The following is a 72089-nucleotide window of genomic DNA, read 5'->3' on the forward strand; positions in this document are numbered from 1 at the left end:
CAGCGTGTGCCATATTTCAGTAAAATATGGAGAATATTCTCAGAGGGTTGCCACAGGCAACGGTTTACCTGGATGATGTGTTAATCACGGTTCGTCCAACCAGGAATACATGAAGAACGTAGGGAACGTTCTACGTCGTTTCAAGGCAGTCGGGGTTCGCCTATGGTGTGAGAAGTGTGTATTCCACATGAAAGAGGTGGTATATTTAGGTTACAGGGTGGACAGGAATGGCTTGCACCCAGTGGATGACAAACAAAGAACAATATAGCACAAGAACTGGTGCTTCAGCCCTTCAAGCCTGTACCGGTCATGATACCAACGTTTGCCAAAACCCTCAGTACTTCCTTGTGCCGTATCCCTCTATACCCATGTGTTGTCAAGATGCCTTTTGAACGCCGTCTATCAGGTCACCTCTAAACCTCCATCTTTCTAATGAAAAGTCCGAGTCTATTCAGCCTTCCCACATAGCTAACACTCTCCAGACCAGGCAACATCCTGGTAAACCTCCTCTGCACCCTCTCCAAAGCCTCTACATCCTTCTGGTAGTGTGGCGACCAGAATTGTGCGTAATATTCCAAGTGCAGCCTTACCAAGGTTCCATACAACTGTTGCATGACTTGCCAGTTTTTATATTCGATGTCTGTCCAATGAAGGCAAGCATTCCATTCGCTTTCTTGACTACTTGTGTTGCCACCTTCAAAGATCTGTGGACCTGCACGCCCAGATCTCTGACTTTCTATATTCCTAAGAGTTTTACCATTTACGGTATATTTCCACTCTATGTTAGGTCTACGTTAGACCTACAAAATGCATTACAATGTATGAGCGATCTGACAGACCCGAATGCCCAAGGATCCTACGGAACTCTGTTCTTTCTTAGGCCTCGTAAACTATTATGAAAAATTCATCCCAAATTTGGCGACAGTGTTGGCTCCAGTGCATCAGTTGCCAAAGAAGAGCCAACAATGGTTTTGGGAGTCGCCGCAACAGATGGCTTTCGATGAAGTGAAACAGTGGCTATCATCTTCGCATCTGATGACTCATTTTGACCTGTCCAAGCTTTTACTATTAACCTGTGATGCCTCACCCTCTGGTATTGGGCTGTTCTGCAGCACAGAATGGATGACAATACAGAACGGCCTATTGAGTTTGTTTCATGCACCCTGGCAGCAGCAGAGCGGAACTATGCACAGATCGATAAAAAAGGTTTGCCGTTGGTCTTCAGGGTGAAACAATTCCACCAGAATGTCTATGGACATACATCCACGGCTTATATGGACCATATGCTTATCGGAAATTCAAACTTCCCAAGCAATTCACATGGTAGTCTGTGTGTCACGGCTTCTACAGGATCCCATTGTGAATCTTGGATCATACTTGGTGGCTGACGGGGCAACACGGTGGCACAGTGGGTTAGCCCTGCTAACTCATGGCGCCAAGGTCCCAGGTTCGATCCTGGCTCTGGGTCACTGTCCGTGTGGAGCTAACTCATTTTCCCCATGTTTGCATGTGTTTCGCCCCCACAACCCAAAAGATGTGCAGGGAGGTGGATTGGCCATGCTAAATTGCCCCTTAATTGGGGGAAAAAAAATACTTGGTGGCTGACGATCCCGAGACTGATGATTGTCCCACAGTGTTTCAGTTATTACGGTCATCAGTAATGCAAATCTGCATATTACCAGTATTAGAACATAGAAAAGTACAGCACAGAACAGGCCCTTCGGCCATCGATGTTGTGCCGAACTTTGTCCGAAACCAAGATCAAGCTATCTCACTCCCTGCCATTCTGGTGTGCTCCATGTGTCTATCCAATAATCGCTTGAAAGTTCCTAAAGTGTCCGACTCCACTGTCACAGCAGGTAGTCCATTCCACACCATAACGACTCTCTGAATAAAGAACCTACCTCGGATATCCCTCCTATATCTCCCACCCCGAACCTTATGCCCCCTTGTAACAGCTACATCCACCTGAGGAAATAGTCTCTGAACATCCACTCTTTCTATCCCCCTCATCATCTTATAAACCTCTATTAAGTCGCCTCTCATCCTCCTCCGCTCCAAAGAGAAAAGCCCAAGCTTCTTCAACCTTTCCTCATAAGACCATTCAAACCAGTTAGCATCCTGGTAAATCTCCTTTGCACATTTTCCAATGCTTCCCCATCCCTCCAATAGTGAGGTGACCAGAACTGCACACAATAATCACCAGGGTCCTGTACAGTTGCAGCATAACCCCACGGCTCTTAAACTCAATAAACACGAACACACTATAGGCCTTCTTCACGGCTCTATCTACTTGAGTGGCAACCTTCAGAGATTTGTGGACATGAACCCTAAGATCTCTCTGTTCCTCCACATTCCTCAGAACCCTGCCATTGACCCTGTAATCTGCATTCAAATTTGTCCTACCAAAATGAATCACCTCGCACTTATCAGGGTTAAACTCCATCTGCCATTTTTCGGCCCAGCTCTGCATCCTGTCAATGTCTCTTTGCAACCTACAACAGGCCTCCACCTCATCCACTACTCCACCAATCTTGGTGTCATCTGCAAATTTACTGACCCACCCTTCAGCCCCCTCCTCCAAGTGATTTATAAATATTACAAATAGCAGAGGACCCAGCACTGATCCCTGCGGAAAATTTTCCATCCACCACCATTATTTCAATCTGTGCAATTTCAGTAAATTAGCGATCATTACTGACAGAATCAAAGTTGTTTCCACTCTTAGACCCATCAGCAAAGATAATGAACTGCATGTACCCATATTTGGTCAGTATAACATCTGTCGAAGGTGGTGAACACAGTGGAAACCTCCAGTAGCCCCTCAAACCTCAACTCCACATCCACAATCCATCAAATATTCATGAAAACAACCTTTAACTACACCATGTGACAGGCGGGCCAAAGGTCAATATTCCATACCCGGATGAGGCTGTGACCTGACCACTGGTTTCTCCTTGTGCGCGCGACCTCATTAATATTCAAAGAGCCCCGCCCCTTGTTCATTAATATTCAGACAGGCTTCTCTTTTTTTTGGTTATTAACATTCGGCCCAGATCCCGCCCAGCCTTATTAATATTCAGCCCAGGCCCCGCCCAGCTGTATTAATATTCAGCCCAGCCCCCGCCCATGCTCATTAATATTCAGTGTTTTGCTCTTGCTCACCTCCCTCTGCTGTCATGGCGGCCGCTGCGCTGAGTCGGTTGCCGGGCCTGCTCGGTGAGGGAAGCGCCGCCGTGTGGCGGCAGGCACTCAGCTCTCCTCATTCTGTGGGTGAGTTGGTGACGGTTCCTGGGCTATTCGGCTGTGTGAGGCAGTGGAACTGAGGCGAGTTGGTGCTGGGGTTGGTCTCCGCGCAGTGAGCGTTGGTTCGGGAGGAAACCCTTCAGTTTGTATTGGAAATCCAAGTGGGCATTAGATAATTATCTGAACAACCATGTGCGGGGGAGAAGGCAGGGGAATGGCACCAGGTCCTGTTGCTCTTTGGAGAACCGGTGCAGAGACGATGGGCCGAATGGCCCCCTGCAGTTCTGTGATCCTAGGGGGGGATTTGGTGTCCAAATCCAAATAGAGCATCACCTGGGAAGACAACTTTGTTAATAGAGAAAATAAACAGTGTCTGGTTAAACCTCAATTCCTCGGCAGAGAAAGATCCTGTAGATTGTGAAGAGTGAATTGCTGTGCTGGAAGAGCCTGACCTGACACCTGTTTTTAATGGATAACAGTTTTGTTTCAGTCTCACTATAGTTTTGGAGCAAGTCATCTCATCGGATGGATCGAGGTGCGTTGACTTTTTCTGGCAGCAGATACTTTAGTCCAGTTGTGGGTATCTCTTTGATGTACCATCAATTCACGATGTGAGCGAGTGAACATAGGCTTCATTATCCAAGAACTTGTCTGCCTGTGACTGTTGTAACAACTGAGTACCGGTCCTCCAGGCGGCCGGTCTATATACAGTAGTCCCCCTTTATAACGTGGGTGTTGGGGTCCAAGACAGCCACCCGCGTTGCATCCGAGCCGCGGATATCCACGATGGGGGTTTTAAATTTATTTTAAAATCTATGCATGCGCTTCCCATTGTGAGTCTACGGGGGGCGGGGGAGAGGTCAGACCCCCGTAGACTCACAATGGGAAGCGCATGCATAGATTTTTAAATAAATTTAAAACCCCCATCGTGGAACTAATTAAAACAAGCACTGCTGCATTTTTAACAACTTAAAAGTTGGATTGGAGGGAGAGAGCAGCCGGCAGTGTCAATTTCAGCGGCCGGCTCACTTTGATCCGGAGAGGGAAGCTGCTCTCTCACTGAAACAATCAGCCGGCCGCTGAAGTTGACACTGCCGGCTGCTCTCTCCCTCCAATCAGCCGGCAGTGTCAATTTCAGCGGCCGGCTGCTCTCTCCCTCCAATCAGCCGGCAGTGTCAATTTCAGCGGCCGGCTGATTGTTTCAGTGAGAGAGCAGCTTCCCTCTCCGGATCAATGTGAGCCGGCAGCTGAAATTGACACTGCCGGCTGATTGGAGGGAGAGAGCAGCCGGCAGTGTCAATTTCAGCGGCCGGCACACTTTGATCCGGAGAGGGAAGCTGACAGTTGGGGTCCATAAGCCCCCCCGCCGTATATCGCGAACCGCGGTATTGCGGAGCGCGGTATAACGGGGGATTACTGTACTGTCTGGGGAGGCGGAGCCCACCAGCGTTCCAGTACAATACATGGAAGGAGATCATATTACCATTCCCTGGCCATAGGCCACAGTACTATACAGCCAACTTATATTATGGTGAATACATTCACCACACTCTTTTTAGAACTTCTCTGTGTCAGGTCATCGTAGTTGGTAATTGCGTGGCCGGACATTTCTATATAAAACGCTGCAGAACTTAGTAACATTTGCTTATTTGGTCAGGACAGCCACACACATTTCCTTACATCTTTAATCTTACTATTCATTGGGAGCAGGTGAAATTGTTTGGATTGATATTTGCATTGGTGAAGGCAGCTTTGGTCTGTATCTCCTCAATCTGGTGAGATAATAATTTTTGCCTTTATAGAATTGTCCTGAAATAAAAGGTTTAGAATGGTACATTATAATTCTTGATATACTACAGTAAACTATATTTGGTGACAATTTTTCTGTGTTGAAAAATGTTGAGAGTGATGGTTCCTCAGAGCCAACTTCACAGCGCAAGGGGTGAGGAGAAAGAGTGTCACTCCAGGATAGTGTGGTGCCTCCCTGGTGCCAGGGTCAGGGATGTCACTGGACGGCTGTGGGGAGGTGGGGAATCCAATTACATCGCTGAGAGTAAAATGTCGGCCCTCAAACAGTCAGGGAGAGATAGAAGGGCAGTGATGGAGGATACCTGCTCCCGGTGAATGTCATGGTCATCGCAGCCCTGAACCTCTACACCTCGGGACTATCCCAGGGCTCGAGCATGGCCTTGTGTGACACCTAACAAGCTACAGCCCACAAGTGTATCCGTGAAGTCACAATTGCCCTGTTTGCCCAAGCAGCGGACTATATAATCTTGGATCAAGCCCAAGAAGATGCATGGGCAGCAGGGTTCTCCACCATCAACGGATGGCCCAGATCCAGGGGCCAATAGATTGCATGCATGTTGCCTTGCCCTCACCGGCCCTTCTTGGAGTGCCCTACTTCGAACAGGAAGGGGCTCCACTTTCTGAACTTCCAGCTTGCGTGTGACCATCACATGAAGATAATGCATGTGTGTGCACCCATCCCAGGGACTGTTAAGGGCAGCTGCATCCTGGGACAGTCAGACATCCCCGGCCTCTTTGAAGACATCCCAGGATGGCCGGTTGGCTCTTGTGGGCTAAGGGGTACCAGCTTAGGGCCTGGCTAATGACGCCAGTATAGAAGCCAATGATTGAAACGGCAACCCGATGTGTGGCACCCGGGCTGTCATTGAGCAGTGCATCGGACTCCTTGGTTCTGATGCCTCAACTGCTGTGGTGTGGCACCCACTTTGTGGTTGTCTGCTATGTCCTCCACAACCTGGCACAGCAGTGGGACGATGTGGTGGAGAGGGAGGAACATCGGCTACCACTGAGGAGGAGGACGAGGGACCGCCAGACTAGGAGGGGCTTGAGGACAAGCCCGAGGAGGATCTGCAGGTCCAGCTGGAGGATGGAGGACAGTTGGCAGAGACTAGGGTCTGGCAAGCCCAGAGGGAGACTCTCATCCTTGCCTGCTTCACATACGATATGGCCGTTTCCATCACTTTTCCCCACCACCCATTCACCGTCCCAGGGTCTATATAACATTATTCCAGGGTGATGGGATTGTATCAGCACTGTCAGCAGGTCAGTGTTGAGGGCAGGGGGGTGATGATAACCCACTGAGAGCTGAGCGCCATGTTCCTCATTCAATGCAATAGCCTGGCCCAGCCTATCTGCTGAATGCTCGCTCACACCCATCACCTGCACTGGGTGGGTGGGGGGGGGGGGGGGGGGAAGAGAGGCTCCAGGACCTCCATGTCTGGGGAGATGGGGCATGTGATTGGTGCTCAGCCAGCATTGTGGAAGAAAGTGCCAGAGGCATCATATTGGTCAAGGTCAACAATTTTAAATAATTTACACATGTTCTCAACTGCTCTACTCCCCGATCATGCCGCGCTACTCTGCCCACCCCTCCCAGACCCTCTTTTCTTTTTTTTTTCCTCTCCCTGCCCTCTCAGTGAACCTCAACCTGCTTAGCCTTCTGTGCTCTACCATTGTGTATAGGTATGTCTCCAGGATGCACACCAGGGATGGAGACAGCCTGCTGCCTACCACATCCCATGGCCTTTGATGCCCCTGTTTTCCAATGGGGTCTCCGGGGCCGGAAGGCCCTGGCATATTTGCCGGTGGCACATGTCCTGCTGTGCCTTGTTCTGGATGCTGACTTGTCAGTGAGGAGGTGAGTCATGGTAGGAGCGGATGGCCGCCATCACCACTCCGTAGGTTGGCTACATGTTTGCACCCAGCACCCCCTCCCTCCAGTCCGTGCCCAAAGGGCCCTGGGGTTCACCTTCGGACAGAGGAGCAGACAGCCCCTCTGTCATCTGGCTCTGCAAGCCCTGGTGGCTCCCAATGTCTCCAGCATGGTGTTGATGCCCTCGGCAATGCTCCTCAGTGACTGGGACATGCTCTGGAGCACCCTGGCAATGCCAATCTGCGACTGGGACAAGCTCTCAGTGCCCCAGTTCTGGAGGGCCTTGACAATACCCACCTGAGACTGTGACATGCCCTGAAATGCCTCATCGGGGCATGTCCCCCAGCGACTGGGACATGCTTTGAGGCACTCGGCCATGGCCGTCACCAACTGAGCCACGCCTTGGGCGCATCCACTCATGCTGCTGACGTCATGCACCAGGCTCTCCACTATGGCCACCACCCTAGCCAGCAGCATGTCCTCGCCATAGCCTCTGGGACACTCCAATCGGCTATGGACCTGCTGAAGGGTCACTGATATCCCCCTCTGAATCTCACAGCCGCACCCTAGCGTCTACAAGAGCTCTGGGTAAACCTGGTCCAGAGGCTTAGCATCTGACTGGGACCCAGCCGTGTCCTGAGATCCAGCAGATCTCCGATTGCTGTCTCGCATGGGTGTTCTTGCCTCCACCTGATGTGCATCAACGACTGTGGTGCTCACCAGAATGTGCCCCAGAAGCCTGTCCACTACCTATCTTTGAAAGTGGCAACACAAGTAGACAAGGTAGTCAATAAAGCGTATGAAATGCTTGCCTTCATTGGACGGGGCATTGAGTTTAAAAACTGGCAAGTCATGCTGCAGTTGTATAGAACCTTGGTAAGGCCGCATTTGGAATATTCCGCACAATTCTGGTCGCCACACTACCAGAAGAATGTGGAGGCTTTGGAGAGGGTGCAGAGGAGGTTTGCCAGGATGTTGCCTGGTCTGGAGAGTGTTAGCTATGTGGGAAGGCTGAATAGACTTGGCCTGTTTTCATTGGAACGGCGGAGGTTGAGGGGTGACCTGATAGAGGGCTACAGGATTATGAGGGGCATGGATAGAGTGGATAGGCAGGCAATCTTTCCCAGGATGGAGGAGTCTATCACCAGGGGGCATAGGTTTATGGTCCCTGGGGCAAAGTTTAGAGATGTGCGAGGCAGGTTTTTTTACACAGGGTGGTGAATGCGTTGCCAAGTGAGGTTGATGAAGCAGATACATTAATGGCGTTCAAAAGGCAGCTTGACAAATACATGGATAGGATGGGTTTAGAGGGATACAGCACAAGGAAGAGCTGAGGGTTTTGGCCAAAGTTGATATGACCGGTACAAGCTTGGAGGGCCGAAGGGCCTGATTCTGTGCTGAATTGTTCTTTGTACTCTTGCTCACCGATATGTGGGTCTCTGCACTGGTGAAGGGTGAGGATGACAGCCGTGAAACATCTACGGTGGCATCCTCGGAGCTCTCCTTCGAGGTGTTCTCATGAGAGGCAAGGGGTGATGTTGGGGAGATGGGCAATAGGGTGGGGGAATGCGGAGTATGGAGGGGCGGCTTGGACTTCTGGACATAGGTAGGCCAGGGAACGGAACAGTGCTGGGCGGGGATGGTGGCAGACGCATTCACGTGGGTTAGTTGGTAGGGGTTGCCACCACACCTGTGCACAGGTGGAGGTCGTCGATTATTTTTTTACGGCACTGGGTGCCGGTTCCCTGGTCACGCTCCCTGCGTTGGCAGCCGCTGCCACTTCCCAGGCAGCACTGGCTGTTCTGCGGCTGACCCTCGGCGGGGGGGGGGGGGGGGGGGGGGGGGGGGGGGTAGGGGGGGCGGAACAGGGCATCCTGTCTGACCTTGACTGCGTCAATCTGTCCAGAACGGCATGCGCAAATCATTGTGCTGGCCTTCTCTGAGGCATGGCTGTGAACTGTGTGAGGTTGGCTGTACAGAAGTTGTATCACTGCTGGCGGGGGCTGGCGAGTGTGGTCCTGGCGGCGGGACCATCATTGACGGCATGAAGCCTGTGGGACCTTCTTTCCCTTCTTTCTCCCTGTCTATTTTCTCTTTCCCTGTGAGAATTCTTCAATCTAATTGGCTCAGCATCCTGCCTGCTGTTTGCACTGTTGCTAGATAGCATTGGTAATTTTAATTTCAAAGTTGCATTTCGAGCTCCGACATGGTGGGGGCTTTTCATGTTGCGCCATGCCCCTTGGCCACTGACTGCAAAATCGAGGCCTTTTGTGTTCAGTACAATTAAAAAAAGAAAGAGATGCAGACCCTTGTATTAAGAGAGGAAGTGGGTATTAGGAGTTGGAGAGAACAATGAGAGAAAATAGCTGAAAGAAAAAAGACTTGGAGTGCAAGTAAACTCCATGCAAGAAGAAAAAGATTTACTCAGATGCTACCGGGACTTGATGGTTTAAGCACAGTAAGAACTCTTGGGGGCAGCAGGGTAGCATGGTGGTTAGCATAAATGCTTCACAGCTCCAGGGTCCCAGGTTCGATTCCCGGCTGGGTCACTGTCTGTGGAGTCTGCACGTCCTCCCCCTGTGTGCGTGGGTTTCCTCCGGGTGCTCCGGTTTCCTCCTACAGTCCAAAGATGTGCGGGTTAGGTGGATTTGCCATGCTAAATTGCCCGTAGTGTCCTAATAAAAGTAAGGTTAAGGGGGGGGGGTTGTTGGGTTATGGGTATAGGGTGGATACGTGGGTTTGAGTAGGGTGATCATGGCTCGGCACAACATTGAGGGCCGAAGGGCCTGTTCTGTGCTGTACTGTTCTATAGAACATAGAACAGTACAGCACAGAACAGGCCCTTCGGCCCTCGATGTTGTGCCGAGCAATGATCACCCCAATTAAACCCACGTAACCCGTATACCCGTAACCCAACAATCCCCCCATTAACCTTACACTACGGGCAATTTATCATGGCCAATCCACCTAACCCGCACATCTTTGGACTGTGGGAGGAAACCGGAGCACCCGGGGGAAACCCACGCACACACGGGGAGGACGTGCAGACTCCACACAGACAGTGACCCAGCCGGGAATCGAACCTGGGACCCTGGAGCTGTGAAGCATTGATGCTAACCACCATGCTACCGTGAGGCCCCATGTTCTATAACACCAGGTTAGAGTCCAACAGGTTTGTTTCAAACACTAGCTTTTGGAGCACTGCTCCTTCCTCAGGGGATTGATGATTTAAGTTATAAGGAGAGGCGAGATAGACTGGGACTTTTTCCCCTGGAGCATAGGAGGCTTATGGGTGAACTTACAGAGGTCTATAAAAGACTGAGGGGCATAGATGAAGTGGATAGTAAACATCTTCTCCCAAAGGTAGGGGAGAATAAAGTTAGAGGGCATAGGTTTAAGATGAGGGGGAAGAGATACAAAAGGGTCCAGAGGGGCAATTTATTCACACAGAAGGTGGTGAGTGCCTGGAACAAGCTGCCAGCAGCAATAGTAGAGCGGGTATAATTTTGTCTTTTAAAAAGCATTTAGGCAGTTATATGAGAAAGATGGTTATAGAGGGTTATGGGCCAATGCGGGCAATTGAGACTAGCTTAGTGGTTAAAAACTGGGTGGCATGGACAAGTTGGGGCGTAGGGCCTTTTTTCATGCTGTAAATCTCTGTGACTCTTAAGAAGGAAACTTTATGGGAAAATATGACATTTTTCCTTCTATTTTGTGTGTGATGGACTATCAAGTAAGAATAAATATGGAATATTCTCCAGTGGTCTGGGAGGTTTCAGGGAGGTCCAGTCACTCGTGGGCCAATTCAGGACCATACCTGGTCAATTAAGTGGCTACTTAATGTCCTCATCCCCTGCTGCTGTGTTTAAACCCTTGGGATGGGGGGGGGGGGGGGGGGGGGGGGGAGACGCTAACACCAAGCGTATAGCCTAGCAGCTTTTACTGCACAGGCTGCTGGTGGGCAAGGGATGGAGGGGAAACCTCCTTAAATGGGTCCTGAGAGGCGCATTGCAGCCTCACCAATCCCTGTCACCTCATCCCTAGTTCCTCTGTCTAGTTCAGCAAAATATCTGTGGGGTGACTGGCTGGGTTCTGCTCATCCTTATCTTCTTCACCAGGAAGAGTGACCCTGGTGTCCAGTTAAATGGTATTTATCAATGTATTTGAGTTCATTTGTGTCTGACCAGTGTTGTATATTGATCCATGTTTTGCTGTTCTAGGATGCCGCAGGAAATCAACCAAATACCTAGTGCGTCCAGGTCAACCTAAATTAGCATACAATAAAACGAAAGGCAGAAGCCCAGGAGTAATTTTCCTGCCTGGTTTTGCCTCAACTATGAAGGCACATAAAGCAGTGGCAATTGAGAATTACTGCAAATCACTTGGGCATTCATTTATAAGGTACTTTATAGAATAATTACAATCGAAACTCTGACTGAGGTTTTAATGTTTAATTGCATTGAATGCACATTACTCTGAAATGGATGCACAGCTATTTTCAATTTACTGTTCAGGTAGACTGGGCGGAATTCTCTATTGGCTGAAATTGGGAAATGGGATTAGGCGGAGAATAGGTTCTGACAGCAAATTCACGGCGGGTGCCGATTTGGCGCCAAATCTCAATTCTCCGTCACCTTGACAGCCCGTCCTAGTGGCCCGGATCGCATTTGCAGTAAACACCGTCTGCATGTCATTAGCGGGTCTGACCTGGTATTTTACAGAGCCTCTACGATTCTCAGCCTCCGATGAACTGAGTTCCTGATGGTGCAGTTCTCTTGTGCTTTTAAAAACCGGCTTTGTGGCTGCTGAGGGAGAGAGAGGAGGTAGGACACAGAAGAGCGATCGTGGGCTGCCGGGCTGGTCACTGGCTGGGGTGGGGACCCTGCCAGGGCTGGGGGACCCTGCCAGGTCTGGGGGACCCTGCCAGGGCTGGGGGAGCGGGTGACGGGGGAACAGGCCTTGTGGCTGGGATGATCCCCCTCGGGACTTGTGCAGTGTCCAACCATGTTCTTCAGGACTGCGTTACCCCAGTCTGCAAGGCAGCCATGTTGATGCGCACCCCACTGACCAGACATCTTGGCCCCTGCACTGGCCTTATGGATACCTCCAACCTGGCTGCCACCCGCCGGTGGGGCATCGGGTGGCCCAACTAAGGGCAATGCTCACTGTAGCCCTTGTGGTCCCTTGCTGGCAAGCAGGGACAGGCACCAGGGCTGGACGGCCTCACGCTGCCGGGCACAGATGGGGCCAGCGGTGCGGGTATGTATGGGGGGGGGGGGTGACATGCAGGGCAGAGTCTGCAGTGCTAACCGGGGGCACCGTGTAACCTGTTGGACCTGATTGGGCACAGGGTCCGCATCATGCTAACATGTCAGCTTCTCACCCCCTGCAAATGATGGATATTGGAATTCAACCCTGGGGGATGCACTGCAGCTGTATGAGCTGGCACTATTCGAGGAGGAGGAAGCTGGAGCGGGTCCCAGAGGAAAAGGAGGCAGCCGCCCAGGATGGAGAACCGGCCGCTCAACTGGAGGAAGAGGTGCCAAGGAGGCGGCGCTTGAGGCCTCGTGTGTACCGCAGCACCTGTCACTCGAGAACCTGCCGGACCAGGCATGTCGTCAAAGACTCCGGCTGAGCAGGGAGACAGTATGTCATATCTGCCAGATGATGGTGCAACTGGTACCACTGGGTATGGGGGAGGACACCTACTCCCAGTGGTCGTCAAGGTGACGGTCACCCTGAACGTCTGTGCAACCGCCGACTGGGTACCTGTCCGGGATCTAGCAGATCTCGATGCACGGGTGCATTTGTGCCATCACGTAGGCCCTATATGCCCAGGCAGTCAATACATTAATTTCAATGTGGACCAAGCCCACCAGGATGCCCAGGCAACGGGATTTGCAGCCATCGATGGGTGACCGATGGGATGCATGTCCCCCTAAGAGCATCTGCAGATGACAGGCTGCTCTACATAAACCGAAAGGGGTTCCACGCGAACATGCAGCTGGTATGTGACCATCAGCTGTGCATCAGACATGTCTGCGCCCAATACCTGGGGGGGGGGGGGGGGGGGGGGGGGGGGGGGGGGGGTGTGTGCGTGCGTGCGTGCGTGTTCTCCACAACTCATGTCTGAACAATTCCACCTTTTGCTCTTTATTCAATCCCAATCCAACGCCTAACAATATAAATATTACGTGTCATATTCAACTTGAATACGTGCAAGCCAACTTCTTGTATATCTCTGAAACACAATTGCACATTTCTCCTGCTTTAAGATTGTAATTCCATTTACAAAACATTGACAGTGCAGTTATTTTTAATATGTGCAACGTTGAAATAACATGAATTTCTAAGTCTATTGCACAAACATTTATCCGACCAATTTGCTAAGCCAATAGAATCTGTTGCCAGTAATGGAAGTTGCATATGTATGTACTATTTTATCCCAAGCACACTCACTTTCCTTACCAACAATTTTTATGATCTGAGTTTTGATTCTATCCCATGCTTGACATTGCTCATCCAAAATTCTAGTTGCTGATCCTTTCTCCTCTTCCCCCAAGTTATTGGTACTTGGGATTGCGATGTTGTGGCCATTACAGCGACATGGTTCGAACAGGGACAGGAATGGTTGTTGGAAATTCCGGAGTATAGATGTTTCAGTAAGAGTAGGGAAGGTGGTAAAAGAGGTGAAGGAGTAGCATTGTTAATCAAGGATAGTTTAACAGCTGCAGAAAGGCAGTTCGAAGGGGATCTGCCTACTGAGATAATATTAACCAAAGTTAGAAATAGGAAAGGAGTGGTCACGTTGTTAGGAGTTTTCTATCGGCCCCCAAATAGTAATAGAGATGTGGAGGAAGAAATTGCAAAACAGATTATGGATAGGTGTGGAGGTCTCAGGGCAGTTGTAATGGGTGACTTTAACTTTCCAAATATTGATTGCAACCTCTATACGTCGAACAGTTCGGATGGGGCAGATTTTGTACAGTGTGTGCAGGAGGGTTTCCTGACACAATATGTGGATAGGCCGACAAGAGGGGGGGCCACATTGGATTTGGTACTGGGTAATCAACCGGACCAAGGGTTAGATTTGTTTATGGGGGAGCACTTTGGAGATAGTGACCACAATTCTGTGTCTTTCACTATTGCAATGGAGAGGGATAGCGCCATACGGCAGGGCAATTGGGGGAGGGGTAATTATGATGCGATTAGGCAAAAATTAGGGAGCATAAGATGGGAACAGAAACTGTCAGGGAAAGGCACAAATGAAAAGTGGAGCTTGTTCAAGGAACAAATACTGCGTGTCCTTGATAGGCAGGGAGGAAATGGCCGTGTGAGGGAACCATGGTTCACAAAAGAGGTTGAATGTCTTGTCAAGAGGAAAAAGGAAGCGTATGTAAGGATGAGAAAACAAGGTTCAGTTGGGTCGCTTCAGGGTTACAAGATAGCAAGGAATGAGTGGAAAAAAGGGCTTAGGAAAGCTAGGAGGGGGCATGAGAAGTCCTTCGCGGGTCGGATCAAGGAAAACCCCAAGGCTTTTTACTCTGATGTGAGAAATAAAAGAATGACCAGGGTGAGGTTAGGGCCAGTCAAGGACAGTAGTGGGAACTTGCGCATGGAGTCAGAAGAAATAGGAGAGGCGTTGAATGAATCTTTTTCTTCAGTGTTCACCAAGGAGAGGGGCCATGTTTTTGAGGATGAGAGCGTGATACAGGCGGGTAGGCTGGAGAGGGTAGATGTTCTGACGAAGGATGTATTAGCAATTTTGAAAAACCTGAGGGTTGACAGGTCCCCTGGGCCAGATGGGATATATCCAAGGATTCTTTGGGAGGCAAGGGATGAAATTACAGAGACTTTGGCTTTGATCTTTGAGTCCTCACTGTCCATGGGGATAGTGCCAGAGGACTGGAGAGTGGCGAATGTTGTTTCTCTGTTCAAGAAAGGGAATAGGAGTGACCCTGGTAACTATTGGCCGGTTAGTCTTACTTTGGTAGTCGGTAAGTTAATGGAAAGGTCCTGAAGGATAGGATTTATGACCATGTGGAAAGATGCAGCTTAATCCGGGATGATCAACACGGATTTGTGAAGGGCAAGTCTTGCCTGTCAAATTTGATTGAATTCTTTGAGGAGGTAACTAAGTGTGCAGATGAAGGTAGAGCAGTTGATGTTGTATACATGGATTTTAGTAAGGTGTTTGATAAGGTTCCCCATGGTCGGCCTATGAAGAAAGTAAGGAGGTGTGGGATAGAGGGAAATTTGGCCAATTGGATAAGTAACTGGCTATCACATAGAAGACAGAGGGTGGTGGTGGATGGAAAATTTTCAGACTGGAGACCAGTTACCAGCAGTGTACCACTGGGATCGGTGCTGGGTCCTCTGCTATTTGTGATTTTTATCAATGACTTGAAGGAGGGGACTGAAGGGTGGGTCAGTAAATTTGCTGATGACACCAAGATTGGTGGAGTAGTGGATGATGTGGAGGGCTGTTGTAGGTTGCAAAGAGACATTGATAGGATGCAGAGCTGGGCCGAAAAATGGCAGATGGAGTTTAACCCTGATAAATGCGAGGTGACTCATTTTGGTAGAAAAAATTTGAATGCGGATTACAAGGTCAACGGCAGGGTTCTGAGGAATGTGGATGAACAGAGAGATCTTGGGGTTCATGTCCACAGATCTCTGAAGGTTTCCACTCAAGTGGATAGAGCCGTGAAGAAGGCCTATAGTGTGTTCGCGTTTATTAATAGGGGGCTTGAGTTTAAGAGCGTGGGGTTATGTTGCAACAGTACATGACCCTGGTGAGACCACATTTGGAATATTGTGTGCAGTTCTGGTCACCTCACTATTGGAAGGATGTGGAAGCATTGGAAAGGATGCAAAGGAGATTTACTAGGATGCTGCCTGGTTTGCAGGATAGGTCTTATGAGGAAAGGTTGAGGGAGCTCGGGCTTTTCTCTTTGGAGCGGAGGTGGTTGAGAGGCGGCTTAGTAGAGGTTTATAAGATGATGAGGGGGATAGATAGAGTGGACATTCAGAGACTATTTCTTCAGATGGATGTAGCTGTTACAAGGGGGCATAACTATAAGTTTCAGGGTGGGAGATATAGAGGGATGTCTGAGGTAGGTTCTTTACTCCGAGTGGTTAGGGTGTGGATTGGACTGCCTGCTATGATAGTAGATTCGGACACTTTAGGAACTTTTAAGTGGTTATTGGGTAGGCACATGGAGCACAGCAGAATGACAGGGAGTGGTATAGCTTAATCTTGGTTTCGGACAATGCTCGGCACAGCATCGAGGGCCGAAGGGCCTGTTCTGTGCTGTACTGTTCTATTCTTGAGCGCACCTATGGTCAAATTCATCATACATGACAGCCTTAATTTTTCTTTGGTATCTCCATTTTTGATTTTTCTTGTAACAGTTCCTTGATGGCAGCAATGTGTCATAAAATTTGAAACCATGACAGATAGACATCAAATGACCGAGAGTGGCCAAAGTAGTAGGTTTTGGGAAGCAAAGGAGAAACGCTGGGTAGGAAGGCAGAAGCATTTAGGAAGGTAATTCCAGAACTTGGAGCTGAGGCTGCTGTAATTGTGGGCACCAGTGGTGGAGTGATTAAAATCGGGGATGTTCAGGAGGCCAGAATTAGCAGAGCGCAGGTATCTCTGAAGGTTGCGGGGTTGGAGGAGATGGCGAGGTGTGAGGTCACGTGGGAATTTGAAAACAAGGTGAGAATTTTTAAATCGAGGTATTGTTTAACCGTACCAGCCTCCCCGGACAAGCGCCGGAATGTGGCGACTAGGGGCTTTTCACAGTAACTTCGTTGAAGCCTACTCGTGACAATAAGCAATTTTCATTTTTCATTTCATAACAGTGTCCCTTTGTAGCACTGGAGTTACGGGTGAGCGGGGCTTCATGAGTGAGATCACAGGTGATAGGATTTTACATGACTTCAAGTATGTAGCACATCCAAGGCTGGCAAGGATTGCATTAAAATAGCCAAATCTGGTGGTACCTAAGGTATGAGTAAGGGTTTCTGCAGCAGATGAACCGAGGCGGAGGTAGAGTTGGGCGATGTTACTGAGATGGAAATCCATGGTCATAGTGATGGCATGGATAGTGATGGCATGGAAATGTGACCAACGGCATATATATGGGACAGGTTGCGAACAGTCTGGTTCGTCCTCAGACAGTTGCTAGGGAATGGGGTTTGTGGAGGGGGAAGCAAAGGCAATGGATATTTAGCTGAAGGCCATTACTGCTCTCCTTGTACTGGATGTTGGAGAAGAAGTCTGACAGTTTGGATACCAGGGAGGGGTTGAGAGATGGTGGTGAGCTGGAGCTGATTGTCTTTAGCATACATGTGAAAATGTTTGCTGTATTTTCAGAAGGTTTCAGACCGTAGGTTGATGAGGAATAGAAGGGATCCATGGAACACCCCTTCAGGGGAAAAAAAAGCCATTGCAGACAATTTTCTGACTGTGTTAGAAAGATACAATTGGAGCCTGGTGAGTGCAACCTTTCCCAACTACACCACAGTGAAGAGACTTCAGAGGAGGACAGCATGGTCAGCCATGTTAAAACCTTATAACAAGTTGTGAATGATGAGAGATGGTTTACTTTGTCATAATCACACATCATTTGTGACTTTGATAAGAACCATTTCAGTTCTGTGTCAAGGACAGAAGCCTAATTGGAGGGATTTGAACTTAGAGTTCTGGGAAAGATGGACGTGGATTTTGGAAGTGACAACACATTTAGGGACCTTTGGGAGGAAGAGTAGTTGGACATTGGCTTTGGCTGGCAAGAATGGAGAAGACAAGACTGATTTTTTTGAGGCGAAGAATGATAATGGCTAATTTGTAGGTCTGACAGACTGTACCTGAGTAGAGAGAGAGTTATTAACCCTAACAACTAACAGCGAGGGAAGTGAAGTGATCCTCCGTTGAATGAGAATTTTGTTGAGGGGCATCAGGTAGGTTTCTCGGATGCTATGAGGTCCGAGGGGACCAAGAGGGGACATAGGCGGAAAGTGAGGAAAGGTGCAAGTTCTGAGCTAGGCCAGAGAATCTTGAAGGAAGTTTGGTGCAGTGGACAGGGAATAGAGCAAGGTGGCTGAGGTAACTGATAGCATCGTCTCAATCTTTGTGGTAAAGAACAAAGAAAAAATACAGCACAGGAGGCCATGTCACAGCCTTTCAGCCCTCCAAGCCTGCGCCGATCGAGATCCTCTATCTAAAACTGTTGCCTATTTTCTAAGGATCTGTATCCCTCTGCTCCCTGCGCATTCATGTATCTGTCTAGATACATCTTAAATGACGCTATCGTGCCCTCCTCTACCACCTCCGCCGGCGATGCGTCCAGGCACCAACACCCTCTGCGTAAAGAACTTTCCATGCATATCTCCCTTAAACTTTTCCCCTCTCACCCTGAACTCGTGACCCCTAGTAATTGAGTCCTCCACTCTGGGTAAAAGTTTCTTGCTGTCCATCCTGTCTATGCCTCTCATGATTTTGTAGACCTCAATGAGGTCCCCCCCCTTAACCTCCGTCTTTCTAATGAAAATAATCCGAATCTACTCAACCTCTCTTCATAGAGAGCCCTCTATACTAGGCAACATCCTGGTGAACCTCCTGCACTGTCTCCAAAGCATCCACATCCTTTTGGTAATGTGGCGACCAGAACTTAACGCAGCATTTCAAATGTGGCCGAACCAAAGTCTTATACAACTGGAACATGACCTGCCAACACTTGTACTCAATACTCCTTCCGATGAAGGAAAGAATGCCGTATGCCTTCTTGACCACTCTATCGACCTTCAGGGTACAGTGGACCTGAACATCCAGATCTCTCTGTCCATCAATTTTCCCCAGGGCTTTTTCATTTACTGTATAGTTAGCTCTTGAATTGGATCTTCCAAAATGCATCACCTCGCATTTGCCCGGATTGAACTCCATCTGCCATTTCTCCGCCCAACTCTCCAATCTATCTATATTCTGCTGTATTCTCTGGCAGTCTCCTTCACTATCTGCTACTCCACCAATCTTTGTGTCACCTGCAATCTTGCTAATCAGACCACCTATACCTTCCTCCAGATCATTTATATATATCACAAACAATAGTGGTCCCAGCACGGATCCCTGTGGAACACCACTGGTCACAGTTCTCCATTTTGAGAAACTCCCTTCCACTACTCCTCTCTGTCTCCTGTTGCCCAGCCAGTTCTTTATCCATCTAGCTAGTACACCCTGGACCCCATGAGACTTCACTTTCTCCATGAACCTACCATGGGGAACCTTATCAAATGCCTTACTGAAGTCCATGTATATGACATCTACAGCCCTTCCCTCATCAATCAACGTGGCAGTTCCTCAAATAATTCCATTAAGTTGGTAAGACATGAACTTCCCTGCACAAAACCATGTTGCCTATCACTGATAAGCCCATTTTCTTCCAAATGGGAATAGATCCTATCCCTCAGTATCTTCTCCAGCAGCTTCCCTACCACTGACGTCAGGTTCACCGGTCTATAATTACCTGGATTATCTTCTTAAACAAGGGGACAACATTAGCAATTCTCCAGTCCTCCGGTACCTCACCCGTGTTCAAGGATGCTGCAAAGACATCTGTTTTGGAGAAATAGCTCCAGCTATTTCCTCTCTCACTTCCCTCAGCAACCTGGGATAGATCCCATCCGGACCTGGGACTTGTCCACCTTAATGCCTTTGAAATACTCAACACATCCTCCCTCCTTATGCTGACTTGACCTAGAGTAATCAAACATCTATCCCTAACCTCAACATCCGTCATGTCCCTCTCCTCGGTGAATACCGATGCAAAGTACTCGTTAAGAATCTCACCCATTTTCTCTGACTCCACGCATAACTTTCCTCCTTTGTCCTTGAGTGGTCCAACCCTTTCTCTAGTTACCCTCTTGCTCCTTATATATGAATAAGAGGCTTTGGGATTTTCCTTTACCCTGTTTGCTAAAGATATTTCATGACCCCTTTTAGCCCTCTTGATTCCTCGTTTCAGATTGGTCCTACATTCTCGATATTACATAAGAACATAAGAACTAGGAGCAGGAGTAGGCCATCTGGCCCCTCGAGCCTGCTCCGCCATTCAATTAGATCATGGCTGATCTTTTGTGGACTCAGCTCCACTTTCTGGCCCGAACACCATAACCCTTAATCCCTTTATTCTTCAAAAAACTATCTATCTTTACCTTAAGAACATGTAATGAAGGAGCCTCAACTGCTTCACTGGGCAAGGAATTCCATAGATTCACAACCCTTTGGGTGAAGAAGTTCCTCCTAAACTCAGTCCTAAATCTACTTCCCCTTATTTTGAGGCTATGCCCCCTAGTTCTGCTGTCACCCGCCAGTGGAAACAACCTGCCCGCATCTATCCTATCTATTCCCTTCATAATTTTAAATGTTTCTATAAGATCCCCCCTCATCCTTCTAAATTCCAACGAGTACAGTCCCAGTCTACTCAACCTCTCCTCATAATCCAACCCCTTCAGCTCTGGGATTAACCTAGTGAATCTCCTCTGCACACCCTCCAGCGCCAGTACGTCCTTTCTCAAGTAAGGAGACCAAAACTGAACACAATACTCCAGGTGTGGCCGCACTAACACCTTATACAATTGCCACATAACCTCCCTAGTCTTAAACTCCATCCCTCTAGCAATGAAGGACAAAATTCCATTTGCCTTCTTAATCACCTGTTGCACTTGTAAACCAACCTTCTGTGACTCATGCACTAGCACACCCAAGTCTCTCTGAACAGCGGCATGCTTTAATATTTTATCGTTTAAATAATAATCCCGTTTGCTGTTATTCCTACCAAAATGGATAACCTCACATTTGTCAACATTGTATTCCATCTGCCAGACCCGAGCCCATTCACTTAACCTATCCAAATCCCTCTGCAGACTTCCAGTATCCTCTGCACTTTTCGCTTTACCACTCATCTTAGTGTCATCTGCAAACTTGGACACATTGCCCTTGGTCCCCCAACTCCAAATCATCAATGTAAATTGTGAACAATTGTGGGCCCAACACGGATCCCTGAGGGACACCACTAGCTACTGATTGCCAACCAGAGAAACACCCATTTATCCCAACTCTTTGCTTTCTATTAATTAACCAATCCTCTATCCATGCTACAATTTTTTCCCTTAATGCCATGCATCTTTATCTTATGCAGCAACCTTTTGTGTGGCACCTTGTCAAAGGTTTTCTGGAAATCCAGATATACCACATCCATCGGCTCCCCGTTATCTACTGCACTGGTAATGTCCTCAAAAAATTCCACTAAATTAGTTAGGCATGACCTGCCTTTTACGAACCCATGCTGCGTCTGCCCAATGGGACAATTTCTATCCAGATGCCTCGCAATTTCTTCCTTGATGATAGATTCCAGCATCTTCCCTATTACCGAAGTTAAACTCACTGGCCTATAATTTCCTGCTTTCTGCCTACCTCCTTTTTTAAACAGTGGCGTCACGTTTGCTAATTTCCAATCCACCGGGACCACCCCAGAGTCTAGTGAATTTCGGTAAATTATCACTAGTGCATCTGCAATTTCCCTAGCCATCTCTTTTAGCACTCTGGGATGCATTCCATCAGGGCCAGGAGACTTGTCTACCTTTAGCCCCATTAGCTTGCCCATCACTCCCTCCTTAGTGATAACAATCCTCTCAAGGTCCTCACCTGTCATAGCCTCATTTCTATCAGTCGCTGGCATGTTATTTGTGTCTTCCACTGTGAAGACCGACCCAAAAAACCTGTTCAGTTCCTCAGCCATTTCCTCATTTCCCATTATTAAAACTTCCTTCTCATCCTCTAAAGGACCAATATTTACCTTAGCCACTCTTTTTTGTCTTATATATTTGTAAAAACTTTTACAGTCTGTTTTTATATTCTGAGCAAGTTTACTCTCATACTCTATCTTACTCTTCTTTATAGCTTTTTTAGTAGCTTTCTGTTGCCCCCTAAAGATTTCCCAGTCCTCTAATCTCCCAGCAATCTTTGCCACTTTATATGCTTTTTCCTTCAATTTGACACTCTCCCTTATTTCCTTAGATATCCACGGTCGATTTTCCCTCTTTCTTCTGTCCTTCCTTTTTGTTGGTATAAACCTTTGCTGAGCATAGAACATAGAACAGTACAGCACAGAACAGGCCCTTCGGCCCTCAATGTTGTGCCGAGCCATGATCACCCTACTCAAACCCACGTATCCACCCTATACCCATAACCCAACAAACCCCCCCCCCTTAACCTTACATTTATTAGGCCACTACGGGCAATTTAGCATGGCCAATCCACCTAACCCGCACATCTTTGGACTGTGGGAGGAAACCGGAGCACCCGGAGGAAACCCACGCACACAGGGGGAGGACGTGCAGACTCCACACAGACAGTGACCCAGCCGGGAATCGAACCTGGGACCCTGGAGCAGTGAAGCATTTATGCTAACCACCATGCTACCCTGCTGCCCTTTTGGATATTCTTCCAAAGCTTCATCTGTCTTCAGTCGCCTAGACCTTTTTCCTGTTAGCTAGCCGCACAATTTCACCTGTCATCCATGATTATCTAATCTTGCCATTTCTATCCCTCATTTTCACAGGGACATGTCTGTCCTGCACTCTAATAAACCTCTCTTTTAAAAGCCTCCCAAAGCTGTGCAGGTTAGGTGGATTGGCCATGACAAATTGTCCTTAGTGTCCAAAATTGCCCTTAGTGTTGGGTGGGGTTACTGGGTTATGGGGATAGGGTGGAGGTGTTGACCTTGGGTAGGGTGCTCTTTCCAGGAACCGGCGTAGACTCGATGGGCCGAATGGCCTCCTTCTGCACTGTAAATTCTATGTAAATATCAAATGTGGATTTACCTTCAAACAGCAGCTCCCAATCCACATTCCCCAGCTCCTGCCGAATTTTGGTTTAGTTGGCCTTCCCCCAATTTAGCACTCTTCCTTTAGGACCACTCTCGTCTTTGTCCATGAGTATTCTAAAACTTACGGAATTGTGATCACTATTCCCAAAGTAATCCCCGACTGAAACTTCAACCACCTGGCCTGGCTCATTTCCCAACACCAGGTCCAGTATGGCCCCTTCCCGAGTTGGACTATTTACATGCTGCTCTAGAAAACCCTCCTGGATCCTCCTTACAAATTCTGCTCCATCTGGACCTCTGACGCTCTGACTAGGAAACACTTGTCAATGTTACCACCATCACCCTGGTGCTCCTACATCTTTCCATAATCTGTTTACATATTTGTACCTCTATCTCACGCTCGCTGTTGGGAGGTCTGTAGTACACCCCCAACATTGTTACCGCACCCTTCCTATTTCTGAGCTCTGCCCATATCACCTCACTGCTCGAGTCCTCCATAGTGCCCTCCTTCAGCACAGCTGGGATATCCTCTCTGACCAGTAATGTAACTCCTCCATCCCTTTCACTTCCTTCTCTATTCCGTCTGAAGCATTGACAACTGGCTGTTTACCCTTCCCCTTCAGAATGTTCTGCAGCCGATCTGAGACACCCCTGACCCGTGCACCTGGGAGACAACATATCATTCGGGAGTCTAGTTTTCGACCACAGAACCGCCTATCTACTCCCCTTACAATTGATTCCCCTATGACTATAGCCCTTCCACTCTTTTTCCCGCCCTTCTGTATAGTAGATCCAGCCACGGCGGCATGAACCTGGTTACTGCTACCTTCCCCGGTGAGCCATCTCCCCCAACAGTATCCAAAACGGTATACCTGTTCTGGAGGGAGATGACCGCAGGGGACACCTGCACTGCCTTCCTGCTTTTTCTCTGCCTTTTGGTCACCCATTCCCTTTCTCCCTAAGCAATCCTAATCTGTGGTGTGACCAATTCGCTAAACGTGCTATCCACGACCTCAGCATCGCGGATGCTCCAAAGCGAGTCAATCCACAGATCCAGAGCCAGTCCAACAAGAGCTCCAGCTGGACACACTTCCCGCATGTGAAGGAGTCAGGGACATCAGCCACGTCCCTGAGCTCCCACATTGAGCAAGAGGAGCATAACACGGGTAAAGTCAAGAGTTCCTCACATTTGTTGTTAATGTATAAATAGAGAAAATGCTGGAAATATTTAACAGGATTGGCAGCACCTGCGAAGAGAAATAGTAAATGCTTCAGGTCTGTGATTTTCGCCACAGCTTCTGATCAATGGTCACTGATCTGAAATGTTAACTGTTTCTATGTCCACAGATGCTGCCTGGCATGCTGAATACTTCCAGCATTTTCTATTTTACTCTTTTCCTGATCCTGGCTGGCATCCAGCAACTGAGGTTGAGTTATGCATCTAGTACCTTTTGCTTTCGCTCACTGGCCTCTTAACAAGAAAATGTGATGGTGAACCCCTCCTCTGGTGGGGTTGTAGAGGGATAACAGGTAGGATTTTGTCATTTTGTAAAATGTTTTCAGATGCATTAATAACGTTTTGTAAAATGCTCCGGCTTGGTAAAGATTTAAATCTGCCACTTTGAGGTCTGTAAGTTAACTGTCCGTTTATATTTATGTTTGGGAGGGAAAAATAGCAATTCATGGGGCGGGATTCTCCGTTGCGCCGGTAGAGCACCCACGCCCAGGGATTTCCCAATGGCATGGGGCTGGCTGCCCACAATGGGAAACTGCATTGGCTGGCTGGTGGGACGGAGATTCCCGCTGCCGGTGGGGGCGTGCCGCACCAGAAAACTGGTGGATTGGGTGGGAGAATCCCACCCATGGTCTTCATACAGATATTTTGATTATTTTGATTTTTAAGAGTTTATCTTATGACTGGTGAGCTGGGTTAGGTTGACATCTCTGTGGATATAACTTGCCCTAATTTTGTTTCTTAAAGTGATTCATAAGCTGGCAGTTTGAAACCTTACAGCAGTTGTTTTTGTCTCTTTAAGGTTTGATTATACAGGATGTGGTGCTTCTGAAGGAAAGTTCCGTAAGAGTACAATAGGACAATGGAAGAAGGATGTTTTCGCTGTGCTTGATGAGCTCACAGAAGGACCACAAGTAAGATTTTATGACCAAAATAAATTAATAGAAACAGACTTTCTTTCCAGAGACCTATAGGGAGAACTACCATTGGCTTTGACTGTTAAAGGTAAACGCTCATATTGCCAATCAAATACAGTCAAATTGGGGATACAAGAAAAATAATGGCTACCTTCATTTGTACCTTTGGGATGGGAACTAGAAAAATTGTAAAAACATTAATTGATTGGCTCATACCATCTGCTGTTGAAACACTCATCCGCACCTTCGACATCTCTGTACTCAACTGTTCTAATGCCGTTGTGGCTTGCCTCCCCTCCTGTCAGCTCATCCAATACTCTACTCCATGTACAAAAAGAAAGACTTGCATTGGCAACATCGAGGGCCGAAGGGCCTGTTCTGTGCTGTACTGTTCTATGTTCTATGGTATAGTGCTGCTCATAACCACCGGATGCTCCAAAGTGCTTTACAGCTAATAAAGTACCTTTGAACTGTAGTCACTGTTGTAATGTAGGAAACATGGCAGCTATTTTGTGCACAGAAACACGATTATCTGTATTTATGATGTTGCTTAAGGAATAAATATAGGCCAGGACACCAGGGATAACTCGGGATAAGGAATTTTGATGAATACTTTCAGACCTGAAATGTTAATTGTTTATATTCTCCACAAATGCTGCCAGACCTGCTGAGTATTTCCAGCATTTTCAGTTTTTATACCAGCAATAACTTCCCTGCAATTCTTTGAAATAATGTCTTGGTTCATTTATGTCTACCTGAAATAATAGACAGTTTAACTTATCATCCAAATGGCAGCACCTCTGACAATGCAGCACTCAATCCTGCACTGGGGTACCAATCTAGATCGTTTTGCCCAAGTCTTGGAGTGGTACTTGAACACACAACCCTTTGACTGAGGTGAGAGTGCTACAAACTGTGCCACGGTAGCATGGTGGTTAGCATAAATACTTCACAGCTCCAGGGTCCCAGGTTCGATTCCCGGCTGGGTCACTGTCTGTGCGGAGTCTGCACGTCCTCCCCGTGTGTGCGTGGGTTTCCTCCGGGTGCTCCGGTTTCCTCCCACAGTCCAAAGATGCGCGGGTTAGGTGGATTGGCCATGCTAAATTGCCCGTAGTGTCCTAAAAAGTAAGGTTAAGGGGGGTTGTTGGGTTACGGGTATAGGGTGGATACGTGGATTTGGGTAGGGTGATCATTGCTCGGCACAACATCGAGGGCCGAAGGGCCTGTTCTGTGCTGAACTGTTCTATGTTCTATGGCTCAATTTCATCCTATTAAAATTCCCGCTCAGTCTTCCTTTCTGCCTTCGAATCATACAAAGTTTATTGCAAAGGAAGAAGCTACTTGGCTCATTGAATCGTTTTCTGACCGGCACAGGCACAATGAACTTAAACTTTGTTCCGTAGCCCTGCAGATTACGGCCCTTCAGGTGCCTCTCCAGACACCTTTTCAATTCAGGGTTTCTGCTTCTATCACCCTTTCAGGTGATGAGTTCCAGACTCCCACAATCCTTTGGATGAAAACATTTTCCTCATCTTCCCAACCATCTTCAGTTTAATCAGTGACATGGGGAGAGAATGTTACTAAAGCAGCTGAAGATTGTTGGGCCTCCCAACAAGCATAATCATTTCCCTTTGTGTCAAGTATGATTCCAGCCAGTGAGGATTTAACAAAAGCAAAATACTGGTGGGTGTTGGAAATTTGAAGTCATCAAAAAGGTTGGGATAACTCAGCAGTCAGGGTAATATCTGTGGAGAAACACAGTTTCTGGATTTTCACTTGAGTCGGATTGACATGGGAGCCCCTTTCAAGATAATGGGTAGGTCTCGATTCTGGGATATCCCATCCCATTTCCGGGTTGTGCGACATTTGGAATTGCCTTAAAAAGATGCAGGCATCTTCCTCTCAGAAGCCTGCAAGTGACCCTCCATACTTGACCAGCTGAATTGCCTCATAAAAGTCTAGCCATTTATTAGAAAACCAGAACTCCTGTTCACCAAATAAAACATTGTTTCATTGTTAACCCAGGCTCTCTGATCTCTGCAGTCAATTCCACAATGTGTGTTGGCATAATGCAAGTTGTTTTAAGTATTTGTGGTTTTTGAAACTTTTAGATCAGTGTTCTTCAAACTTTTTTTCTGGAGACCCATTTTTACCAACCAGCCAACCTTCGGGACCCAACCCAGCCGACTTCGCGACCCACATCGGGCGACCTTCGCGACGCATGCCGGCCGACCTGCGTGACCCACCATTTTCTCTTACCTTGTTTGCTGCTGCCAAAAATGGAGGAAATGGTTTTGGATCCCTTTGGCCCTTGTGCACGCTCCTCCAATGGAACCTGTTGGATGAAGGTGAAGCCTTCCTGTGTCGGAAAGTATGGAGTCTCCATCTGTCCAAAGTTCTGAATTTTTTTCCTGTAACGTTTTTCCAAATAAAACCCCGTCCCAAACTTCTTTAAAAAAAAAATGAATAAAATAAATGAAAAAAATGAATAAACCCCCCCCCGAACTTCTTAAAAAAAAATGAATAAAATTAATGAAAAAAAATGAATAATAGCCCCCCCCCCCCCCCCCCCCCCAACAAACTTGTAAAACAAATAAAATAAATGAAAAAAAAGTCAAATTAATAAAATAAATGAATAAAAACCACTACAGAACTTGTGAAACAAAAAGCTGCAACCGTTTAAAAAAAAATAGCGGCCGCACTGCGCATGTGTGCCCGATTATCGACGCGCATGCACAATGCGACCAAATTTTTTTTCACGTGGTCAAAACATTTTAAACACCAAAACATTTTAAATTGGCGAATTGTGCAAAACTCACCAAAGCAACTTTTCTTCTTTATATATTATTCAAACATGCGGCCACTTGCAGCAGGCGTTATGAAAAGCCGGCTGCTGCGCGGGGATTTGCGCAATCGGGAGCGCCGCGGACAATGGCTCCACGACCCTCCCGACACCCGCCCGCGACCCACCTGTGGGTCGCGCCCCCAACTTTGAAGAACACTGTTTTAGATGATACTTTTAGTAGCCTATCCAGACCCTTTTCTTTCTGAGGAGAAAATTAATCATAGAATCTCTACAGTGCCATTTGGCCCATCGAGTCTGCACTAACCCTCCAAAAGAGTCCCCGACCTCGACCCATACCCGCGCCCTATCTTCGTAAACCCACATAACCTTGGCACACCATTTAGCGGGGTCAATCCACCGAACCTGCATATCTTTGGACTGAAAGGATTACATTTTTTCAAGAGTTTTAGAAAGTTTTAGAAGGTGACCTGCAGATCAGTGGGCATGGAAATTCCTGAACTTTGAAAGCATGAAGAGACTTAGTGGTTGGATGCAAGGGCAGTGCCTGACGTTGGTGGACAGTCTTTCGCCATTTTTAGAAAATAAACATTCTGATAAATCAGAAAAGATGTCTGTTGCCAGTCACATGACCACGGCATTGCCCTTTGCTCTGGAAACTGCTGGCAGGCGTTACAAGACCAAAATAATTCCTCACTCAGCCTTTGGAATCTTGCACCTCATTGTACAGACTCTTTGTAATCAACAAAAGTAGAGGGAGTATGAGAAAGATGAGACTGACTAGAGCGAGGGTAGATCCGATCAAGGACAGTAACGGGAGATTGTGTATTGAGTCTGAAGAGGTAGGAGAGGTCTTGAACGAGTACTTTTCTTCAGTATTTACGAATGAGAGGGGCCATATTGTTGGAGAGGACAGTGTGAAACAGTCTGGTCAGCTCGGAGATACTTGTTAGGAAGGAAGATGTGTTGGGCATTTTGAAAAATTTGAGGATAGACAAGTCCCCCGGGCCTGATGGGATAGAACATAGAACATTACAGCACAGTACAGGCCTTCGGTCCTCGATGTTGCGCCGACCTGTGAAGCCACTCTAAAGCCCATCTACACTATTCCCTTATCATCCATATGTTTATCCAATGACCATTTAAATGCCCTTAATGTTGGCGAGTCCACTACTGTTGCAGGCAGGGCATTCCATGTCCTTACTACTCTCTGAGTAAAGAACCTACCTCTGACACCTGTCCTATATCTATCTCCCCTCAATTTAAAGCTATGTCCCATCGTGCTAGCCACCACCATCCGAGGAAAATGGCTCTCACTGTCCACCATATCTAATCCTCTGATCATCTTATATGCCTCAATTAAGTCACCTCTTAACCTTCTTCTCTCTAGCGAAAACAGCCTCAAGTCCCTCAGCCTTTCCTCATAAGATCTTCCCTCCATACTGTGCAACATCCTGTAAAATCTCCTCTGCACCCTTTCCAATGCTTCCAATGTCTCGGATCGTGTTTTCCGGGTCCTTAAGAGGGAGGGGGAGCAGCCCCAAGTCGTAGTCCACGTTGGCACTAACGACATAGGTAGGAAAGGGGACAAGGATGTCAGGCAGGCCTTTAGGGAGCTAGGATGGAAGCTCAGAGCGAGAACAAACAGAGTTGTTATCTCTGGGTTGTTGCCCGTGCCACGTGATAGTGAGACGAGGAATAGGGAGAGAGAGCAATTAAACACGTGGCTACAGGGATAGTGCAGGCGGGAGGGATTCAGATTTCTGGATAACCGGGGCTCTTTCTGGGGAAGGTGGGACAGGATGGTCTACATCTGAACCTGAGGGGCACCAATATCCTGGGGGGAGATTTGTTAGTGCTCTTTGGGGGGGGTTTAAACTAATTCACCAGGGGCAAGGGAACCTGGATTGTAGTTTTGGGGTACGGGAGATTGAGAGTATAGAGGTCAGGAGCACAGATTTGACTTCGCAGGAGGGTGCCAGTGTTCAGGTAGGTGGTTTGAAGTGTGTCTACTTCAATGCCAGGAGTACACGAAATAAGGTAGGGGAACTGGCAGCATGGGTTGGTACCTGGGACTTCGATGTTGTGGCCATTTCAGAGACATGGATAGAGCAGGGACAGGAATGGTTGTTGCAGATTCCGGGGTTTAGGTGTTTTAGTAAGCTCAGAGAAGGGGGCAAAAGAGGGGGAGGTGTGGCGCTGCTAGTCAAGGACGGTATTACGGTGGCGGAAAGGATGCTAGATGGGGACTCTTCTTCCGAGGTAGTATGGGCTGAGATTAGAAACAGGAAAGGAGAGGTCACCCTGTTGGGAGTTTTCTATAGGCCACCTAATAGTTCTAGGGATGTAGAGGAAAGGATGGCGAAGATGATTCTGGAAAAGAGCAAAAGTAACAGGGTAGTTGTTATGGGAGACTTTAACTTTTCAAATATTGACTGGAAAAGATATAGTTCGAGTACATTAGATGGGTCGTTCTTTGTACAATGTGTGCAGGAGGGTTTCCTGACACAATATGTTGACAGGCCAACAAGAGGCGAGGCCACATTGGATTTGGTTTTGGGTAATGAACCAGGCCAGGTGTTAGATCTGGAGGTAGGTGAGCACTTTGGAGACAGTGACCACAATTCGGTGACCTTTACATTAGTGATGGAAAGGGATAAGTATACCCCGCAGAGCAAGAGTTATAGCTGGGGGAAGGGCAATTATGATGCCATTAGACATGACTTAGGATGTGTAGGTTGGAGAAGTAGGCTGCAAGGGTTGGGCACACTGGATATGTGGAGCTTGTTCAAGGAACAGCTATTGTACGTACCAGTCAGGCAGAGAGGAAGGGGTTGAGCGAGGGAACCGTGGTTTACCAAAGAAGTGGAATCTCTTGTTAAGAGGAAGAAGGAGGCCTATGTGAAGATGAGGCGTGAAGTTTCAGTTGGGGCGCTTGATAGTTACAAGGAAGCGAGGAAGGATCTAAAGAGAGAGCTAAGACGAGCAAGGAGGGGACATGAGAAGTCTTTGGCAGGTAGGATCAAGGAAAACCCAAAAGCTTTCTATAGGTATGTCAGGAATAAAAGAATGAGTAGGGCCAGTCAAGGACAGTGGTGGGAAGTTGTGTGTGGAGGCTGAGGAGATAAGCGAGATACTAAATGAATACTTTTCGTCAGTATTCACTCAGGAAAAAGATAATGTTGTGGAGGAGAATGCTGAGACCCAGGCTATTAGAATAGATGGCATTGAGGTGCGTAGGGAAGAAGTGTTGACAATTCTGGACAAGGTGAAAATAGATAAGTCCCCAGGGTCTGATGGGATTTATCCTAGGATTCTCTGGGAAGCCAGGGAAGAGATTGCTGAGCCTTTGGCTTTGATTTTTATGTCATCATTGGCTACAGGAATAGTGCCAGAGGACTGGAGGATAGCAAATGTGGTCCCTTTGTTCAAGAAGGGGAGTAGAGATAACCCCGGTAACTATAGGCCGGTGAGCCTCACGTCTGTTGTGGGTAAAGTCTTGGAGAGGATTATAAGAGATACGATTTATAATCATCTAGATAGGAATAATATGATTAGGGATAGTCAACATGGTTTTGTGAAGGGTAGGTCATGCCTCACAAACCTTATCGAGTTCTTTGAGAAGGTGACTGAACAGGTAGACTAGGGTAGAGCAGTTGATGTGGTGTATATGGATTTCAGTAAAGGGAATCGAACCTGGGACCCTGGAGCTGTGAAGCATTTATGCTAACCACCATGCTACCCTGCTACCCATTTGATAAGGTTCCCCACAGTCGGCTATTGCAGAAAATACGGAGGCTGGGGATTGAGGGTGATTTAGAGATGTGGATCAGAAATTGGCTAGTTGAAAGAAGACAGAGGGTGGTGGTTGATGGCAAATGTTCAGAATGGAGTTCAGTTACGAGTGGCATACCACAAGGATCTGTTCTGGGGCCGTTGCTGTTTGTCATTTTTATAAATGACCTAGAGGAGGGCACAGAAGGTTGGGTGAGTAAATTTGCAGACGACACTAAAGTCGGTTCGTTGTAGACAGTGTGGAAGGATGCTGCAGGTTACAGAGGGATATAGATAAGCTGCAGAGCTGGGCTGAGAGGTGGCAAATGGAGGTTAATGTAGAGAAGTGTGAGGTGATTCACTTTGGAAAGAATAACAGGAATGCGGACTATTCGGCTAATGGTAAAATTCTTGGTAGTGTGGATGAGCAGAGGGATCTCGGTGTCCATGTACATAGATCCCTGAAAGTTGCCACCCAGGTTGATAGGGTTGTGAAGAAGGCCTATGGTGTGTTGGCCTTTATTGGTAGAGGGATTGAGTTCCGGAGCCATGAGGTCATGTTGCAGCTGTACAAAATTCTGGTATGGCCGCATTTGGAGTATTGCGTACAGTTTTGGTCGCCTCATTATAGGAAGGACGTGGAAGCTTTGGAACGGGTGCAGAGGAGATTTACCAGGATGTTGCCTGGTATGGAGGGAAAATCTTATGAGGAAAGGCTGATGGACTTGAGGTTGTTTTCGTTGGAGAGAAGAAGGTTAAGAGGTGACTTAATCGAGGCATACAAAATTATCAGAGGGTTAGATAGGGTGGACAGTGAGAGCCTTCTCCCGCGGGTGGAGGTGGCTAACACGAGGGGACATAGACTTAAATTGAGGGGTAATAGATATAGGACTGAGTTAGGTTTTTTACGCAAAGAGTGGTGAGGCCGTGGAATGCCCTACCTGCAACAGTAGTGCACTCGCCAACATTGAGGGCATTTAAAAGTTTATTGGATAAGCATATGGATGATAATGGCATAGTGTAGGTTAGATGGCCTTTAGTTTTTGACTGCCCATGTCGGTGCAACATCGTGGGCCGAAGGGCCTGTACTGCGCTGTATCGTTCTATGTTCTATATCCTTCCTAATAATGCGGCGACCAGAACTGCACGCAATACTCCAAATGCGGCTGCACCAGAGTTTTGTACAGCTGCAACATGACCTCATGGCTCTGAAACTCAATCCCTCTACCAATAAAAGCTAACACACCGTACGCCTTCTTAACAACCCTATCAACCTGGGTAGCAACTTTCAGGGATCTATGTACGTGGACACTGAGATCTCTCTGCTCATCCACACTACCAAGAATCTTACCATTAGCCCAGTACTCTGTATTCCTGTTTCTCCTTCCAAAATAAATCACCTCACTTTTCTGCATTAAACTCCATTTTCAGCCTCTTCGTCCAGCTCTGCAGCTTATCTATGTCCCTCTGTAACCTGCAACATCCTTCCGCACTGTCCACAACTCCACCGACTTCAGTGTCATCAGCAAATTTACTCACCCATCCTTATACGCCCTCCAGGTCATTTATAGAAATGACAAACAAAAAAATGACAAATGGCAGTGGCCCCAAAACATAAGAACATAAGAACTAGGAGCAGGAGTAGGCCATCTGGCCCCTCGAGCCTGATCCGCCATTCAATTAGATCATGGCTGATCTTTTGTGGACTCAGCTCCACTTTCCGGCCCGAACACCATAACCCTTAATCCCTTTATTCTTCAAAAAACTATCTATCTTTACCTTAAAAACATGTAATGAAGGAGCCTCAACTGCTTCACTGGGCAAGGAATTCCATAGATTCACAACCCTTTGGGTGAAGAAGTTCCTCCTAAACTCAGTTCTAAATCTACTTCCCCTTATTTTGAGGCTATGCCCCCTAGTTCTGCTGTCACCCGCCAGTGGAAACAACCTGCCCGCATCTATCCTATCTATTCCCTTCATAATTTTAAATGTTTCTATAAGATCCCCCCTCATCCTTCTAAATTCCAACGAGTACAGTCCCAGTCTACTCAACCTCTCCTCATAATCCAACCCCTTCAGCTCTGGGATTAACCTAGTGAATCTCCTCTGCACACCCTCCAGCGCCAGTACGTCCTTTCTCAAGTAAGGAGACCAAAACTGAACACAATACTCCAGGTGTGGCCGCACTAACACCTTATACAATTGCAACATAACCTCCCTAGTCTTAAACTCCATCCCTCTAGCAATGAAGGACAAAATTCCATTTGCCTTCTTAATCACCTGTTGCACTTGTAAACCAACCTTCTGTGACTCATGCACTAGCACACCCAAGTCTCTCTGAACAGCGGCATGCTTTAATATTTTATCGTTTAAATAATAATCCCGTTTGCTGTTATTCCTACCAAAATGGATAACCTCACATTTGTCAACATTGTATTCCATCTGCCAGACCCGAGCCCATTCACTTAACCTATCCAAATCCCTCTGCAGACTTCCAGTATCCTCTGCACTTTTTGCTTTACCACTCATCTTAGTGTCATCTGCAAACTTGGACACATTGCCCTTGGTCCCCAACTCCAAATCATCAATGTAAATTGTGAACAATTGTGGGCCCAACACGGATCCCTGAGGGACACCACTAGCTACTGATTGCCAACCAGAGAAACACCCATTTATCCCAACTCTTTGCTTTCTATTAATTAACCAATCCTCTATCCATGCTACTACTTTACCCTTAATGCCATGCATCTTTATCTTATGCAGCAACCTTTTGTGTGGCACCTTGTCAAAGGCTTTCTGGAAATCCAGATATACCACATCCATCGGCTCCCCGTTATCTACTGCACTGGTAATGTCCTCAAAAAATTCCACTAAATTAGTTAGGCCTGCCTTTTACGAACCCATGCTGCGTCTGCCCAATGGGACAATTTCTATCCAGATGCCTCGCAATTTCTTCCTTGATGATAGATTCCAGCATCTTCCCTATTACCGAAGTTAAACTCACTGGCCTATAATTTCCTGCTTTCTGCCTACCTCCTTTTTTAAACAGTGGCGTCACGTTTGCTAATTTCCAATCCACCGGGACCACCCCAGAGTCTAGTGAATTTCGGTAAATTATCACTAGTGCATCTGCAATTTCCCTAGCCATCTCTTTTAGCACTCTGGGATGCATCCACTTGTCTACCTTTAGCCCCATTAGCTTGCCCATCACTCCCTCCTTAGTGATAACAATCCTCTCAAGGTCCTCACCTGTCATAGCCTCATTTCTATCAGTCGCTGGCATGTTATTTGTGTCTTCCACTGTGAAGACCGACCCAAAAAACCTGTTCAGTTCCTCAGCCATTTCCTCATTTCCCATTATTAAAACTCCCTTCTCATCCTCTAAAGGACCAATATTTACCTTAGCCACTCTTTTTTGTCTTATATATTTGTAAAAACTTTTACTGTCTGTTTTTATATTCTGAGCAAGTTTACTCTCGTTCTCTATCTTACTCTTTATAGCTTTTTTAGTAGCTTTCTGTTGCCCCCTAAAGATTTCCCAGTCCTCTAATCTCCCAGCAATCTTTGCCACTTTATATGCTTTTTCCTTCAATTTGATACTCTCCCTTATTTCCTTAGATATCCACGGTCGATTTTCCCTCTTTCTTCCGTCCTTCCTTTTTGTTGGTATAAACCTTTGCTGAGCACTGTGAAAAATCGCTTGGAAGGTTCTCCACTGTTCCTCAACTGTTCCACCATAAAGTCTTAGCTCCCAGTCTACCTTAGCTAGTTCTTCTCTCATCCCCTTGTAATCTCCTTTGTTTAAACACAAAACACTAGTATTTGATTTTACTTTCTCACCCTCCATCTGTATTTTAAATTCCACCATATTGTGATCGCTCCTTCCGAGAGGATCCCTAACTATGAGATCATGAATCAATCCTGTCTCATTACACAGGACAAGATCTAGGACCGCTTGTTCCCTCGTAGGTTCCATTACATACTGTTCTAGGAAACTATCGCGGATACATTCTATAAACTCCTCCTCACGGTTGCCTTGACCGACCTGGTTAAACCAATCGACATGTAGATTAAAATCCCCCATGATAACTGCTGTACCATTTCTACATGCATCAGTTATTTCTTTGTTTATTGCCTGCCCCACCATCTCGTTACTATTTGGTGGCCGATAGACTACTCCTATCAGTGACTTTTTTGCCTTACTATTCCTGATTTCCACCCAAATGGATTCAACCTTATCCTCCATAGCACCGATGTCATCCCTTACTATTGCCCGGATGTCATCCTTAAATAACAGAGCAACACCACCTCCCTTACCATCTACTCTGTCCCTCCGAATAGTTTGATACCCTCGGATATTTAACTCCCAGTCGTGACCATCCTTTAACCATGTTTCAGTAATGGCCACTAAATCATAGTCATTTACGATGATTTGTGCCACCAACTCATTTACTTTATTCCGAATACTACGAGCATTCAGGTAAAGTACACTTTAAGGTAAAGAAAACACCCCCCCCTAGGACATCGGTTCCAGTCCTGCCCAAGTGCAGACCGTCCGGTTTGTACTGGTCCCACCTCCCCCAGAAATTTCCAATGCCCCAGGAATTTGAATCCCTCCCTCTTGCACCATCTCTCGAGCCACGCATTCATCCTATCTATCCTGACATTCCTACTCTGACTAGCTCGTGGCACTGGTCGCAATCCTGAGATTACTACCTTTGAGGTCCTACTTTTTAGTTTAACTCCTAACTCCCTGAATTCCGCTTGTAGGACCTCATCCCGTTTTTTACCTATATCGTTGGTGCCTATGTGCACCACGACAGCTGGCTGTTCACCCTCCCCCCCCCCCCCCCCCCCCCCCCTTCCCCCCCCAGAATGTCCTGCAGCCGCTCCGAGACATCCTTGACCCTTGCACCAGGGAGGCAACATACCATCCTGGAGTCTCGATTGCGTCCACAGAACCGCCTGTCTATTCCCCTTACGATCGAGTCCCCTATCACTATAGCCCTGCCATTTTTCTTCCTGCCCTGCTGTGCAGCAGAGCCAGCCACGGTGCCATGAACCTGGCTGCTGCTGCCTTCCCCTGGTGAGCCATCTCCCTCAACATTATCCAAAGCGGTATATCTGTTTTGCAGGGAGATGACCGCAGGGACACCTGCACTGCCTTCCTACTCTTGCTCTTTCTTTTGGTCACCCATTTTCTATCTCCCTCAGTAACCTTCACCTGCGGTGTGACCAACTCGCTAAACGTGCTATCCACGACCTCCTGAGCATCGCGGATGCTCCAAAGTTAGTCCATCCGCAGCTCCAGAGCCGTCAAGCGGTCTAACAAGAGCTGCAACTGAACACACTTCTTGCACGTGAAGGAGCCAGGGACAGTGGACGTGTCCCTGAGCTCCCACATCGCACACGAGGAGCATGACACGGGTCTGGGATCTCCTGCCATGTCTTAAACCCTTGGTAAACTTAAACAACTAGAATTTCAAAATAAAAATAAATAAATTAAACAATGAAAAGAAAAAGAGAGACTACTTACCAGTCACTTACCAGGGTTAAAAAGCACCTCCTCACACTCTGCACCGAATTACCTCACTGCACCAAATTACCAAGTTTAAATCTCCCACTCTGTACGAGTCTCACTCCGGATGTGTCTCCTGGAAAAGTGCTCGCATACATCTGACATACATTGGGAATAGTATGTTATTGTTCACCTTGGCAAGCTGGCAGCTGTAGTGTCCCTTCCACCTAGAGTGGTTGTTGGTGCCCAATGCATCTCACTGTGAGGATTTCTATTCTAGTCTTATGTCCTAGCATGGTGCTGGTCTTTCAGATGTTCCCTGTGACAGTGGTGACGATTGACACAGTATCTTCTAACTTGCTCTCCTCATATTCCTCCTGGAGGGGTGAACTGCTCTTCCTCCTCTGGGGAGGTGGGGGCATCACGGTGGATACTGCTCCTCAGAGCTTCCAATGATAAATGTAAAAGGGTTGGGTGTGGGCACTGTATGTTAAGTAATGGGTTAAGAGACATTCCAATTAGTTGTCTCATTTATGTTAAGTATTCAATAATTGACACTGATCTGTAAAGGGGCTTCAGGTGGCCTTTATGTCAGGTGTTGTGATGTGATAGTTTTGTGCAGAGTCTGTTGAAGTAAATTAAAGGTGTTTGTAATAAGGAGCAGTACCTTTGACTCTTTATACAACAGCAGCTAAACGTCTTAACACTCCACCCCCTCCGAAGTGGAGTACTCTAGGCCGTATCGACAGCCTCCGCTAACTTACCTGAGGCCCCCACCCCCACCGATGCTCTGCACCTGACTGGCTGAGTCCCGACAGCATGATCTCTCAGGCTATTTTGTGTGAGGAGTTTGTGTTTGTAATAAGGAGCAGTACCTTTGACTCTATACAACAGCAGCTAAACGTCTAACAAATGGGAGCAGATGATGGTTGCTGTGAAAATGTGAAGGGTTGAAAGATACAACTTTTCCAGACCAAACCAAGGAGTGAGTGAGCAGATAAAAAAAGAAGATCTATGGCTGAACCTAGGATAAAGAGGGCCGGATATAACTACCCCCCCCCTTGTTTTGTGAAAGGGGATCGTACGACCAATGGAGAAGAGCAGTAGTTATGTGGACTAAGGTAACTGCCTTGGGAAAGAGAAAACAAGGTATGGCTTTGGCTCTTTCTCTACCTTATGACAGTAAAGTCCAAAGCAAAGTGTTTTCTGAGCTGGAATTGGAAGAGTTCGACTCAGAAGAAAGGCTGGAAACTTTTAAGTTATATGGATAAGATTTATAAAAAGGATGACTTGTTAAGTGCATATGAAACATGGTCGGATTTCGATAGGTTCTGGAAAATAGAGGATTTCCCCATGGAAGACTATAAAATGGAATTTGGCAGACTATGTAAAAGGCTGCAGAAACACAACCTGGAATTTCCACCGTCTGTGTTGGCCTTTAAATTACTTAAATTACTTGACTGTGCTAGAGTGAGCAACATGGATAGGTTCCTGGTTTTGACCGGAGTTCAGTTTGCGGATAAGGATACCTTAATCGATCAGATGACGGAAGCTTTAAAAAACGTTTCTGGGGAAACATTCGCTTCCGATGGCTCTGATGACCCAAATAGGTCAGTCTGCAATAAAGCAGAATATGGAAGATACACTACTAACAGGATGGCGAAAATGTACGGCTACAAACAGTTTCCAAGACTATAGAAGGAGATCGGGATCTGGAAATTATGAAGACAGAAACCCAGTTAGAACCTACAATAGGAAGGTGAACCCCAGAAATTCCCTTTAATAAATGTTTCAGCCTCCGAGGAGACAGATGCGCAAATTGCCTATGCAGTTTTAATACAACAAGCTTTTTATCAGCTAAAGTCCCATTTTCAACTGCCATTTAAAAAAAAAAAAAATTTTGTGTACCCAATCATTTTTCCAATTAAGGGGCAATTTAGAGTGGCCAATCCACCTAGCTTGCACATTTTGGGGTTGTGGGGGCGAAACCCACGCAAACACTGGGAGAATGTGCAAACTCCACACGGACAGTGACCCAGAGCCGGGATCGAACCTGGGATCTCAGCGCCATGAGGCCCCAGTGCTAACCCACTGCGCCACCATGCTGCCTTCAACTGCCATTTTAACACATCCTTAACAACTGTACTTGAAATATTATTTGTCAGTAATGGAATACAATAGTGTCCTGACTATGTAAATTGTAAGTCCACTGTTTCTCCAAAAACTGTTGCCTTATCCTGTTCCATATCCAGTTTCATGTGTGCTTTCTTCATTGACGGTCTGCTCAGAAGCAAATGTATCTCACTTGATACAACATTCGTGCTAATGAAATGATTCACTCGGCAATATTGCAAGGGATCACCATTCTTTTCAGCGACTTCAGAGTATTATCATCCCCAGACCTGAAACTTGTGGAACTTTCAAATTCCTTAACCTTGTTACAATTTTCAGCATTCAAGGAGTCCAGGTAACATTTTAACCAGTCAATTCCACACACAGTAGATGTGCAGCCACTGTCCAATACAGCACAATTGAAGGATTCTGCAACCAACACCCTCATTAAACACCAGCAGCTCAGTAAAGCTGCTTGTTAATAGGACAATGCCTTCTTTCTAGTCACTATCCTTTTCCTCTTCTGACTCTTCCGTGTCGTGTATCGCTTCAAATACTCTATTATAACATGTTGGACAGTTGAAAGCATAATGGTATTGAGAGTCGCATCGAAAACATCAATATATCATACCCCAGGGTTCTGGGGTTCACCTTCCTATTGTAGGTTCTAACTGGGTTTCTGTCTTCATAATTTCCAGATCCCGATCTCCTTCTTTTGTCTTGGAAACTGTTTGTAGCCATACATTTTCGCCATCCTGTTAGTAGTGTATCTTCCATATTCTGCTTTATTGCTTTATTGTTAAAGTTAGGCTGTTGCCAGTTGAAAGCAGAGCTGGCAATGTTTTACTGGCACTATAAAGGAAATTTTTCTGGCATCTTTATGATGCATGTCGATGATTTTTTTTGTTGGGTGGGACTAGTTATTTCGATGCTATTGTAATAAACAAAGAAAATTACAGCACAGGAACAGGCCCTTCGGCCCTCCCAGCCTGCGCCGATCCAGATCCTTTATCGAAACATGTTGCCTATTTTCCAAGGTCTACTTCTCTCTGTTCCCCACCCGTTCATATATCTGTCCAGATGCATCTTAAATGATGCTATCGTACCCGCCTCTACCTGGCAAAGCATTCCAGGCACCCACCACCCTCTGCGTAAAAACCTTTCCACGCACATCTCCCTTAAACTTTCCCCCTCTCACCTTGCAATCGTGACCCCTTGTAATTGACACCCCCACTCTTGGAAAAAGCTTGTTGCTATCCACCCTGTCCACACCTCTCATAATTTTGTAGACCTCAATCAGGTCTCCCCTCAACCTCCGTCTTTCCAATGAAAACAATCTCTGGTTTGAGGAAAGAATTCAGGGTTGGAAGTCAGGCTTCCGGTGCATTTAAATATATTGGACTGGAAATCGGACAGACTAAGTTAGGGGCAATTTTACGTCAGCAATCTTATTTGGAAAGCATCAGCCCAATAGAAATTAGTCGTGGCCGGGTTTCACAAAAAGACGCAATGGTTTCAAAGATGGAAAAAGAGCAACTGTGAAGTTGAATTGGGCAACTGAATTGGTAGACCGGAGGTAGTTTTGATGTCTTAGAGTTGAGTACAGAAATGAATGATTCCAAAGTGGAAGACGTAATAAGAGCAAATAAAGCGTTGACCAAACTAAAAATGCAGGAGTGTGTTTTGAGGTTCCCGGTTTTAGTTAAACACATAGTTTATGTGCACTTGAAACACATAGTTTATAGTGATGCGTCCCATGCAAATTTATGTGATGGGGTTTCAAGCGCAGGAGGTTTTATAATTTTCCTTTTGGGAAACAATAGTAAATGTTGCCCTCTTGTGTGGGAAACGAAGAAAATAAGGAGAGTGATCAAAAGCACTTTGGCTGCTGAGACTTTAAGTCTTGTAGAGACGGTGGATATGGCCTTTTATAAATCTCCAGATATTGACAGAAATTTGGGGATTTGGTAATATACCTATTGAATGTCACATTAACAGTAAATCTCTGTGGGAAAATGTGCACTCTACAAAAAGTGTCAGTGAAAAAAGGTTAAGCATAGACATCGCAAGTTTGAAGCAGATGTTGGACAGAGGGGAAGTAGCAAAAGTTAAATGGGTTGACAGTAGCTATCAATTGTCAGACTGTTTTAATAAAAGAGGGGCTAGCTCACAGAAACTTTTGGATATTGTTAAAGAAGGATGTCAAATTGCATATGTGTTTTTGAGTTTCTTGTAATTTTGTTTTCACCTAATAATTTTTTCTTCTCCGAGGAAGGGGAGACCATTAAGTAATCGGTTAAGAAACATTCCAATTAGTTGTCTCATTTATGTTATATACCCAATAATGAACACTGATATGTAAAGGGGCTTCAGGTGGCCTTTGTGTCAGGTGATGTGATGTTAGACTTTTCTAAGTCTGACGCTGTAGAAGGATATCTATAATGAGGTCATATGGAGCTTGTGAGTGAGGATAGATCTGCGATTTAGGAATCAGGAAAGGTTGTGAGGAAGTGTGAGTGGCCACATGCCTTTAAGTAAGATGCCTGTGGCCATTCTCCTTGGGTCAGGACCTGCTGCTGCCTGTAATGAACTATCATATCCTGGAAGAGGGAGAGTGTTGATTGTTAACAGGTATTGGCAGGTATGTGCATTGTCTGTGATATCTTGCATCGTTGAAGAGCCTTGAGATGCATCTGAAATATGAGTAAAACCCGAGAAAGAACATAGAACATAGAACAGTACAGCACAGAACAGGCCCTTCGGCCCTCGATGTTGTGCCGAGCAATGATCACCCTACTTAAACCCACGTAACCCGTATACCCGTAACCCAACAATCCCCCCATTAACCTTACACTACGGGCAATTTAGCATGGCCAATCCACCTAACCCGCACATCTTTGGACTGTGGGAGGAAACCGGAGCACCCGGAGGAAACCCACGCACACACGGGGAGGACGTGCAGACTCCACACAGACAGTGACCCAGCCGGGAATCGAACCTGGGACCCTGGAGCTGTGATGCATTGATGCTAACCACCATGCTACCGTGAGGCCCCTGAGATGGAATAAATTTGAATGTGTGAATGTTGCTGTGTACTTAAGTTGTAGAAGAAGTATGTTAAGATTGCAATGCTGTTGCTGATACATTTATTGAGAAGTTAGTTTGAGATGGGATTCCCCCTGAACCATTTGTGACAAATATTCAAATTTTCTGCAACACAGCAGCACGCAGCCTACGGTGCTGAGGACCTGGGCTCGAATCCCGGCCCTGGGTCACTGTCCGTGTGGAGTTTGCACATTCTCCCTGTGTCTGCGTGGGTTTCACCCCCACAACCCAAAGATGTGCAAGGTAGGTGGATTACCCACGCTAAATTGCCCCTTAATTGGAAAAAATTAATAATTGGGTACTCTAATTTATAACAAAAAAAAATTCTCCAACATTGGAACGGAACCAGGGGATAGGGCTCCCACTGTCATCTCTTAATGATCTCCTCCCACTTCTGCCACATTATTTGACTTTGTGGCCTCCTGGCTTGTGGTAACAGGACGTTACCACCTCCTCTCCACCGCGACTTCCAGTGCTACATTCCAGAACCTCTTGAATCTCTCACTCGTTCTTGGAATCATCCTGAAACATGTCATTGCCCCTCAGCTAGCACACTTCACACCTTCAGTGGAATTCTGCAATACAACTTCATGAAAATTGTTCCTCGTCAGCAATTGACCGTCCTATTGGAACCTAAAACCAGACTTCTAAATAGACATGTTTTATTATTATTGCATCCCCTTAAGCGGCTCTTTTCATTCTTTCCCAAAATGCTGTCTTTTAATTGGATAGTAGGGAGGAGAGTGTCAATATATCCCATTCATTCTGAATAGTAAATGTATTTTTCTTTCTTTGTAAGGTTATCGTGGGTTCCAGCATGGGTGGGTGGCTGATGCTCCTAGCTGCAGTAGCACGCCCAGATCGGATAGCTGCGGTTGTTGGCATATCTACAGGGGCTGATTATTTGGTAAATGCTTTCAAACAGCTTCCTTTGGAGGTAAGTGCACTGCATTCTCATCCCATTTGTGAAATCTGCAAACTAAAATGCTTTAAGCTTAAAGATTTATCTTTGCCCTTTCTCTTCTTTCCACACCACCCCACTTTATCCAACTGAACTGTTGGTTTTTCAAAATGATTAAGCCTAAATAACCCATAACCTACTGTATCTATACAATTATTCATTCAAAATATGAACTGCTGCTCGGGCTAACTGCTAATGTAATCCTACTGGCGAGACATCCGTTACAATTTGCAAGCATCTAATTCCATTTTCTATGTTTTCTCATTTTCAAGAAACAAATGATTTAATCTTCAGAATTGATTCACCATCTTTACACTTTTTTTCAAAGAAAGAAGTCTTTCTTTTTTAAGGAAGTGTGTAATGTTTATAATGCCTAAAACTGGCACCCTCCTTCAACTGGTAGTGTGTCTGCGACACATCAGCCTGTTTAATATGCGCTCTTTTAGATAGAGCCACAACATAATGTTCAATTGAAGTAAACAGATCAAAAATGCTAAAGATATCATTGGAGTGAATTTCAAATTCCTTTCCACTGGGCAGTTCAAGAATTTCTCCCAGAACGTCATGAGTTATTGTTGGCACTCACTGTTAAGAAATATTGGATTTTTTTGAAAAATCAAATGAAAGACCGAAATGAATGTTCATTAATTAAACTTTATACTTTAAAAACTCTATTGTATATTCACAAAGATCATGAGACCATTTAGATATATAGTTATGCAGTGCATCCTAAAGCAGTGAAACACAACATATAATTGCACTAAAAGCAGAAAGAGGATTAATATCTGAACTAGAAACAGAAGGTGCTGGAAATACTCGGGTCAGGCAGCATCTGTGGAGAGAGGAAGAGATGTTAATGTTTCAGGTCAGTGACCTTTCATCACTTCAGATGAGCGTCAGTGTACAGAAGGGAATGTAAACTCTGAAAAGATGTGCTTAAAATTAACCCATTAGATAATAATCTTTATTAGTGTCGCAGGTATGATTACATGAAGTTACAATGGAGTTACTGTGAAAATCCCCGAGTCGCCACAACCTGGCGCCTGTTTAGGTATACTGCGGGAGAATTCAGAATGTCCAATTTACCTAACAAGCACGTCTTTTGAGACTTGTGGGAGGAAATGGAGCACCCGGAGGAAACCCACACAGACACTGGGAGAACGTGCAGACTCCACACACAGTGACTCAAGCGGGAATCAAACCCGGGTCCCTGGTGCTGTGCAGCAACAGTGTAAACCACTTTGCTGGAGCAACCTTGGGTATTATTGAGAAAAAATTGCAAAGGATTGGTATCTCCTGTTTAAATAAATTGCCCACGTGAAATGACTACCAAAAACCTTGTGTCTCTTCAGTCAGTTCCAATCAAACTAGAAGATGATGAATGACAATTTCTCATGCTGTCTTAGACTGAGCCAGAGGAGGTACCAGGAGGGAGAAGGCTAATGTAAGACAATAAGACATAGGAGCAGAATTAGGCCACTTGGCCCCTAAAGTCTGCTCTGCCATTCAATCATGGCTGATTATTTTCTCAACCCCATTCTCCTGCCTTCTCCCCATAATCCCATATCCCCTTATTGATCATGAACCTGTCTATCTCTGTCTTGAAAGAAGTAGGGGCTTTTCACAGTAACCTCATTTGAAGCCTATTATCATAGGATTTAGAGTGCAGAAGGAGGCCATTCGGCCCATCGAGTCTGCACCAGCTCTTGGAAAGAGCACCCTATCCCAATAACCCAGTAACCCCACCCAACACTAAGGGCAATTTTGGACACTAAGGGCAATTTATCATGGCCAATCCACCTAACCACATCTTTGGACTGTGGGAGGAAACCGGAGCACCCGGAGGAAACCCACGCACACATGTGGAGGATGTGCAGACTCCGCACAGACAGTGACCCAAGCCGGAATCGAACCTGGGACCCTGGAGCTGTGAAGCCATTGTGCTATCCACAATGCTACCATGCTGCCTACTTGTTACAATAAGCAATTTTCATTTTTCATTTCATTTTCATTAAGCGATTTTCATTTCATTTTCAAGTTTGTTGAGGGAGATCAATAATGCATAGAAGGGAGTAGGGCTTTAAAAAGATGTGCTTCGAATTAGCCCATTAGATATGAGGGTGACCCTGGGGAATGCAGTATTGTGAAAAAAAAATGATCCTGTGCAATTAGAATGAATCAGAGATTGTATCTAGTTAACTTGTGTTCAACATGGGACAGAAAGGGATCTCAAATGTCTCTACTAATTCATATGTGCTAACCCAGAAACTAGCAAAACCTGATGGACAAAAAATGGATGCTTGTGTGCATTAAATACTTTGCTTTGGATTCTTGCTAACTAAAATTTCCATATAAAGGGCTAATTCATTAAATGCAGAACAGTCTTGGCGAGTTAATTCTAATCAGCAAATAATGAGGATTTCCTGTCCTATAGCTGTTGAAGTAGTCCAGGTATAGGTAGTTACATATAAATGGCTAGATAGAAATTGATGGATTGTAGGTGACAGAGACAATTAGGAAATAATGAGAATCATGACTGATGACAATCTATTGTGATAATCAGTTATGGCATTTTACAACAGTTTCTAAATTGCTTGTTTCTCGTAGGTACAGAAAGAAATCGAAACAAAAGGCGAATGGTATATTCCAAACAGCCACAAGGATGCAGGATTTCACAAGATCCCTTACACCTTTATTAAGGATGCTGAAAATTACTGTGTGTTGCATAGTACCATTCCAATAAGCTGCCCTGTGAGGCTCATTCATGGTTTGAAGGATGAGCATATTCCTTGGCAGATCTCACTGAAGGTGGCGGAAATTGTTATTTCTAAAGATGTTGACATTATTCTTCGTAAAAATGGTGAGCATCGAATGAGTGACAAAGATGATATAAAACTAATAGTAAACCTAATCGACGATGTAATAGACAAACTTACAACACTGGCATAAATGGGTAGGGTTAGAAATTGGTGCCATAGGCATATATAATTAACCGTACTGAACCAATGTAAACTGTTTTTATCACCATTTCCTGTGATGTCAATACTCTATGCTGAATTATTTTGAATGGGTCGTGTTTTTGGAGTGTGTACCTTCGAGCAAAAGATCTGTTCTCATCAACAGAAAATGATGCCAACATTTTGATGAATGCCTAACATGCTAGCATGGTATAATCACATGTAGTTTGAGCAGTAAACACTGTAATATATAATCTAATTACTAAATATGTATAGATAAACCTGTTTCTTCTTAGCACTGTAGCAGTGCTAAGGCTTGCTGTGTAATGATTTTAATTTTCCATTAGTCAGTTATATGTGTATGCTTCAACTGCAGGTCTCGAGCAATTAATATGTCTCAAATCGCGGCATCTGTATGTAGATAATGGGCTCTAATTTGTGTACTGCAGGATATTATATTAGGGGGGGGTAACCAAATGATCCAGTGGAGTCTATGGCTCAATGTTAGGTATGCTTAGCAATCGATCAAAAGACATGTTTCCCAATTACAATTCAGTATTGTATTTCTTTGATCTTATGTACATCTTATACTTTGATCAAATGTTTTTATGTGACTTTCCATAATATCTCTGCTGTAAGTCTCAAAATTTGCCTTGTACAATAGTTGTGTTTTCCACTGCAGTATGCAAGGAACATTCATGAAAAAATAAATTGATAATACTAAAATCCTGTAAAATTGGTTTTAGATTTCACCTGCAAAACACTCTGAACTTCATATTAGAAATGTGTCCCCTTTTTCACATTAGATTGATTCCTTTTCGGAAGTATTTTATTGAGGAACTACAGAATTGAGAAGAAATATTTCACCCAGATGGACACTCTTTTCCATTATTTACTTGATTTTTTAATGAAGAGTGTGACATTGCAACATAACATATCACCTGTCTTTCGGGGCTTAGATTCAGTTTTATATTGAATACTGGAAAACAAACAACTTTAGGCTACCTGTTCTTTTACTTTGATTAAAAAGGGAAATGTGACAGTTTTCATTGTAAACTATAAGGTCAACCCTGAATGAGAGAAATTCTTTTTTGTGTGTTTTAAACTAGGGCAAAATTTGAACCAGGTACAGTACAGAGAAAAATATCAACAAGTGTAGTTTTATATTGTGCAAAAGATAAGAAAGCTAAAATTGCAAAAAGAAAAAGCCGTACATGTGCAGTGTCTCAAAAGTGGCAATGTCTGAAAACTGGACATTTTTTTTGAGCTGCCATGCATGTTTTTATTATTAGTAGGTAAATAATGTAACTTACTGGCTGATGGGCTAGATGCTGCATTAGCGAGCTGACACACATTGTTGCATACCTAGTTTTTCTCCATGGTCTGAGCAACCTAGATTTGACCCAACCTGATCCGAATCGTCCAACCCGAAAGGTGGCAGGCAGCCAATCTCGAGCTTGCTGGATTTTTTTTTTTGTGACACTGCACCTGTAATAATGTTAATGGTGTGAGCGGGAATGGGTCCAAAAGAATCACTCGACACTCGGGTCTGCTCCAATCGTCATTAGTTTATTGTAGTACACTAACTTGGAGCAGGTCACTGGGCAATCCAGATAGCCACTGAATAAAAGGAATCATCATTATTTATACAATTTCAAATAGTCAGCCCACCTTGGCTGGACACAATCCAATCATAATGATTATAGATTACATACATTGGTTTGTTAAATCCAATGACATTCATTATTAAGCAGACTGTGTGATAAGCTCATGATGTTTACCAGACCCCATTATCAATTGTTCTTGGGTCTTGATGCCTCATAGCTGAGATTCTCTTATCTTAACCTTGTTGATGACTTTGTACCACAGTGAGCATTCCTCAGAATACTTGCTGACCGGGCCATTCTTGTGTAGATCCATACGAATCAGCCCTTATAAGGAATGTGTCCAAGTCAGTTAGCTACATCCTATGATGCCTAACGAACACTCCATTGCTAGCGAGGATTATGTGTTATTAGTGTATACTTGAGTACTCGTAGGTGTTCAAGTGTTTCGAAAAATACACGTGTATACAGAAAATAATATGTTTACCACAGGTGCCTCTGCCCTTGGAAACTCAGTTCAACAGTGGAAAATAGAATGCAATTATGTATTTGAAACATTAATTTCATAAGATTTGATTTGTCACATCCACTATATTGCATCACAGCAACTTGTTTGGGTAGTTTTTCTGTTGGTGCTTTCTGGGTATAATTGTTGCAACTTATTATTTTGATTGCAAAAGAACAATCTGGAATTTGATGGATAAAACTGAATATTCAATGGCCTTTGCCGATTTATATCTGGATAATCTTGATCATGTTCCGATAAGCATCATACAAAATGTACAAGATGAGTGAACACGTGGGACAAGGGCAAACCAGAATGAGAAACATAACCAATCTAACTGGTGGTTCAAGTACTTCAAACCATATTACTATCTGTCACAATCACATACCTAACCCCTGATCTGCAACCACCTTCTCCATCAGGAACCGCACCCTTTTGCAGACCATTACCACTACTCCTCGAGCTCTTCCGTCAAATCCAGAGTGAAACACCTGACTAACCCAGCCCTTTTTAAGTCTCACTTGGTCCTTCACCCTTAGGTGAGGTGAGTCTCCTACATCGGCTTTCAAACTTTTAAGAAGGCACCTTTGACCTCTTGACTGGGCCTCCCAGCCCGTTCCACATGGCTATCCTTACTGGGGGTCTCTCACCACCCCCCCCCCCACCCCCCCCCCCATTCTTATCCACCATCATCATACCACCGGGCCTTGCCCCATAAGCCTGACCCGTCCCTTTCCATTATTAACATCGAGCACCCTCCCCACTACCAGAATTCCCTCCCCCCCCCCCCCCCCCCCGCACTTCCCCTTGAAAAAAATCTCACCCAGTATCGATCTCTCCCCCCCCCCCCCCCCCCCCCCCACTTGCTCGCCTCGTAGGTCCATCGATACGTACTAACCAGGCTCCAATTTGCACAGCCCTCCTCTCACCACACCTCCGTTCACTAGCCGACTTTAGTTAGCTAGTCCCCCTCTGCCCCCAAAAAGGCATACTGTCCCCTCCCACCCAGTCCCAGAAGAAAAACAATCTAACCCATGCAATTCAATGAAATAACATATCACCGTTGCAACAAAAAAGGAGCAAAAATGCCAATCAAACCAAACAAAAACTTAAGCTCTATGACAATGTGAAGTCAAGTAAATTACAATACAGGTCAGTGAAAAGAACGTTACAGCATTTATACATTTTCCAGCTCCCCAATCACAGTCCACGATCTCTCTTGCAGCTCCACGCCTCACTTCTGTCCCAAGCCTTCTGCCTTCATGAACGCCTCGGCCTCCTCCACCATTTCAAAATAAAAACCTTTGGCATTGTACGTCACCCTCAGCTTTGCCGGGTATACCATACCAAATCGCTTTCCCTTGTTGGACAGTGCCGCCTCCACTCGGCTGAACGCAGCTCGTTTCTTTGCCAACTCCACCGTCAAGTCCTGGTAAATCCGAACTCTAGCACCATCCCACTGCACCTCCCGCTTCTGCTTCACCCAGCTTAATACCTTCTCCTTCATGTGGTATTTATGGAAGCAGATAATTACTGCCCTTGGCGGCTCATTTACTTTGGATTTCGGCCTTAACGACCGATGAGCTCGGTCCAGTTCATACCGGGAGGGTTCTTAACTCTCCCCCATCAACTCCGCCAATATCTTTGCAAAGTATTCTGTTGGCCTTGAGCCCTCTGTCCCTTTGGGCAAGCCCACAATTCTCAGGTTTTGCTGCCTCGACCGGTTCCTCAAGTCCTCGAGCTTTGCTTGGAGTCCTCTGTTGACCGCCACCACCCTCTATAGTTTGTCTCCCATCGAGGTGAGCTGGTTGCTGTGCTGCGACATGGCCTCCTCCACTTCCTTCACCTTTTCACCCTGTTCTCTCACCTCGGCCGATGTCTTTGCCACATCCACCCTCACTGGGGCGACTGCCCCCTACACCAATGATCTCAGTGCGACTGCCATCTCCTTCCTCATGTGCCTCCATGTGCCTAGCAAACTGCTTCTCCAGCTCCACAGCCATCACCTCAGTCATCCTTTCCTCTGTAAGTAGTACGGCCCCACCACGCGATCCGGCATCCGCCAACTTGTTAGCGCTTTTACTGGTCCTGTCCTTTGACGGCGAACCCGCGTTTCCTCCCTTCTTCACAGCTGTTTTTGCCATCCCTTAACCACGTAATATTTTTTTCCTTCTTTCTTCAATATTGAGATAAATAGTAAAATAATCAAACAATCAAATAAATTTTTTAAAACGAAAAATTAAATTACAATTTTTTATAATAATTTTAAAAAACTTTTTTTAAAAAAATAAAATTTTCAAAAATCAAAGTTCAAAATATCTCTTTTCCTGGGACCGGACTTCAAACATCCCAAACATTAATTTTCAGTGGGGAGCCACCCGGTGTGTGCTACACCCCCTCTAAATTGGTGCTGGATTCAGGCCTCTCCTCAGGCCATGCTCCTCCCCCACTGCCTGCTCCTCCGGTCACGGGGGTCACCACCGGCTCCAACCCTGCCCGACCCGGCGCCTGTCCCTCAGGCCCCAACGGCGAAAGAATTTGTGACCGGCGAAACCACAGAGAAACCCCCGGAAAACTGGTAAAATGCCGACGACCGGCGGGAGCCCGCCTCCAGCGCGACCGCTCCGCTCGGACGCGCCACCGAAAGTCAGGGTATCTAAATTTTAAGCTTTGCATCGATTCTACCGTAAAAGATAAATACGCTTTGTGTTAAATCTCCTTCCAAATCTTGAGACCCATTTGGACTTCAGTTATACCCCAACTGCCTCGGGGCACTGGTTTTGAAGGTCTATGCCGGGTGCAGTCAATGTGCCTTGGCTCAAGGCGATTGAATGGAAAATGGTAAGAAGTCTTACAACACTAGTCCAACAGGTTTGTTTCAAACACTAGCTTTCGGAGCACTGCTCCTTCCTCAGGTGAATGAAGAGGTATGTCGCCTGAATCCAGCACAGATGTAGAGGGGGTGCAACACACACCGGGTGGCTCCCTGCTGAAAATTAATGTTTGGGATGTTTGAAGTCCAGTCCCAGGAAAAGAGACATACCTCTTAATTCACCTGAGGAAGGAGCAGTGCTCCGAAAGCTAGTGTTTGAAACAAACCTGTTGGACTTTAACCTGGTGTTGTAAGACTTCTTACTGTGCTCACCCGAGTCCAACGCCGGCATCTCCACAGAATGGAAAATGAAGGAGGAAACTGCAGGGCTGCAGTAAAACAAGGTTTGATTGATAGAGACCCAGTAGATGGTAAGAATGAAATGCAATGTTTATATATTAACACTTCTCAAGGCCCCCTTACACATATCTCATTGCACCCTGTCAGTGGTCCCTCACTGTCCCTGGCTAGGAGCCTCATCCAAATCCACATCACCATACCACATGCAAAATCCACCCTCATGTTGGCTGCACTGCGAGAATGTAGAAATGACACGAAGACATTGATTTTATGGTCCAATGTCTTGTGTCTTGATTTTATGCTCTTCCAAAAATCCTCTTCCAAAAGGTCCTGTAAAATTCTGGCCTGTTACTGAGTCATTTAATTGGGGGATGGGGTGAGAACCACTGGTTGGTAGACTTTGATCTTTGTTCTGAGATAAATTTCATGCTCTTTCCAAAGTGTATGAGTGAGCCAGTCAAATGCTGAGCATGTTTTTGCCAAGCGATGATTGATTTTGTAATCCAATGTAGTGTTACTGGAGAGGATACTCCCCAAGATAAGAGAACCGTGCATAATCAATCTGCACCACCTATTTACTGTCCAAGTAATGAAAGTAAAAATCGGCTCTGTATATGAACAAAGAACAAAGAAAAGTACAGCACAGAAACAGGCCCTTCGGCCCTCCAAGCCTGTGCCGACCATGCTGCCCGTCTAAACTAAAATCTTCTACACTTCCTGGGTCCATATCCCTCTATTCCCATCCTATTCATGTATTTGTCAAGATGCCCCTTAAATGTCACTATCGCCCCTGCTTCCACCACCTTCTCCGGCAGCGGGTTCCAGGCACCCACTACCCTCTGTGTAAAAAAACTTGCCTCGTACATCTCCTCTAAACCTTGCTCCTCGCACTTTAAACCTATGCCCCCTAGTAATTGACCCCTCTCCACTGGGAAAAAGCCTCTGACTATCCACTCTGTCTATGCCCCTCATAATTTTGTAGACCTCTATCAGGTCGCCCCTCAACCTCCATCGTTTCAGTGAGAACACAACGAGTTTATTCAACCGCTCTTCATAGCTAATGCCCTGCATACCAGGCAACATCCTGGTAAATCCCTTCTGCACCCTCTCTAAAACCTCCACATCCTTGTGGTAGTGTAGCGACCAGAATTGAACACTAGAACATAGAACAGTACAGCACAGAACAGGCCCTTCGGCCCTCAATGTTGTGCCGAGCCATGATCACCCTACTCAAACCCACATATCCACCCTATACCCGTAACCCAACCTTAACCTTACTTTTATTAGGACACTACGGGCAATTTAGCATGGCCAATCCACCTAACCCGCACATCTTTGGACTGTGGGAGGAAACCGGAGCACCTGGAGGAAACCCACGCACACAGGGGGAGGACGTGCAGACTCCACACAGACAGTGACCCAGCCGGGAATCGAACCTGGGACCCTGGAGCTGTGAAGCATTTATGCTAACCACCATGCTACCCTGCTGCCCCAACTATACTCCAAGTGTGGCCTAACTAAGGTTATACAGCTGCAACATGACTTGCCAATTCTTATACTCAATGCCCCAGCCAATGAAGGCAAGCATGCCATATGCCTTCTTGACTACCTTCTCCACCTATGGGCTGATTCTTTGTCAGTATCCAGAGTAAGAATATATCTGAGTTGGCGGCAGGGATGCTGCCATATACCATAAGGATCACAGGTTTCTCTCCCCTTTTTTGAGAGAGCACTGACTGATGGTGATTTAACCTGAGGGTCAACACACCTTGGCTAATGAGCAAGGGTGAGAAGGATAACTCATGAAGTTCATGTATAATTTCAGCCATATGGGAATTGAACATGCACTATTTGTGTCACTACATACCATAAAGCAACCGTCCAACCAACTGAGCTTAATGATCTCCTTATATATCTGAACAATTACTACATGTAGACACAAGCGGAAAAAGTCGTTGGAACTGTCCACAAATGAATAGTGCATTAGCAGTGGACAAACAATGGCAGAAATGATAAGAGAGTGGTGTTAAAGAGTTAGATGTTTTGTCACTTTTAATACAGTTAAAAGATTAAATTGATTTTTTAAAAATGACTAAAGTTACAAGGAAACTATTTCCTCTGGTGGTAGAATCCAGAACAGGGGGAGCTAATCGTTAAATTAGGATGATTTCCATTTAAAGTGAAATCAGGAAACACTATTTCTCACAAATAGCTGTGGAAGCTGTAAAATTGATTTCTAGCTATAGAAACCATACAGTGCAAAGGAGGCCATTTGGCCCATTAAGTCTGTGCTGCCCCTCCGAAAAAGCACCCTAGTTAGGCCCACCCCCCCCCCCCCCCCTCCCCTCCCACACGATGCCTGTATTTCACTGACTGACCACTAGTAGTCTCAATAGTATATAAGTGAATGTTAGAGTCAGGTGACCGCAGACTGACTAGGGCGCTGGAAGAGAGAGGTTGCTTGTGCATGTTATTCATCTGTTGTTTTGTATATATTTGACCCTCAGTTAATGTTAATAAATTGTTTATAGCTTTAGCTACAAGTATTCTTATAATATAAATCAGACCATCCAACAAGAACATTACATCGTAGCAGGACTTGATGGTATTAAACTGAGAGAAAAAAACTTTCAGCCTGCCACGAGGTCCACGGAGATTTGAAGACTGCAGACTACAAGAATGAGCCACATGGAGTCGTTGAAGCCACCAATGAGTCTCAGATTTCATGGTGATGTGGACAGCAACTGACGTGTGTTTAAACAACAATTTAATCTGTTTCTTACTACAGTAGATTTAGGAGATAAATCAATCGTAAAAGGCAGCGATGCTCCCAAGAGCGGCAGGACCCAAAGTAATTACTGTGTTTAATACATTTAAATTTGCAAACAATGAAGGTAATAAAAATTTTAACAAAGTAACTCTAAGATCTGATGTAGATTGCACCCCTAGAAAGAGTGACATTTATAAATACTATTTGTTTAGATCACGTTAACAGAAGACAGAAGAGTCCATTGTTATGGGCTAGGGCTCAGAAACTCCAAAGTATATTATAAAGTCCATCTGACCTCCAACCTTTATGTTGAATTTGGCTAAGATGAGCACATTTCCTTTCCTTCAGGTGTGATTCAACAGCCTTCTCAGACACCTTAATCAAACAAACGTTATTTTAATAACTTAGTTAACATATACATAAACACACAGCAAGAATTGTTTTATCAATTGCAAACATAGGCACTGCCCAGCTACAATAATCTATGTATAACACTTAATGAATTCCCCCTTAACCGCTCCAATTCAAAAACAAAATCCCATAAACCAAAAATCCCTATTCAAGGGTGTGGCCCAGCACTCTGCATGCTCACTTGAATAAGACTGGCTTTCCCTGAGATATATCTTTTAAGTTACCAAAGGAGGTAGTCACAACCTGTTTACTTCTGGAACAGATATTTAAAATGAAAAAAGAGAGAAACAGGCCAAAACACTTATTTTTGCTGTCTGAGGCCACAGCAGCCAAAACTGAAAGTGAAAGTTAAACAAAGCTCACAGCTACACCTCAGCTTCACACATACAATGGCAGCACTGAAGCCATGCGATAAGATTAAAAAAACCTTTCTTAAAGGGATATTCCCATGACACCATAGATTATTTCATCACTGATTTAAATTTAAAAGCTAAAACCTGTAATATTTCTGCGGTGGAATCTTCTATGATTCGGGACCAAATTGTGTTTGGTGTGAATGAAAATAAACTGACAGAACGGTTGCTGAGGGAATCTGAGCTGTCTTTGGAGCAAACAGTTAAGATTAGTCAGGTGCAGCATTCTAAAATATTTCTGAGTAATGGTGCTGTCTTCTTAGAGGAAAGTAATTCAGGTTGCCACCCTGTTTCCAAGAAGGCAGGAAACTTCCCAAAAAAGGCGGGAAGGTTCCTGCAGCTCCTTGCACACCAACAAACAGGTTAAAGATCAGGACAAAGTATTTCTGTGTAAAAGATGTGGTCAAAGATGCAAATGAGGACAGTGTCCAGTGTTTGGCAAGTTTTGTTCCAGATGCAAAGAAAAATATAATTTTGCCAGAATTGTTACTCTCAGCTCAACCCCAGATCAGTCAGCACAGTGGAAGACAGTCTCCAGTGATAAAACATCATTGTTTGTTGGAATAATAACAGAGAAGAATAATTTTTGGGTGACATCAAAAATTCTACAGCACTTAAATAGATGCAAACTGATACTCCATTTAAAATAAATGTGGTTGATGAGGACAAATGGCTGACATCACTTGAAGTGAATGGTATGGTGGTCCAATTAAAGTTAGACACTGGTGTCAAAGCCAATTTAATCAGCATGACTGATTTTAAAAATCTAAAAATTCAGCCGATTAGAAGAAATCACAAAATATCTCTGAGAGATTATAATGGTTCAAGCATTAAATGTTATGGTGCTTGTGACCTGAGTTGGTGGTGAAGAACACAGTTTATTCTGTCCCATTCTGTATTGTATCCGAGGGCTAGGATTCATTATTAGGGAAACAGTCCTGTGAAGAATTAGGTCTGGTGCAGTTGGTATATAGCACCCACAAAGGATTGAATCAACATTCCAACGATTCTGAGAACATCAGCATTTCAGCGATGTGTTCATTGATTTTAGTGCACTGCCATTCACCAACGAGATGCAATTTAAAGAAGATGCATTATCTAAAGCACCGATACAAACTATCAGTAGTGATATTGCTAAAGATGTAGATCTGCATGTCAATCTCATTTCTATCATATCAGATTCAAAACCACAAGTTATCAAGGAGATAGAAGAACCTACCAAAGGGGTAAATTCCATGGTATGTGTGAAACAAATAAATGGCGATGCCTGCATAGGCATGGATTCAAATGATCTTAATTTTAAAAGTGTACATATTGTAAAATAATCATTACAGAAAGCAGTGAACAGCTAATCTGATCCATATATCGTGAAACCATTGTCACATGGTAGATCGCAAGCAGTTACTCATGAATACTCATGAATACTCATACCTCGCCATTCACCTGAGGAAGGAGCTGCGCTCCGAAAGCTCGTGTTTGAATCAAACCTGTTGGACTTTAACCTGGTGTTGTAAGACTTCTTACTATGCTTGGCAAAGAGGGAGGAGAATGCAGTGGTACTGCGGAAATGCAAAACATTGAAGCAAAACAAAAGCAGTTCTATGATAGAGTGTCCAGAACTTTACCACCTCTGAGTAGTGATGACATTCTGAGAATGGACAATTCAGGCAATTGGTCAAGAAAATCCATTGTACTTGCACCTCGTTCTTATAATGTACAAACAGAGGAAGGGTTGGTTTTAAGAAGAAATCTTGAAAACCAGAGAAGACTTTTGCAACAACATGATAGATGATAAATCTACATAAGAATCAACGTCAGCTGCAGTGATAGTTCAGCAGTTCCTGAGCATGTGAATGTCATGGAGAACATGGAAGCTACAAGTTCTGAGCAGCAAGGTCAAACTTTGAGAACAGTAAGAAGTCTTACAACACCAGGTTAAAGTCCAACAGGTTTGATTCAATCACGAGCTTTCGGAGCGCAGCTCCTTCCTTCACCTGATACATCATTCACATGAGGAAGGAGCTGCGCTCCGAAAGCTCGTGTTTGAATCAAACCTGTTGGACTTTAACCTGGTGTTGTAAGACTTCTTACTGTGCTCACCCCAGTCCAACGCCGGCATCTCCACATCATGGCTACTATCGACACCGCAAACTTTGAGAAGATCAACCAGAGTCAGAAGAAAACCTGATCGACTCAATTTGTAGATTTGGACTATTTGTACATATTATGCTTGCTCTTCTTGTGTATATATATATATATATTTGTTAAATTCTAAAATCTTTAAATAAAAAAAAGTTAGACTGTTAGACTCACAGGCTAATGATATCACGTGTAAATATACTGATGATAATGTATTAATTTATTCCTTCAAACGAAAGGGCATGTCGTGATATCATGGTTGTGTTGTAATTCACCGACTGACCACTAGGAGTCTCATTCGTATGTAAGTGAATGTTAGATTCAGTGACTCAGACTGACTAGGGAGCTGGAAGAGAGAGGTTGCTTGTGTATGATCATACTGTTAATCATCTGTTGTTTTGTATATATTTAACCCCCAGTTAATGTTAATAAATCATTTATAGCTTTAGCTAGAGGTGTTTTTGTGATACAAATCAAGCTATCCAACAAGAACATTACATTCACAAACCAGCTTGAACACAAAATAAAATGAATTTAACAGAGGTGTCCTCAGGATATGGTTATTGAATCAATTTTAATACTGAGTTGTCCTTGTTATTTCAAACTGTACCAAACCAAACATAAAACATCCTATTTCTGTAAAACAACTGTATGCAATTATGGACCCATTCAACCATATCTCGGCAAAGGAGATTGGCAACATTGAAAATTTGTTAAAGGCCTTAATGTTGAGAATCTCTCCATGCTTGGTGGTTGGATGCTGTTTTGTTATTTATCATTATTTTTGACATTGTAGGCTGGTAATTACAAGATTGTGCACAAACTAATGATACATTGTTGTAAGGTGCTATATTAAGCACCTGAACCCCATGTTCTTCCCGTTTTGTTTCTGTTCAATATTCTCTGCACTTTAGCATTTTCACAAGGCAGCCAATCAGACTGTGGCTATAATTTGTGTTTCATCAGCAGTTCAAGGAACTGAACAGACATCTTCAGGCTATTTGAGATGCAGGAGCTCATAGCACTTGATTATGGCTCACAATTTTGAAGTACATGAGAGATAATTACCAAGACCTGGTGTTCCCAGTTAGGAGTGTTACTCACAGAGAGCACAGCTGGTAAAACACATGGCTTGTGGTTTTCTACCCATTCATTTTAATGGATGGAGCATTACAAGCTGCAAGCCCTCAATTGTACAAAGCCTGTATATCCAATTGCAAAATCACCCATAGGGAGTGCAGAAGATGCAGCAAGAGCTTTACAGACGGATATGTCGCAGGATACTTTTTCAGGTGTTGTAACAGATAGAGTTGCCAAATCTGGCTGACCACATTCTGGGAAACGTTGATGGAAACAACTTCATGGAAAGCCGAGACATATTTCCTGCTTGGTCGCTGCCAATTTACCACGTCAAACATTTCTTTAATAAAATCAATGCAACCTCTGATTCTTTTAGAAAGACAACAGACTTCATAAGGTACATCCATCAATGGAAAGATTAATCTTTCAAGGACCTCAACCACCGAGATCACTCAGTACTGCAAGGGATTATTTTCCTCATCACTTTCTAGGACAGGCTTGTACAACTTATTTGTATATGACGGGGGCTGTGGAGATATGCCAATGGGCTATATTGTAGTTCGACAGTGTGCGACCTCCAACCAGCAGGTGGCAGTATAGACACACCATCCGGCCATCTGGAGAGGGTAATAAGACATACATCTGAATGGGCAGTGCTAGGTGCAAGTTCCGGAGGAGTAATTAGCAGACTCCATGATAAACGTGCTCTGTATCAGGTTGCTTTCCGACCACACGAGACTCAAAAAAAAGATTCTGTTTTGGACAAGCGGAAGTGTTTGGTGAGTTCCTTGTGAAGTACAAAGGACCAAACATGGTGCCACGAGTGCTGAAGATTTAAAGATAGCAATGGCAGTGACAAAGTTAGGCATTTGGCTTGAAGACCAGTTGAATGAACTGCATCCTGAAGCGACCTAATGCATAAGAAAATGCTGAATCTCGAGATAGACGGACTGAGGGCCCCCTAACAGCTTCAGATGTCCGGTAACGTAAGTGAGAACTGGCGGCTGTTCAAACAGCTGTTCGAACTTTATGTTGCGGCCGTGGGCCTACAGGCTAAGCCTGATGAAAGGCAAATTCCATTGCTGCTGATGGTGGTAGGTCCAGAAGCACTTGAACTGCACAACTCATTTGTGTTTGGTAATGAGGAGGATCGCAAGAAATTCGATGAAGTGATGAAGCAAAAATGTAACAGTAAGAATTCGAACAAAACCAAAGTACAGAGGTTGGAACACTCCAAAAACAGCGACAAGAACCATAACCAATGAATCGTTCTTCAACTTCTTCAGTCCCACTGGGTGGAATTTTAAGCCAAGCTTTGGCGGCCAAGCAAAAAGTTGATTTTGAACTTGGCGATATATTTCGAAAACAAATAATTCAAAGTTATATTTTTCAGGTGAAAAGACTGACAATGCTGCTGAATCCAAGGCTGATTACTATGAACAGCTGCTTGAAGTTAACGACGATGCAGAAAGTTATGACACAGAAGGAGACTCGGATGACGAACACTATGAGCTGCTAGTACATCTCTTATCCAGCAGCACAGATGAGGCTCCAGAGGCACAGTACCAGTGGTCTGCAAGCAATAGATGGCGCTGGACTCTGTGGAGAGCGGGAGTTTGGAGATGACGCATGTAGAAATTGAAGCTGCTGACACAACCGAAGATCAGCCATTGATTGAATCAGAGACGGAAGAAGTCATCCCAACATGGAAAAACGCTCCTCGGAGGCATGGGCTGATCCATTGCAAGTCCTTGAAATGGCTCCAGTAATTTACTCTCAACAGTCAAAGACACCGATGACGAATGGGAGGACAACGATGAAGATGTTGATTACAGCGACGTGGAGATTGCAATAGTAGGCAGCTCTGACTCTGAGGATGAACTAATGACTATCTCATTATGCAGCTCCACTGACCACTCGCACATTTGCATGTTTGATTAAGAAGACCCAGTGGTTGGATCAGCCCAGCCAGAAACTGTAGTCACCTGCAGTCACGACGAGAAAGTCACCGATGCTCCAGCACGCCAAGAAGAGGTGAATCTGCCAACCCCAGTTCCATCCCTCATGCCAGCACTAGAAACCGAGATGATCCAGCATGTCGATGAGGCTGCAAAAGTGGGCGTGGTCGCACCACCTAGAGATGATGCCACAACAGGGGTACATTTCAGTTTTCTCACTGAGCAAATTTCGGAAAGATAATGGGCTGGATTTTCCGCTGCCAGGATTCTTCATTTTGCCGGCAGCCTGGGGGTTTCCCAACGGCGTTGTCATGATATGCAAACATGCAGCTAATGAACACATAGAATAGGACACGACCAATGAGCAGTCAGGACACTCAGGGGTGGTATCTCACTATAAAAGGGATGCCAACTCACACCCCGCCTCTTTCCACAGACCAACATCTACAGAGTGAGACAGGATGTATCCTCACCATCACACCCCAGCACGTGGCTTAGAGCAAGGCTGGTTCAGTTAGACTGAGTTACTACATCTAGATTAGCAGAGAGTCAAACTCATTTAGAACTGTGCTAATAGTTCAACAACTCAGTTCAAAGTCTGGAGCATCTTTCACTCAAAACTGCATCAAGTGGCAGCTTGTGTTATTCCAAATTCACAACACAACATGATACTAAGAGTCTGTTCAATCAGCAAGATCCGTGACGACCACCAAATGTATACCGGCACAATGGAAAAGATTCCGGCTCCTTACCAGCTTAGGACGTCCGGCAATCTCAGTGCCAACTGGCGGACGTTCAAGCAGAAATTTCAGCTTTATGTCGAAGCATCAGACCTCAATGGTGTGTCTGATGCACGGAAGATAGCTCTTTCCTCACCACAGTGGGTGATCACACCTTGGAAATATTCAACTCCTTTCACTTTGCCGAAGACCAGGACAAGACAAAGTTTCAGACAATCCTGGGCAAGTTTGACAGCCACTGCGAGGTAGACACCAACAAAATCTTCGAGTGCTACATATCCGAGCAGCGATTACAAGGTAAAGAGGAATCCTTCAACTCATATTTAACTAACCTTCGACTGCTAGTGCAATCCTGCAACTTCGGTGATATCACTGACTCCATGATCAGAGACCAAATCGTTTTTGGAGTTCACTCTGATCCTCTGAGAGAGCAGTTACTGAAGATAAAGCATATGACCCTGCCAGTCACGATTGAAACATGCACAGTCCATGAGCACGCTAAAAATCGCTATTCCCAGTACAAAATGGCAGAAAATTATGAACTAGCCTCCCACCAGGCAGAGTATGTGCAGGCCATCTCCCGGATGCAGCGCCTCAACATTGACGAAAGCGGCCATTTTGCGTGCTCTTCCCGGGCCCGGACTCATGAGTGATGTGAACGGGATAACGAAACGGCCGAAACGCACACTGCGCAGTTGCAGACATCTGAGAACCGCACTACGCATGAGCAACGACGTATGGAGCGCCAAGACGCCAACGTCATGACGTGTTCAAACTGTGGCACTGCCTATTTAAAGAAACACTGCCCTGCAAGAGGCAGACACTGTATAAACTGAAGGAAGCCAGGCCACTATGCAGCCCTGTGCAGATTTGCACCACTAGTCAGGAGCCAGCGCTCACAATTTCGATGACGGCGCAGCCGGAGTAGGCAACAACGCCTGCAGGATTCTGATCCCGGCAGTGCAATGGATCCAGATGATGAATGCCTGGACAACGCCTACCGTGTGGGCATTATTACAACATGTGAATATGCCACACCAGATACATAGAACATAGAACATAGAACAGTACAGCACAGAACAGGCCCTTCGGCCCTCGATGTTGTGCCGAACAATGATCACCCTACTTAAACCCACGTAACCCGTATACCCGTAACCCAACAATCCCCCCATTAACCTTACACTACGGGCAATTTAGCATGGCCAATCCACCTAACCCGCACATCTTTGGACTGTGGGAGGAAACCGGAGCACCCGGAGGAAACCCACGCACACACGGGGAGGACGTGCAGACTCCACACAGACAGTGACCCAGCCGGGAATCGAACCTGGGACCCTGGAGCTGTGAAGCATTGATGCTAACCACCATGCTACCGTGAGGCCCCATGGCTATATCGCCAGTCCGATCCATCCTAGCTGTGGATTCCGAGGACGAATAGCGAGCAGTGATGAAGGTCAACCACTGCCCCATCCAGTTCAAGCTGGCACAGCTGCCTCTGCCAACATCCTCTCACAGGCAGGCTTCAGACGCATTAAGAAACCCCCCACGGTCCTTCCAGCTGCCTGCAAGCTCCTGGATTACAACGGGAATGCCATCACGGCACTGGGATCCTGCCATCTGCACGTATCCAACCGATACACATAAGCATGGTTACGCTTTGAAATTGTTAAGCCGGACAGAGCATCTCTACTAGGCGCGCACGCCTGCAAGCAGCTGAACCTCATTCAAGGTTGGCATCGATCTTTCATGCGAATGGTCGCAGCTACGTATTGATCATCGACTATTTCTTGAATTACCCCGAGGTGCTGAAGCTCCCGGACCTCACCTCTCAGACAGTCATCAAAGCCTATAAGGAGACGATCTCAAGGCATGGCACCCCAATCACCGTCATGAGCAACAATGGACCGTGCTTTAACAGTCGAAAAAGGTCCACGTTTGCCAGGTCATGCAATTTCCAGCATGGCACCTCCAGTCCGCACTATCCGCAGTCCAATGGAAAAGTCGAGAAAGGGGTGCACATTGTGAAACAGCTGATCTGCAAGGCCGCGGACTCTACTTCCGACATACACCTTGTACTGCTCGCGTACAGGGCGACTCCATTGTCCACTGGCTAGACGCCGGCTCAACTCCTGATGAACAGAGACCTGTGGACGCCGCTTCCAGCCATACACCTGCCCAACCTGGATCAACTCCCGGTGCTGCAGAAGATGCAGCAGCTCAGAGACCGTCCAAAGCAGGGCTATGATGCCCATGCCACCGATCTGGCCGTGCTATACCCGGTAGACACTGTCAGGATCCAGATACCGGATGGTGGGTGGTCTGCCCCGGCTGTCGCTGTTCAACATGCTTCCCTGCTCTTATGTTGTACGTATGGCTGATGGCTCCATCGTGCAAAGGAATCAACGGGCACTGCGCAAAGTTGCCTACCCACAACCACTTTCTCCTCCATTTCCATATGTTGAATTGCCCCCTCCTGATACATTGCACCACGAGGCCACTAGTCAGGCTTTTATCCTGCCTGTCAAGGCGCTGTCGTCCCCTCCGCCACCTCTCCGGCGGTCGACCAGGATCAGACACAAGCCTCAGAGACGGGACGTGTAAATATTTGTTTTGTTTGCTCTGTTCTGTTGTCCTCTGTCAGTCACATTAGAGAGACGCAGTCACATGTAATACATTCACATATGGCAAAAAACATTAAAAAAGGGGAGATGTCATAAGAACATAAGAACATAAGAACTAGGAGCAGGAGTAGGCCATCTGGCCCCTCGAGCCTGCTCCGCCATTCAATGAGATCATGGCTGATCTTTTGTGGACTCAGCTCCACTTTCCGGCCCGAACACCATAACCCTTAATCCCTTTATTCTTCAAAAAACTATCTATCTTTACCTTAAAAACATGTAATGAAGGAGCCTCAACTGCTTCACTGGGCAAGGAATTCCATAGATTCACAACCCTTTGGGTGAAGAAGTTCCTCCTAAACTCAGTTCTAAATCTACTTCCCCTTATTTTGAGGCTATGCCCCCTAGTTCTGCTTTCACCCGCCAGTGGAAACAACCTGCCCGCATCTATCCTATCTATTCCTCAGGGGCCTCACGGTAGCATGGTGGTTAGCATCAATGCTTTACAGCTCCAGGATCCCAGGTTCGATTCCCGGCTGGGTCACTGTCTGTGTGGAGTCTGCACGTCCTCCCCGTGTGTGCGTGGGTTTCCTCCGGGTGCTCCGGTTTCCTCCCACTGTCCAAAGATGTGCGGGTTAGGTGGATTGGCCATGCTAAATTGCCTGTAGTGTAAGGTTAATGGGGGGATTGTTGGGTTACGGGTATACGGGTTACGTGGGTTTAAGTAGGGTGATCATTGCTCGGCACAACATCGAGGGCCGAAGGGCCTGTTCTGTGCTGTACTGTTCTATGTATCTATGTATTCCCTTCATAATTTTAAAAATTTCGATAAGATCCCCCCTCATCCTTCTAAATTCCAACGTCAGAGCAATAAATGAGTAATAAGGGAAGATATGTGACCAGGTGTGTCCGGCCATTCCGTCTTGGGATGCTCACTCGCTCACCATCACTGTAATTGAGAGTGTGGGTGGGATTTTCCATCCCCTCCCGCCAGCGGGATCTTCCCGTCCCACTGAAGTCATTGGAGATTTGAATGGCTTACCCTATCTGCTGTGGGGGACCTGCCACAGCCCAGCCAGAATATCTCAGCCTCCAGGTTCGTGTGTGGGATTGAGAGTCAATGAGAACCTGGGGACTGGGAGTGAGCCAAACTTACACACACACGCATGCTCTCAAAACACACTCTCTCACACACACTCACATACAAACACACCCTCTTGTCTCACACACACGTGATCTCACAAACACACTCCTCCCTCTCTCACACACACACAAACACATCATTTCCTCTCACACCCACACACACACTCGTGCTCTCACACACATGCACATGCACTCCCCTCTCACTCACACACACAAGCTCCGGTCACACGAACATGCACTCCCCTCTTACACACACACACGCTCCCCTAAAACACACACATTCCCCTCTCACACACACAAGCTCCCCTCTCACGCACACACACACGCTCCTCCCTCAAACACACGCTCCCTTCTCACACACACATGCTCCTCTCTCACACACATGCTCCTCTCTCACACACACTCCCCTCTCACACACGCACACGCTCCCCCTCACACACACACACGCCCCCCTCTCTCTCACATACACAAACACGCTCCCCTCTCACACACACACATGATCCCCTCTCTCTCACACACACACACACATGTTCCCCCTCACACACACACGCAACCTCCCACCTCACACACACACTCCCCGTCACACACACGTTCCCCTCTCACACACACACACGCTCCCCTCTCACGCACACACACGCTCCCCTCTCACACACAGACATGTTCCTCTCTCACACACACATGCTCCTCTCTCACACACACACTCCCCTCTCACACATGCTCCCCTCTCACGCACACACACTCACGCTCCTCCCTCACACACACGCTCCCCTCTCACACACACAGACATACTCCTCTCTCACACACACACGCTCCTCTCTCACACACACACACTCCCCTCACACACATGCTCCCCCCTTGTGGTAGTCACTACTGTTGTATTGTTGTATTGTATATATCGTATATAAGGCGTGTGGTAGTATGACTAGGGGTATTACGGTACCTGGGAGTGTGAGCTGCCATTGGCCCAGGTATCGTGTGCCTCTTATCCCTATTGGCTAAGAGGAAGGTAGCTCCGCCTACGATGCGGGGTATAAGAACCCGTGTTCCCCGGCAGCCAGGCCATTTCTATACGTCTGCTGCCAGGCTAACTTCTTGCTAATTAAAGCCTTTCGTTTCGGACTTCACCTACGTTTCGTGTCCATTGATTGTGCATCAATTTAATTAGCAAGATTTTAAAGGATGGAGTTTCGCATCAAGCCGGAGTGTCTTCGACTCAGCCCTCACGCAGCGAATGCAACAGCTGCATTTAAGCACTGGCTGGCTTGCTTCAATAGTTACCTTAGCACGGCGGAAAACGTCCCGACGAGGGAGCAGAAATTGCACATCCTCCACTCGTACGTCGGCACCGCCGTGTACACGCTCATCATAGGGGACACGACAGACTACGACGCGGCTATGGACTTGCTCAAAGGACATTTCATACGGCCGGTGAACCAAACTCAGCACTTACTAGCCACGAGGCAGCAGATACTGGTGAGTCCCTGGGCGAATTTTACCGTGCCCTCCTCATGCTGGGGAGGAATGGCGGCTGCCCAAAGGTGTCTGCTGCTGAGCATACCGAACTTCTGATTCGAGACACCTTCGTTGCAGGAATGCAGTCCTCACAGACCCGCCAAAGACTTTTGGAGAGAGAAACTTTAAGCCTCATGGAGGCACGGGCCCTTGTCTCCTCCCTAGACGTTGCGAATCGTTACACTCGCTCGTACACCACTGATCGCGCAGCGGTCCCCGGGCACCGTGGAACTCGGCCCCTCTCTCCCCCACGGTCTCGGACCCCCCCAGGCCTGCGCCGCAGGGCACTCCAAAAAACCCGCGGGGCCCCGCTGCTATGTCTGCGGTCAGGCAAAGCACCCCCGTCAGCGCTGCCCGGCCCGTTCCGCAACCTGCAAGGGCAGCGGGAAGAAGCGCCACATTGTGGCCATTTGCCAAACTAAGGCGGTCGCTGCGGTCCCAAGCAGCTACCGTGGGACTCCTCCCTCACTCTCCTCAGGGGCCCCATGCGGCCCACGGACCTCGCTGCCCCCAACCCCCACCGTCACGTAGCGATCCCCGGGCGCCGCCATTTTATGCCCCCGATGCCATGTGCGACCCCCGGGCACCGCCATTTTGGACTCCCGACTCCACGTGCGGGGAACGGGCGCCGCCATTTTGTTCACCCCCCCACCATGTGTGGCCGACGTGCGCCGCCATCTTGGACCGGCGCCGAGGACCCCGCGGGTGACTACTCTCTGCCTGATGACGACTCTGAATATCTGCCACGACTCGCCTCAGTCACATTGGACCAGTCGCGGCCTCGTACCCTCTCCACGGCGACCACAAAGATTCTGCTCAACGGCCACGAGGCGAACTGCCTGCTGGACTCCGGGAGCACAGAGTTTTGTCCACCCCGCCACGGTAAGACACTGCTCTCTCCCTGTCTACCCGGTTAAGCAAAAAATCGCTTTGGCCTCTGGTTCTCACTCAGTGCAGATCACGGGGTGCTGCATAGCGGACCTCACGGTCCAGGGCAGGGAGTTTAAAAACTACAAGCCATTCGTCCTCCCTCACCTCTGTGCGGCAGCATTCCTGGGGTTAGACTTCCAGTGTAACCTCTAGAGCCTAACATTCAAATTCGGCTGCCCTATGCGCCCCCTCACTGTCTGCAGCCTCGTGTCCCTCAAGGTCAATCCCCCGTACCTGTTTAAACACCTCAACCCAGATTGCAAACCCGTCGCCTCCAGGAGCAGACGATACAGTGCCCAGAACCGGACCTTCATCAGGTCCGAGGTCCAGTGGCTTCTGAAGGAAGGGGTCATCGAGGCTAGCTACAGCCCCGGCGAGCACAAGTGCTGGTGGTAAAAACTGGGCAGAAGAATAGGATGGTCATGGACTACAGTCAGACCATCAACAGGTATACGCAGCTGGACGTGTACCCTCTCCCACGTATCTCTGACCTGGTCAACAGGATCGCGCAGTACAAGGTCTTCTCCACGGTGGACCTCAAGTCCGCCTACCATCAGCTCCCCATCTGCGCGAGTGACTGCAAGTACACTGCGTTCGGAGCGGACGGGCGGCTTTACCACTTTTTAAGGGTTCCCTTCGGTGTCACAAACGGGGTCTCGGACTTCCAACGAGAGATGGACTGAATGGTTGACCAATACGGTTTACGGGCAACCTTCCCGTATCTCGATAATGTCACCATCTGCGGCCACGAAACCGCAAAACACCTGAACCTGACCTACAACAAGGACAAATGCGTGTTTAGCACCGACCGTCTAGCCATCCTCGGCTACGTAGTGCGTAACGGAGTGATAGGCCCCGACCCGGAACGCATGCGCCCCCTGATGGAGCTCCCCCTCCCCACTCCCCAAAGCCCTCAAGCGCTGTCTGGGTTTCTTTTCGTATTACGCCCAGTGGGTCCCAAATTACGCCGACAAAGCCCGTCCCCTCATCCAATCAGCCACGTTCCCCCTTTCGATGGACGCCCGTCAGGCCTTTAGCCGCATCAAAGCAGATATTGCAAAGGCCACGATGCAAGCTATCGATGAGTCCCTCGCCTTCCGGGTCGAGAGCGACGCATCCGATGTAGCTCAGGCGGCCACCCTCAACCAAGCGGGCAGACCCATGGCCTTCTTCTCCAGTACCCTCCACGCTTCCGAAATCCGCCACTCCTCAGTCGAGAAGGAAGCTCAGGCCATAGTACAAGTTGTGCAATATTGGAGGCACTATCTGGCCGGAAGGACGTTCACCCTCCTCACAGACCAACGGTCAGTGGCCTTCATATTCGACAACGCACAGAGGGGCCAGATAAAGAACGACAAGATCTTGTGGTGGAGGATCGACCTGTCCACCTAGAACTACGACATCTTGTATCGTCCTGGGAAGCTAAACGAGCCTCCCGATGCCCTGTCCCACGGCACCTGTGCCAATGCACAAGTGGACCGCCTCCGAACCCTCCACGCGGACCTCTGCCACCCAGGGGTCACCCGCTTCTTTCACTTTATAAAGACCCGCAACCTGCCCCACTCCATCAAGGAGGTCAGGACAGTCACTAGGGACTGCCACATCTGCGCGGAGTGCAAACCGCACTCTTACCGCCCCGAACAAGAGCATCTGATAAAGGCTTCCCACCCCTTTGAATGCCTCAGCATGGATTTCAAAGGTCCCCTCCCCTCTACCAACCACAACACGTACTTCCTCAATGTGATTGACGAGTACTCCCGCTTCCCGTTCGCCATCCCCTGCCCCGACATGACCACACCCACCATCATTAAAGCCCTGGTCGGGTTCCCTGCTTACATTCATAGCGATAGGGGGTCCTCCTTTATGAATGACGAGCTGCGTCAATTCCTGCTCAGCAGGGGCATCGCCTCCAGCAGGACGACCAGTTACAACCCCAGGGGTAACGGACAGGTCGAGAGGGAGAACGGTACGGTCTGGAAGACCGTCCTGCTGGCCCTACGGTCCAGAAACCTCCCAGTCTCCCGCTGGCAAGAGGTCCTCCCAGACGCCCTCCATTCAATCCAGTCACTTCTTTGTACATCCACTAATCAAACGCCTCACGAACGCCTTCTTGTTTTTCCCAGGAAGTCTCCTCAGGGACCCCGCTCCCGACCTGGCTGGCAACACCCAGGCCCATCCTGCTCCGGAAACACGTGCGGGTGCACAAGTCGGACCCGTTGTTCGAGAGGGTCCAGCTGCTCCACGCGAACCCGCAGTACGTGTATGTGGAGTATCCCGACGGCCGACAGGACACAGTCTCCATACGGAACCTGACACCCGCCGGATCCGGGCCACCACCCCCCTCCCCCCCCCCCCCCCCCCCCCCCCAGCGCCAGCCCCCCCAACCACCCCAACCCCAACTGGCAGACCCCCCCACCCCACCGACACCTTTACACGCGCTGCCTAGTGAACAGGACGACCCTCCCCCGGCCTGGCCCCCGCTAGCTCCGACTAGGGGTACGGACGCAGCCGCAAGGACAGGATCATCGCTCCCGGAGTCACGGACGACCACCATTCCAACGTCGCCAGCACAGCTCTGCAGGTCGCACAGGACGTACAAAGCACCCGATCGGCTGATCGAATCCATGTGAACTGTTGATGGACTCTTCTTTTTGCTTGTTCTCTAGTTTTTTTTCTGTTCTCAAAACTGTACATATTTACTGTGTCTTGACTCGACCCTGTAAATAGTTGCGGGCCAGTGGGCAGCCACCATTGAAGAGGTACGATCCGACATCACTAGTCATACTACGAGTCTCTTATATACTCGCACGGGACACCCCACCCCCGTACACCGCCCCACCCCCCCGGTTCCTTTCTCAACAAGGGGTGAATGTGGTAGTATGACAAGGGGTATTACGGTACCTGGGAGTGTGAGCTGTCATTGGTGCAGAGAACTCGCTGCCCATTGGCCCAGGTATCGTGTGCTTCTTATCCGTATTGGCTAAGAGGAAGGTAGCTCCGCCTACGAGGTGGGGTATAAGAACCCATGTTCCCCTGCAGCCAGGCCATTTCCTGTACTTCTGCTGCCGGCTCACGTCTTGCTAATTAAAGCCTTTCGTTTCGGACTTCACCTACGTTTCGTGACCATTGATTGTGCATCAAGGTGTATTACGATAAGACCCCTGTACTACAGGTACGCCGGTAGATCCCTGCCTGCTGGCTCCGTCCAATAGGCAGTGTATAAATTTGTGGGCTCTCCAAGCTGCAGCCATTTCGGCAGCAGCTGCGGGAGGCTACACATCTCTGCGTGATAAAGCCTCGATTACACTCTACTCTCGGCTTGTCGTAATTGATAGTGCATCAATTTATTACGCAGAGATGTGTAGCCTCCCGCAGCTGCGTCAAAATCTACACCAGGCACCTCCTGTCCACGCAGCATCAACTCCCCAGTGGGTCTGTGGAAGCCCTGCACGCTCTGGCGAGGGACTGCGTTTGCCAGGCTGTTTCGGCCGTTAAACATTCTGAACTTCTAATTAGAGATGTGTTTGTTACTGGCATAGGGTTAGCTTACATCTGCCAGCGCCTTTCAGAAGGAGCTATCCTCGACCTTCCAGCAACCAAGAAGCTCGCAATCTCACTCACGGTCGCCTCGCGCAATGTACAGGCGTATGCCCCCGACCGCACGGCCCACCCCTCCTGGGCATCATGGACATCACCAGCGAACACCCCATCGTGGACCCCACCAGCGGCCGCCCCCAGCCAACCCCAGCCCTGCGCTGCGCGGTAGCCAACCAACCTCGGGGGACCCAAGTGCTACTTCTGCGGACAGACAAAACACCCCCGGCAGCGCTGCCCGGTGTGGAGCGTGCTCTGCAAGGCCAGCGGGAAGAAAGGACATTTCACTGCTGTGTGCCAGGCCCGCTCGATTGCCGCAATTGTCCCTGAACCCCCCCCACGTGCGATCCATGGGCGCCGCCATCTTGCTCACCTCACAACACGTGCGTCCCGTGGGCGCAGCCATCTTGCCTCCTTCACAACACGTGTGCCCCGTGGGCGCTGCCATCTTTTCCGCCTCAGGCACCTTACCTGGCCGCTCATCGCCTGCAACCGCCGCCGGCCAGCCGCGTCTCGCCTCCATCACGATCGACCAGTCCCGACCGCACAACCTCGCGACCACGTCGACAACAGTGAAGGTCGATGGGCATGAGATATCCTGCCTTCTGGACCCCGGGAGCACTGAGAGCTTCATCCACCCCGATACGGTGAGGCGCTGCTCCCTCACGGTACACGCCATTACCAAGAAAATCTCCCTGGCCTCTGGATCCCACTCCGTGGCGATGCGGGGGTACTGTACCACTACCCTCACCATCCAGGGCGGAGAGTTCAGCAGCTTCCGGGGTTCGCAAACAGAGAAGGCGAGTCGACCTGAAGGGTCGTGAGAGCACAGACAGTAAGGGATGGTAGGGGTCCGCCAAATTTTAGATTTAGGCTCTGGAGGTTGCACTGGAAGTCCAGGCCGAGTAGCAAGGCAGCGCAGAGGTTGGGGATTGCAAACCCGTCGCCACCAGGAGCAGACGGTACAGCGCCCAGGACAGGACCTTCATCAGGTCTGAGGTCCAGCGGCTGCTACGGGAAGGTATTATCGAGGCTAGCAACAGCCCCTGGAGAGCTCAAGTGGTAGTTGTAAAAACTGGGGAGAAAAACAGGATGGTCATCGACTACAGTCAGACCATCAATCGGTACATGCAGCTCGACACGTAACCCCTCCCACGCATATCTGATATGGTCAATCAGATTGCACAGTACCGGGTCTTCTCGACGGTGGACCTAAAATCTGCCTACCACTTGCTCCCCAGTCGCAAGGTGGACCGTATGTACACCGTTTTTGAAGCGGACAGCCGCCTTTACCACTT

The 72089-nt window shown here is 46.9% G+C and overlaps 1 protein-coding gene across 2 annotated transcripts; it reads left to right on the forward strand.

Moving 5' to 3' along the window:
* The first annotated feature begins 3133 nt into the window (after positions 1-3133).
* On the forward strand, positions 3134-46932 carry abhd10a (abhydrolase domain containing 10, depalmitoylase a). Of its 2 annotated transcripts, XM_038818859.1 has the most exons (5): positions 3134-3273; positions 11149-11329; positions 24858-24969; positions 43084-43221; positions 45853-46932. In XM_038818859.1, the coding sequence occupies exons 1-5, from the start codon at positions 3180-3182 to the stop codon at positions 46192-46194; spliced, it is 867 nt and encodes a 288-aa protein (XP_038674787.1). In that variant the 5' UTR covers positions 3134-3179; the 3' UTR covers positions 46195-46932. The 2 variants fall into 2 exon arrangements, with proteins under 2 accessions (XP_038674787.1, XP_038674788.1); XM_038818860.1 differs by lacking the exon at positions 11149-11329 and having other exon boundaries at positions 3160-3273; positions 24839-24969.
* Positions 46933-72089: the final 25157 nt, after the last annotated feature.

Source organism: Scyliorhinus canicula, chromosome 14 (assembly GCF_902713615.1).
Source record: "Scyliorhinus canicula chromosome 14, sScyCan1.1, whole genome shotgun sequence".
Classification (NCBI taxonomy): Eukaryota; Metazoa; Chordata; class Chondrichthyes; order Carcharhiniformes; family Scyliorhinidae; genus Scyliorhinus; species Scyliorhinus canicula.

Bases quoted from the DNA above. Each gene is read 5' to 3' on its own strand.
- abhd10a (XM_038818859.1), top strand. From the start codon at position 3,180: ATGGCGGCCGCTGCGCTGAGTCGGTTGCCGGGCCTGCTCGGTGAGGGA. The intron at 3,274-11,148 runs GTGAGTTGGTGA...TTGCTGTTCTAG, and splicing joins CAGCTCTCCTCATTCTGTGG to GATGCCGCAGGAAATCAACC. The intron at 11,330-24,857 runs GTACTTTATAGA...TGTCTCTTTAAG, and splicing joins CTTGGGCATTCATTTATAAG to GTTTGATTATACAGGATGTG.